We start from the raw sequence: 72,089 nt of genomic DNA, 5'->3' as shown, positions 1-72,089 counted from the left end.
AGCAATAACATAGCTACCGTAAGTATGTTATAACTGGCACTGTAGTGTGTAACATACCTGTAATCACATCACTTGGGAAGTTAAGGCAGTAAGAGCAGAAGTTCAAAACCTTCTTCAGCTACACAGCAGGATTACAGCCTACCTGAGCTACATGAAACCTTGTATCAAATTCACAGACAGACAGACAGAGAATACTGCAATAAATGTTTCTGTTCACAGAGCTACATTTGCATAGTAAATGAAAGGTTCCTGAGAAGTTTGATTACTCACGTGAAGTTCTTAAGCTTCTCTCTTTGACTTACATGAAGTCTTTAGCTGTGGTACTACCTAGAGGGCAGCCCAGTGCTATCAGCTCTCATAAGATAGACTCATTCTCCATCACATCAGCCTGTTAATGCGAAAGCTACTCAAGACACAGGGCACATAATTATTCTAATAATACAGTTCAGAAAGTAAAAGTTTCTTCTGTCCATTCTTTCATTATCCTTTTATTATTGTAGTGGTGTGGGACAATTAAGGGAAAGCTATTACCTTTTGGTCAAAAGAAGAGTCTACATGCCCTCTTCTCCTCACCTAGGAGTTAATCCAGTTGGGCTGGTCCATCACCTAAGAAAGGGACTGCCTCAGAAAGGCTGATTGGCCTTTAGTCACACTAAAGAGACAGGCGGAATAATCATCCCTTCACTAAGAGCAGGTACTCTTCCTGCCCAGAATCCTTGTTCTTTGTGCAGTCACAAAAGAGACACTGTGAATGCTGTTAGTTAGTCTCTCAGAATGACTCCTTTCTGAGTCCTAACTCAGAATGACAAAACTTTTTCCCCCTTCTTTTCTGTCTGCCTGTCTCTGGCTGGAGCCTACATATGCTTTCTCTGGTCCTTTGGTCTCTTTTACTCTTTCTCTGGAAACCTGCATGGGGCTGCTTGTTCACCATGTGCCTGCTTACAGAGGTCGTGGCTTTGTCTTTTCCTCCTCAATGTCTTTCTCCTCTAGGCAGCTGCCAACACTTACAGCTTGTGTACCTGGAAGTTTTTTCTTTTCAATTCTGACAAAATTGTCCTTGAGCTTTCTTGTAAATATGGTCTTAAATTATTAATGAGACTCAGAGTCCCAAGAGGGGTTCCCAGGTAGCATGCAGGGCCAACCCCGTTGCCACATTTGCCTGGGATAAGAAAGGGCCACTAACATTCTGACTGCAAGAAAGGCAGCAGAGATGGTCTCCAACATTGTCCTTGGAGATCGCTTCAGAAGTCTCTGCACAGTCCCTGTAGGCAATTTCAGCTTTGTCTCTTGAAGTCAAGTTTTCGGCCCCTAGACAAGGTAAAAAGACCTTCCCTCCTGTGGGTCCTTAGCTTCTTCTCCTGTCAAGGTCAGAGTTCACATGGAGAGTTCCAGACATAACTTAGAAATGAACTGTGAATGGACTTTAAAGTGAGAACAAGCTACCATTCATAGTATGTTATTGCATATTTGAGTCAAAGCTTTAAATCACCATATAAATAAATATTTCTATAATAATCTTGATCTCTTAAACAGGATTGAGAGTCATTGGGGAATCAAAAAAAAAAAAATTTCCCGTTGTGCCCCCAGTGTGAAATGTCAAGCAGACTAAGTTGGCCTCTGAGAAGAATCACAACAGCACGCTTGGTGTGCACAGGAGACTGGCCCGCGTCATTCCCTTGCTAAGAGGATGAGAACATCTCAAGACCTGGCTGAATGTCCAGGCAGGAGGAAGTGCACTGGATGGAAACGATACAATGTGTGCAGTCTGAAAAAGATGGGGCCTCACACAGGCTTCCTTTTAAAACCCGGAGAGAAGCTTCATTAAGGGTTGGAGTAAGAGAGGGCAGGGATAGCCACCATGAGAGGAATGGTGGGCGGAGGCTGATGGGCCTCTTCAGAAAGTAGTGTTTATATGCAGATCCCAGGCAGTCTCCCCCAAGAGTCTCAGACCAATCACTAGGAGAAAGGAAAGGTCTGACTTTCCGTCACTTTAGGGCAGCAGGGACTTCACAGCACCTGGTGTGCTGGAGCATCAGGCAGGACACAGGGAGCTGGCATGGGTGGGCCTAGTCCTGGTTAGGACGTATGCCACAGGCACAACTCCTGAATCCCAAGTCCTTTACCGTACAGAGAAGGCGTTTTAGGATTTAAGTGGTCTCCAAAGGTTCCTTTAACTATATACGGTCTCACACAAAGTATTATAGCGTTAGAATGTCTGGCCCGACTTTCAGCCTGGCTTCAGTGGTCCCAGTCTGCTGGTGCCTGCCATACAGTAGTCTTAGAGAAGTTTGGAAGACCCAGACATACTGCCTAGGCTTTCCCAGCCGGTCCAGCCAGTTGGCTGGCTTTCCCCGTGCTGTCCTGGGAGCTGCAGCAGAGGCTCCTGTCTGCATCTGTGATAAACAGCTTTCCTAGAGAGCCCACAGACCTGGCTAGATTTGGCTTTGGTCCACAATGCAATATTGTGTTTGGCAGCTGAAGCCATTATGGGAAAGGAGGAAAAAAAAATCAAAGAACCCTCGCACCAAATTTCCTTTTGAAAAGGGCATTACTGATCAAAAAGCAGGGCTCAGAACTGAAGATTGCTTAGCGTAAATGACTGTCATGTTTCTGTCCCTCTCCCGTCTCAGTCCTTACCCCAGAATAGATGAATATTAGAAATCAGTGAGACTTTTGTTTTTCTCAGCAGTCACTCTAGAGAAATAAGTGTATTTGCTTCTTTGGTTATGTAGGATCTTTTATTCTTGGTTTAAATGTGTGCAAAAAAGTCCCCTGTCCACAAGCCCTGCCTCCCTATGTTGAATTTCATGTATTTTCACACTTGTCTGTCATCCAAAGGAAGCACGGAGACTAGGTCTGAACCAAGCTACTCTCATTTAAATTGCAGGATGTGTGCATGTACATGTGCACCCAGCTAATTACAGGTTGCAACAGAATTTGGTAGGATTTCAATTTCGTTTCATTATGTCTCAGACAGGGGTGTAGCATTGAAAAGGAATAGCTAGAATGGGTGAAGAGAAACACATAGGTGGCATTTTCTTTCCATACAGACTTTTAAGGGGGATGGGATTTAGTTTGGGGTCTTGTTTTGTTTTGTTAAGTCAACAAGAACATCTCTCAGTAGATGTTATCAGATGGATAGCAGGACTTGTTTGTGCTTAAAGAAGATCCATTACCCCAGCAGAGAAAACTGAGAGATGCAGGTGTCTGGTCCTGCAAATGGGATTTTCCCCCTTACTGCCTGGATGCGTCGCTAACAAAGCAGAGGCTCTCCAGTTCAGGTCTCAGGGTCTCCCGGAGCTAAGCCTAGAAGCAAGGAAAAGGAAGGATAGCTGGAGAGAATAATTGCTATTCAGTCTTCTTTAATGAGATGTATGGCCCGCTGCTGAAAGATTGTGGCTGTGTCTTTTGTTATGCTAATTAGACACATTGGAGCTTGGCAGTCTTTGATTTCTGCTTAATCCTTTCTGTTTCCTCAGCCTCAGTCCTGACTGGCAAATGCTTTGCAGATAGTGGGCTGTGTCTCACCACACTTGCTATTTATCAGTTCTGTGTACACTGACTTCTTTGGTAGAAAGGTGGATAATAAAAGATTTATTTTACCAAAGGCAGTATGTATTTCAGGCCTTCATGTTTTGACTTAAAGTTGTTTTTTGTTTTTTATTTGAAAATGACCATTCTCTCTCTGCCTTTTAAGTTCCTTTGCCATTGCTGTTTCTGTGGCCACTCTTTCAGTCATAAAGAATAGGTGACAATTTGGATCATCTCTCCTCTGGTCCCAAGACCTTGCTAAAATCTCTGTGTAAGTCTCAAGTTGATTACACCCTAAAATGTTAGGGAAGCTATAATTTGAAGGGAGTTGGGGAGAAGCAAGAATAATTTAATGGCCCAAACAACAATTTAGCCTGACTTTACAATCTGCAGATACACCTGCCTTCTTTTCTAAGACTGAAGCATTAGATTTATAGGTCACCACAATTAAGAGTATCCGTGGTGAGTTTTTAATGTCTTTTGAAAAATTACCAGCATGGCCCTCTTCTAAATAGTAGTGCTGTGACCTGTGAGATTCTCTGACAGATCCTCTTATGTATGTGAGATAGATAGATAGATAGATAGATAGATAGATAGATAGATAGATAGATAGATATGCCCCAAAAGTGGTGTTTTAACAAGAAAACAGTCTAAAATCCAGTGGAGAATTTTACATGATTCTATTCATCCTGACTTTCTGTTTTAAATAAAGGTCTCAGTTATACAGGCCAGCATCACGCTCCTGTAGCCAAGCACTACCTCAGACTTCAGATCTTCCCACCTCCATGTTCCACGTTTTGGGGTCCCAAGCATGTGCTAGCACACCCCCTTCTATAGGTGCTGGGGTCCCAAGCATGTGCTAGCACACCCCCTTCTATAGGTGCTGGGGTCCCAAGCATGTGCTAGCACACCCCCTTCTGATGGTGTTGGGGATAGAACCCTGAACCTACTGTGTGGGACACAAACACTAACAACTGAGCCACATTCTCAGCCTTATGTTGTATTTTTGTGTTTTGTACCAGTGGGTACTTTACTTACAGCACATTTCAATTGGATTTGTTGCCTGTGCAACAATTAAATTAAACTAATTAAAACTTAAATGTATAGTCATGCTATAGACATATCAGTTGGGACAAGGCTCCATAACTGGATTGGTGTGGTAAAGTTATCTCATGGACATATACCAGTTATGACAAAATGTTTTATGAAAACTTTTATTTTTGAATCATTTTATACTATTTTTTTGCCTTTTCGTATAGTTGATAAAATGACATATGGTCATAGTGTGTAATGTGTTTGTCTTCCTTTATGAGATGCTTATCAAAAAAATTTGGCCCAGCCTTGCCAACTAATGACCAAAGGAAACCAGTGGGGAAAACTAATGGGGTAAAGGTGAGTCAAGGGTTAAGTTGTTATGATTGGGCGTTGGGGAACAGGGCTCTGGAGAGCTGATGGCCCAGTGGTTACGAACATGTCTTGCTCTTCCAGAGGACCCAGGTTCTGTTCCTGGCACCAAGGTCAGATGGCCCAGAGGTACCTTTTACCTTTTACCTTTAACCTTTTGCCTTTAACCTCCACAGGCATCAATACAGACATACATACACCCTATACCCATGCCCCTACACACACATTATTAAAAATGCAAAACAAAACTAAATCTTAAAAGGGGTAGGGAACTCTATCCATATATCTCACATGAGGCCATGTAATCACAGTAATAAGATTCCATGGGTAGCTTTTACTGCCAACATCTAGCCAAACAAGTCGGTTAGCTCTGAGTGCTAAGCATGTCGCCATACCCCTGAGCATAGAAGAGCTTATCCTGGGCTGGGAAGAGTAGATCGAACGGACCGGTGCCAAATCTGATAAGGGGAAAGGATTTGTGTTAGTTCACTGACAACATGTGTCTCACACTGTCCATCAGTACCTCAGTTAAGTACACACATGCACTCACACATTCTTACACACACTCATACACACACACTCATACACACACATACTTCCACTAAAGCAGGTAGGCGCAGGCGACTGTGGAGCAGTCTCAAGTGGTCACCAAGCGGCTGGGCACTACTGCTTTTGGTTCTGTGAGTTTTGTGAAAACAGTGCTGGAATGAAGCTTGGCCTCCAGCTGGGAAGAAACTACCAAGATTTGCCTTTGTGCCCGGTGGTCACAGGGCCACCACTGCAGGGACAGGGTCTGAGGCTTCTGGCACAGTGGCTTCAGTTAGCCTCAACTGTCTGGACTCTAGTTCCTGTGTCTGTGTAATTTTGAAAGGGCTTTGGAAGGACCTGGTTTTCAGAATTTCTTCCTGTTTAGGTAATTTCTAAGTGAAAGGAAGAATAAGAGATACAGTGGGGTCCTCATAGCATTTAATCTGTATGCAAATAGAGATGACTTTAAAAGTACAGACATTCTGCCTCAAAGGAGTGTTTTTCCCGCTTGACTAAAACTATCCCCGTTAATAAGTGTAGCTAAACAACATTTTTCCATGTGGAGGAAAAATGTCTTTTCTAAGACACTAAAATGTTTTTATCGTTGTTTCATAATTAGACACACATTCCCTTAAGCATAAATGCCACCATCTCTTACGGGCCCTGGAGCAGCCCAGGCAGCTGCGAGCTAGCTCTGTGCCTGCCGATCTGAGGCTCATCGCTTGTTTTCTGCAGCCTCACCTTTTCTGACACACATTCCTGTGCCACGTACTTCTTGCACTACAGACTGGATGGAACTGTACAGTGAGAATGCTGTTAAAGTCCAGCGCCATTGCTGTCATCACTGTTGGCTCTGTCGTTAGTATACCTGAGTGTGCTTCTTCAGTTCCAGCGCCTGGCACACGAGAACACAGAAGTGTGCGTCAACAGTCAGGAAAGAGAGTGATGGAGACCCAGCGCCGCACGCTCTGCCTGTTGTGAGTGATGAGTCAAAATGGAAAGGTTATCATTTTCATTAGCAGGGAAGGGGACCATGCTTTTCTCCCAGTGTAATTACAGCGCTTCACTGGCAACAGCACACTACAGTAATTAGTCTAAAGGTGTGTGTAAGGGCAGGCTTCTCCGCACAGACACTGGGAAGATTATTCCACAGTTTAAGGTCACAGCCTTGTGTTTAACATGTTCCAGGCAGCTTAGGGGAGAGAGAAAAAAAATCCAAACTTAATTTGACTGGAGCTAATGAAAGACATTTGACATTTCCCAGAGTCATGCATTCAGAAGTTAGTCAGGTAGAAAAACTGTATTTTATTATCTACACTGGAAAAGAAAACGTAGCCACAATAGTAGCGTGTCATAATATTTTGTAGGGCAAACAGATAAAATTCAAGCTGATCAGGACTGTGGTATAAATGATTGTAAGCATATACAGCTTAATCTCCCTTCTTTTTTGGAAACAAGTATGGATAGAAAAACTGTTTTGCTTCTGAGACACTGGAGCCTAAGCCAGCCTGGAACTCCTGTGTAGCCGGATGGCCTCAAACCTCTGATGAGCCTCCAGCCTCAGCCACCCAAGTTCTAGAATCTCAGGAGGCCATCTCCAAGCCCAACGTAGAAAAAGCAGGTTCCTTCAGGAGGTCATTTCTTCCCCCCTACAGCTTTTCCAGCAATAGATGTTTCTCTCACGGTGTGTATATGTGTGTGTGAATGTTTATGAATTCTCCAAACTGACTCTGAACTTTGTTGGGGGGGGTAGCATTTCTTTTTTGTTCCTCTTGAAAGTCACATTGAAATATTAAAACTTGTTATAATGTAGAATTTGAACATAGAAATTACATTGACATTATTTTCCAAATCTACTTTTTGGGTTTTCTATGTGTAAAACGCTTGTAAAAAACAGAAAAGAAAAAGAAAGAAAGGAAGAAAGAAAGAAAGGAAGGAAGGAAGGAAGGAAGGAAGGAAGGAAGGAAAGAAAGAAAGAAAGGAAGAAAGAAAGAAAAAAAGGCAAACACTTCACATTCTGTGTACAGTCAAAGACTCACACGAGTTTAGAGACCCCGTTTGCTTTTTCTAATATAAAGCGGGGTTATATAGTCCCTTCTCTTACTGAATTAAAGGCATTCACCCAGATACCCCAATTTAGGCCAGTGCTTGAATAGCAGCTGCCTTCCTTCTAATAATTGTTTCCCGTTTTTCTCTCCAAAGTTTTTAGTATAGTATTGCAGGGTGTTGTTTGAGAAGAAATGGGGGGAATAGAGTGGTTCTGACAGCATGCAGTCAGCAGTTAGAACCTGTGGGAAATCATTGCTTTCTTATGTACCGTGTGTTTCCGCATGTTCCCCAGCAGTGGAGTTAGAACCAATTTCCCTCTCAACTTGAGCACTGGGGAAATCTACAGCTGAGATTTGAGGCCAGTGACAAGCTCTGATGATGTAACAGGCTGGAAGCCTGGACAGGAGCTGAAGTTGAGAAGTGTCCTTTTCTGTTTGCCCTCAATGGTGTTTCCATGCTCAGAAGTCAGACACTGCAGAATGAGGTCCCTGAAGCTGTGAGGGGTCAGCTCAGTAACCAGTTAGTTGACCAGGAGGCACAAGAGCTGGCTGGGTCCAGAGGCCTCTTTCTCATGGCCGCTGACTTGGGAGACCCTGGATCCCTCTCTCAAATCTAAGACTGCTAAGCACCCTCCAGGTTCAGAATTTTTTCAGTCTGTGGAAAGTTTCTGTTTTCTGCTGTACTTGCAGGATGGAGGGGGACCACATGGGTGGGGTAAGGGGGATTGCGAATACTGAGATTGACTCTCTCACCTCCTCTCTGTAAGACCTGAAACACTGGACCTCACTGATGTCACAGGCAAGGACTGTGTTTCCTGGCAGCTCTTGGGGCGGGATGGGGGAGTCCCCTTCTCTCAGGGTCCTGTGAGAATTTCTGCATACTTGTTCTTGTCTCATTTGGTCACCCTGTCTATTAAGCAGATAGTTTTACAGGATAGTTTATAATTCATCTTTTACAGAGTGACCTTTCAAAGTTAGGTTAAGATGGGCTGAATGAAGTTTTGTACGTCCTGGGAAAAATCGCCTTCTCTGCTGACATTTGATAAATAAATGACAAAGGATACTTAGTGGATACCAAGACCAGGAGCCACCCTGGAAAGTCCAGAGAGCTGAATTAAGAAACAAGCACGAGGGTCACATTGTCCCTTCCTTCCGAGTCAGAATCAGTGTGTTTTCCTGGCAGATGAGCTGAAGTCCAAAGCTTTGTAAAGAGAAACTGAGCAAAACTCTTCAGCTCCAAGGGAGTCACACATGAAATAAACATTTAGCTGACTGAAAAATTACATCCTTACAAAACAAAAAGATGAGGCATCTTTCTGAGGGCTTTTTAAAGGGGGGGTGGTTGGTTAAATTTTTCACTAGATATTGGTTCATGAATGACCCAATGAGCCTTTAAGAAACTTGTGAGTGCCCTTTGGTGACCATTAAGTATGAAGTTGTTAGTCTAAGTGCAAAAGATTAATGACTGTTGTTTTCAGAGCGCTCTCTATATATGCTCACTGTGAGAAAAACCTCCATTGCACAATTTCCTTTGCCAGAGACCCATGAAGTTTTGTGTTGATATCAGTTCCTAAATACAGGTCTAGATTAAAAATATAATAATAATAATAATAATAATAATAATAATAATAATAATAATATAAATTTTTAAAAACCGACTTGGTATGAAAAGTCTTTTGTTTAATATTTATATTTATTTAGTGTGTATGTGTGTATGTGCTCACGCATATGAGTGTTCCTGATGAGTCCAGAAGGGGCATCAGATCCCCAAGAACTATAGTCACAGATAGTCGTGAGCCACTTGATGTAGGCTCTGGGAACCAAATTCCCAGGTTTTTAAGTATTCTCTTTCCTCTTAGCGCTCTCCACCCTCCCAAGTTCCCCTGGAGAAGTGCCAGTCAAAGCCTAGTCAGGTCCCTGTCATCTGGGAAATAATCTGCTGCCAGGCACCCTGTAGCTTGCTCTGCTCTCCTACGCAGTACAGAGCATTCAAGGTGCTTTTCGGTTAGGTGTTAAGGAATTTGAGTTTTTGGTTTTGTTTTTTCCCACCTCCCTTGGATGCTGCTAGATCACATGCTCCTTCTGTGGCCCACCATGCCTTTCTTCCTATCCTACAATCTCAGGGTTGCTCTGTAGACTTGCCAGTGGCGGCTTAACTTTTTCTGCTGAATACGGTATTGTGCTGCCACTCGAAGACTTGTGAAAACCGTGTTTTCCAGCCCAGGATTTTCTTTGGTCACTTTACAGAGTGACATGACCTCTCATTCCTGTGGGTGGCTCCAACCTTTGACAGAGTCCTGTCACTGAAGAGCGATAGGTGCAGAAGGCCACATGTCAGACGAGGACACTTGTGGCCTGGTGCTGGCTAAGGTCCAGTGCGTTCTCTATCATTCTGTAAGATAAGCTCTGGTCTCTTCTCACAAATCAGCCCTGCTGCTAGCTAGCAGAGTAGCTCGGAGGGATGGTCTGATAGGCCTATGGAGGCCCATGGCTTGACCCTTCTGCCAGATGCCCTCTTTTTATCTCCGGGGTGGGGCCTTCTCACTCGGCTGGCAGCAGCACTCATGATAAGGCCTGTCATGCTGCCCACTGGAGATCTGATGGATGAGTCTTTAATGGGGAGTGGGCGAATCACATTTAGAAAACATAAAAAATAAATGTTTCCTCTAAAATGAGGTTTGATGACCGGGGTATAACTCAGTGGCAGAACACTTGCCAGGCCTGTGCTAGGCCCTGAATCCCATGCCCAGCACTGAAAGATTCGTTTTAAAAAGTATATAAGACATGAGGCTTGCAATACAATTTGTTAGATCTATCAGGTCTTTATTATTCCCCCAAGCCAAGTGCTTCTTGGAAATGTCTCTCCTCAACATCTTACGGCTTCTAAGAAGACTTGAGGCAGTTCGTTCTCTTCACGGTTGTGGTTGATAGCCAGTCCAAGTCCATTCACAGAAGTCTCGAAGGGGAGCTTTATTCTTTCTCATGGTAGCTCTCACAGGTGGGGATCAGTTGCAGCAGTGCTGATCATACCCAGCTTTCTTCCCCTTCCATTTGCTTGGTTTCCTCTGGAGATTGTAAGAGCTCCACCAGCGACCCAAGGTCCATAGCTGAGAAAGGGATCTCTCCCTGTCCACCTTCACACAGTCCAGTCCAGAGCCCTTTTAGCAGATGACAGCTAGACGCTCACTGTAAATAGTGCCCTGACTCATTCAAATCCCAGCTGCCTACATTAGAATGCAAAGCTTTGTTTGTTTTCACCGTCATCATTGTTTATGTCTCCATGTGAAGTAGAACAGCCCAGAAAAGCAGCGAGCAGCACCCACCCTCAGTGTTCTCACAGGGTTAACGCTAGCTGGAGTTTAATTGCAGATTACCTTAAGAACCATCGACAGGTACTCATCCTGTGTCATAAGCAGCTCACATTGGGAGCTGTGTGCAAACATCCCAGCTTTCTCCAGAAGAATAAACACCCATGAAACCTACCATTTACCAGTCGTTTTTGACAAATGGAACTTTAGAGGCTCATCATAAATATGGGGAGAACTTTCCTCTGTCTATTTGGATTGTTTTTAGAGAGATGTGTTATAGGAGTATGCATTTGGGGGGGATCAGTGGTTGTTTTGGGGGGGGGTTGTTTGGTTTTTAAGTCACCAGAGACCTCACAGCCTTTGGCTAAGGAGACTACATCGTGAATAGGGCGGTAAGCTAGATGGCACATTGGGGTGTACTTAGGTATTGGTGGAGGGGGGGTGGAGAGTTTACTGTTGTTTTTTTTAATTGTTAGGTGGTCTGTTCGGTGCAGCTGTGTTTATACTTCCTAAATGATAAGTGCCTGAACACAGTGACAAGTCCCCACAAATGAGAATAGGACTTTCTTTTTAAAAAAAAAAAAACAAAAAACCAAACCATCTGCCAGCAAGGGGTGTATTTACCAAGCAGCAACAGCAAAAGTGATTCCAGGCAGTTTCACAGCTGGTTTGATGGAGCAGACATTTTTGACAATGTTGGGTTTTGTTTTGTTTTTCTAAGTAATTGATCCTTTATAGGATATATTTCACAGTGGAATAAACTGGGAAATGACAATTGGGAGAGAGCACAGTCACTCTTCTTTAACCATTGTTTGGCTGAGGTAACCTATAGTTATTAACAATGACTGCATAAATTTGGAAATATAGACCTAACAGACCCATTGGTTGCTGAAATTTCAAATGTATTTTTATGAATTCTTTGAGAATTGTATATAGTTTATCATATTCACCCCATATGTCTTTCCCCAACTCTTCAGAGATCCACCCTATCTCCCTACCTTTCCCAGCTTTGTGTTCTCCCTCTGTTTTTAAGTTACCCACTTTCTGCTGCCCACATACTCATGGGTATATGGCCATACTGGAGTATATTTCTGTAAGATTTATCTACTTCATGTGTGTTAGTGCTCTGTGTGTTTGCACCTCTACATGCCAGAAGACAGCATTTGGTCCCATTCTAGATGGTTGTGAGCCACCATGTTGAACTCAGGGCCTCTGGAAGAGCAGCCAGTGCTCTTAACAGCTGAGCTGTCCGTTCAGCCCTTGGGAACTACACTCTTAAAGAAAATGGACACTCCTTTCCCCCATAAGAAAATGACTATCAAGAGCTCCCCAGAGATGGAAGCTTGTGAGCCCCTCCCCTCCTCCATACTAGAATGTTAACCGACTTGACCTTGTACGGTCTTGTGCTATGAACCCATGAGGTCAGCATCTTGTCATGTCCAGAAGACACTGTTTTGCACCCATCCTCCCTTACCTCTGGCTCTTAGAGTCTTTCCATCACTTCTTCTGTGCAGTGCCATGAGCCTGGGGCTGAGCACTCCACTAATTCTCTATTGGTTAACTACCATTTACAGCACAAAGAAACGTCTCTGATGAGATCTGAGAGCTGAACTAGGACTCTAAGATATTAATTTGATCCTTGACCAAAGTATGCCATTTAACAATAGGGTTTTGCCCTAAAAATCAAGTTGGGCAACCAAGAACAAGGCAGTGGCCAGTATTGTTTTGGAAGTCTCCAAGACATCTCCCAAGGGGAGGTAGCCATACCTGGCCTGAGATTTTTATTTTGCAGACTATGGCATCTAGGAGCATCTCAGTTTTTATTGGGATAAAACACCACAGCCAGAAACAACTTGAGGAGGAAAAGGTTTCTTTCATTTTACAACTTGTAAGTACATCATCCATGAAAGTCAGAGCCGCCACTCAAGGCCTTAAGCTGTAGGAAGGAGCTGATGCAGAGGCCTTGGAGGAATACTGCTTACTGGCTTGTTCCCCGTAGTTTGCTCGCCTGCTTCTTGTACACCCAGGACCACCTGTCCAGGTGTGGAACCACCCACACAGTGAGGTAGGCCCAAGCATACCAGTCATCAATCAAGAAAATGTCTTTTCTACAAACTAGACTGGAGGGGGCATTTTCTCACTGGAGGTTACTTCTTCCCAAGTGACTCTAGCTTCTGTCAAGTTGCCAAAAATCTACCCTGCACAGGAAGGAGCATTATCCCATATAGGGTAACACCAATTAAACTCTTTTATTGACCGTGTGTGTGAGTGTGTGTGTGTGAGTGTGTGTGTGTGTGTGTGAGTGTGTGTGTGTGTGTGTGTGTGTGTATGAAGCTTATAAGTACATATGGCTTTTTCACGATCTTTAGTATTAGTCATCTGTCCCTCCTTTGCCCTACCCTTCCATCCCTCTCTCCACCTAAACTTCCTCCCTTTTATTTCCTTTTTCCCCTTTGTATCATCTGTGTCCTACCATCCTTCTTACCTTAAGGTCCTTCTCCTGCTCCCTACCAATGCCTCTCTGGTTTTCTGAATTCTGCAGGTACTCCCAATAAAATAGCACATCCAAAGATCCACTCAGAGTAGCACATGTGACATTTGTCTTTCTGGGTCTGATATTGGTTACCTCACTCAGTATAATGTTTTCTAGTCCCATCCATTGATCCTCAAATTTCATAATTTCCATGTTTGCTCTTTAAGAAGTAACAAGAACATGAAGTTGTAGCTACAACAATGAGAGACTTGCCTATGACAGAGAAAAATACACATAAGAAGTAAATGACTTATGCAAATTAGTCATAATTTCAGAATTGTATGGGACAAGTGTAACACTGAAGAGTGAAGGCCTAAAAACTAGTTTTGTTTTCTAAATTGTGTATACTGTTTTAAAATTAGTGTGGGTGGGGGAGGTATGTGCACGTTAGTGAGTTCAGGTACCCCTGCAGACAGAAGAGGAAATCGGATCCTTAGGAAGTGAAGGCATAGGCAGTTGGAAGCCATCCAGTATGGGTGCCAGCCTCAAACCTGGATCTTCTGGAGAAGCTGTGTGCATCGTTCATCAGGGTTGTCTCTGCAGCCACTAATGACTAGTTTTGGGTGCATTTTTCCTTAGTGTTAGATCCCTTATAACTCAAATTAATGTTTATTACTATTCTCCCATATTGCCAAAATATTTTCCTGCATTTGGAGTAGAAGCAGCTTGTTCTGGCTTGTTGTACAAGTTTGTTGCAAGAAACAAAGTGCTATTTGGATTTTAGTGCACTCAGAAGCTTTTATTGTATCTAATGTGGAAGAAAGGAATCTGATTGAGTTGTTTCATAGTCATGAAAAAAAAATAAGGGTTTGTGCTATGATTATTTTACATTCCTGAATAGTTAATGTTTTTCAAGAGATTTGAATTAGTTATGCACAGTGTTGTCTGTTAAACAACTGACCATCTGTAGTCTACTTTAAATTCACACAGCAGCAGCTATGGTCCAGGAATATATGGGCTGCTATTTATTTTCAGATTCTTGCTTCTTTATCCTTGTCTTTTCTTTTCCCCACAGATTGGCGAAAGACAGCAAGTGTTAGTCACAGAAGAGTCTTTTGACTGCAAGTTTTATGTTGCACATAACCGATTCTATGAGCAGGTAACAACCACATTTCTGCTTTTTCTTCGAAGTGAGACTGGCTCTGAACATTTGAGCAAAAGGGAAAAGAAGAAGAATGGATTGTATGACTGAAGGGAACCAGGCTAGCAGGGTGGATCCCTAGTTCACTTCACAGAGGTTGTAAGTGTCATTGGGTGTACTGGAGGCCCTGCAAGTCCTGGATAGGACAGCCTCAGGCTTCTGGGAGTTGGGACTCAGAAGCTACCACTGAGTGAATGGAGAGGGCAGTCCTGTTGAGAAGGCAGGAAGAGTGTATATACCAAACACAGTAGTGTGAATTGTAGGGGTTCTCTCACTCACTTGCAGGTAAGGTAAGGAAGGCTGGCAAGAAGGGTAACCCTGAGTAGCCTCTAATACCTCCAAGGGAACTTGCCTCATCCTCACAAGGCCTCCACAGTAGTTCATCACTCTGAGGGGAATCCGAAGAATAGACCCTTTCTCTTTTGTTCCCAGCCTTTCAGCAAAGTAGAATTAAAAAATATTTACAAAATCTAAATGAACCCAAAAGTATCAACTCAGTAACCAAACACAGCCACTGTTGAGGGCTGTTTAGACCTGACTTCTGTCAGCACTTGGGTCTCACTTCCCCAATAGGTGAGAGAATGTCAGACGTGACTCACAGAGTGGCTCCCTCCAGGAAGAACCCTGAAAGGTCTGAGCAGGACCCGTGACCAGGGGACACTCAGAGTGGATGGCCACAGATGGTTCTGAGCCGTATTAATTTTCCTTAGTGTTAGGTGGGGTTTCCTATCCTTATGTTCTTTCTCATCAGATGGGAAGTGGATTTTTTTTCTCTCTTCTCTAGGTCATGACTAGAATTGGAATTTGGGGATTTTTAAGAATTACGTGGGCACTTGAGAAAGGACGACTGGAGTTAGAAAGCAATGAAGAGGCTACACTATTGCTTACCCACAGGAAATACTATCAAACTGGGCAGGAGTTCCTAGCTAGAGCCTCTCCAAACCCAAGAAGACACACTTGTCGGGTATCCAGGAAAGGCTGCAGCTGAGGAAGGAGCCCCCGTGCCTCACCTTAAAGCCAACCCTTCCTGTCCCATCTCAGGAAGAGCTGTTTCCCTATGCTGCCAACCCTCTGCTCAGCCCTGAGGAGGACCAGGATGTATTTCGGTCATGTCTTCCCTCTCCTTTCTCTGGCCATCTGGGTTTGTACCTCAGCCGGGAATCTTTCTTTTCGTTTTAAATGCAACTGCCTGCCTCATTAGCTGCTTCCTCTGTGGAAGGCAGGTGGACTTTTTCCAATTATTAAAACCCGAGCCCTTCATTCAGGTCAAGGCAGCAGATCAAGACGACTTATATTCCCAGGTATAGCACCAATACTTCTAGGCATAGCTTCGGCTAGGGGTTTTCTTCCTTTATGAAAATTATTTTAAAAGGGCCTGATACTAAGGCTCCTTTAGTCGGCCACCCTCTAGGTCACCTTTTCCCTATCCTTTGATGAAGCTGTGTCTGCTATGTGTGCAATGATCATAAAAACCAACCTCAGAAAGACCAACACCCAGTGTGACTTCTCAGGGACATTGGCTATGCAAGTGCAGGCTCTTTTCCTTAACCTACCCCCCTTTTTTTCCTGTCTTTCTAACCAAGCCTTTGAACAGTGCCATACCTTTTATTTTTCTAAATAAGATTGTATGAAAATATCAAACTATTGATGGTTTGTGATGTGTTTATAAAAAGATAAAGAGAGGGAGGGGAGATATGTTTTACGGAGGTGTAGTCAGGTATGGGGGAAGGGGGTGACTCCATGGGCCCATGATGAAACATCCCTTCTCCCTGAGGGATGGTATAGAATAGTTTATTCAGGGCACGGGGGCTGAGGGGGAGTCAAGAGGGTAGTAGAGGCAGAGAAAGGCAGAGAAAGGCAGAGAGAAAGAGAGAGTAGAGAAGTAGAGGCCAGCCATGAGCACGTGGAGAGGGAAGGGGGAGGGCAGTGGGAGGACAGAGCAGGAGCAGGGAGGTAAGAGCAAGAGAGTGGGGAGGGGGCAAGTAGCCCCTTTTATAGTGTCAGGCATACCTGGCTTTTGCCAGGTGACTGTGAGGTAAAACTTAGACAGAATGCTAGCAGTTTGGAACTGGTCTGTGTTGGAGCCTGACCTGAGAGTTTCACAAGAAGCTACAGTACTAAAGTTGGTGTGTGAGGGGAAAGAATGAATACAAACTACCTGTAAGTCCCCAGCAAGAGGAGACTCTTGCTGAGGTAAACATACCTCTATCATCTTATCAGCAGCTCTAGCAGAAAGAGCCATTTGAGCCTGTGAACCTGTGAGCCAGCCAAAGTAGCCTTCAGAGTGGCTGCTTCTGAACAAAGGTTGGCTCAGGAGACTAACAAACGCATCTCCTGTCCCACAACAACAGGTGTGAAAGGCAGCCATTAGCCGGAGAAGTCATTTAGGCAAGCACCAGTGTGCTGTGTTACTGAGAGCTGTTTTGAAATGCCCTTCCTTTTACCCTCTTGCACACATGAACACGCACGCACGCACGCACTCCTTCATTTGCAGGGACAGCTAACTTGAAGCTATTGTGAGTGAGGCTTTCATAATTTTCTAATTTGTTTCCTTTATTGCGCAGGACAGGCAAGGCCCAGGTATGAAAGGCCTGTCCAGAAGTGGTTGGCTGGCTATTGGGAATTCCCCAGGCTTCCTGCCACTGTGCTTCATTCAGAATAGCTGGCATCTGGTGAGGGCACTGGGTCTGCAGCCCTTTGGCTCCTCTCAGAAAGGCCTTACCACGCCCCAGGACTCCCAATCCCCCAGCAGCCAGGCAACAGAGCTGTCTGCAGTGGGATCCCAGGGCCTCTGAAGTGTGGACTGAGCTTTTCATGGCATAGAGCTTTTTTATTATTCATAGGAGCAAGCACACCATGCTGCTGTTAGATGTTAATGATGGGCAGAGGGGTGGGGGGGCAAGACGCCTTCCTACATCATTGTCCTGAAACCCAGAACTACTGTTAAATAACGCTGATGTGAAAACTCCTGATTTCTGAAAATCTGTTTCCAAGGTCTTAGTGCCAAAGAACCCTGCATTCATGGGGAAAATGGTTGAGGTCGACATTTATGAATCAGGAAAACACTTCTTGAAAGGACAGCCAGTATCAGAAACCAGAGTCTATACACCCTCCATCTGCAAGCCGCTGGCCAAGGGAGAAGTCTCAGGTTTGACAACGGTAAGCGTCAAGTTCCTTCCCTCCAGGCTGCGGATGCCACGGCAGCTTAGGAAGCTCAGTGACCCTGACCCTGCCTCTGTGCTCGCGTACCAGCCCCCCTCTCAAGGAGGCACGAGGCTTTGCCCCTCCCTTTCTGGCAGATGGAGATCTGGATGTGCAGGGTGGCTTTGCTGATGGCTACACTTTTGCTTCTCTGCCCATAAAGGGAGTAAACATCCTTTTCCAGGGCAGAAGCAGAAGGCCAAAAAGCCATTTTTGCAGGTAAGAGATTCAACACCACGGGTGACCAGATCCAGTGTGGTTCTGTCTCGTTGATCCTGAAGGGAGGGCGAAGAGGACCCCGTGTTTCCCTGCTGACAAAGCCTACAGGTGGACAGACACTGCGCCGTGGCACACGTGTGGTGGTGGGGCCTTCTGCTAGTGTGAGCTGCACATATACTGAAAATCAAACATGGTCTCCATTCCATAAACACGCAACCTGGCCCCTCCCTGTAAATATGGCCGTTTGCCAGACTCTCTCACACATTTCACTGAGCTACAGTTGTAAAAGCTGATGGAGTGTGAAATGAAAATGTGTATCACATTTCTAAGCATCATTTGATATCCTTTCTTCAACACAATTGTTAAACATCCCCCTCCCATAAAAGCACATAGCAATGACAACATACGGAAAAAGATGACGGGTGCTTATCTCCCATGCAATCCCTGGATCACTTAGATCTGCAGTCCTCCCTTCAGATGAATGGTACAGACTTCTTCATTAAAGTAACAGAAATACGACTTTACTTCAGGAAGAGTGGCGATCGCGTTGCCTCTGCCTGTCTTCACCGATGATGCTAAACTCAGATCTGGTGAGAACGGTACCTCTTCTGTGCTTGGCTGTTGCATTGGACAATACCCATATATGATGTCTGACCCACAGCAGAGGACCATGGGTTAGCGTGTGTCAAAGCCATGCCATCACTCTTCATTTGTGTGTACATAATTTATCATCATCATCATCATTACTATCGTTCAGTGTGTGTGTGTGTGTGTGTGTGTGTGTGTGTGTGTGTGTGTGTGTGTGTGTTTAGGTGAACATGTGGCGGTCAGAGGACAACTATAGAGATTTGGTTCTCTCCTTCCACTGTGAGGTCCAGGGATTAAGTTCAGGTTGTCAGGGTTATACAGCATAACTTTCATCCACTGAGCTATCTTATACCAGTATTGTATTTTATTTTATTTTGTTTTATTTTATTTTTGAGACAGGGTTTCATGTACACTAGACTAGTCTTGAACTCATTTTGAAGCTGACAATGAACTTGAACTCCTAATCCTTCTTCCTTCGCCTTCCATGTGCTAGCATGCACCGCTATATCCAGTTTGAGGCTGCCATCTTGCTAAAACTTGACAAGCAAAATCACTTACGTCCGTTTGGAGCTTGGAGGTATTTTAGTTACTGTTTTTGCTTTTGTTGGTGTTGTTTAATCTTATTTGGAAGTTGAAGAGAATAGTCTGGAAGCAGCAGTAGTCTGGTATTGAAATTAGATGGCTAGAAATTCAACCGCATTGTGTCAGCTTGCTCTTGGCTTGTTTTTCAGAAAACAGCTGTACTGCAGAGTGTGCTGTAAGAGACTTTTCTTTATCCGACACTCTGAGGCTTAGACTCAGGGCCGCATGTGTGCTAGGAAGCCTATCACTGTGTGGTTTCTCCACACTAGGAAGCTGATTTCCAGTGGCTGTAGTGGAAAGAATTTAACAGCAAATTGGACGAAATCTTTTAAAGGCCCTGCCTGGCTTGGTTTGCACACATGCATCTCCTGTAAGCACTCAAGTTCTAAAACCATCTTGTTTAGTAGCAATCCCTGAACAAAGGAAAGCAGCCCTTTCTGCTGTTTTCACAAACCTCATGCTTTCGAAAGGTGCAGCCCACTCAGCTCCTCTCCCCTCTCTCCCTTCGTTCAGCCTAGGAAATAGTGTTGCCACCAGCCTGCCTTTGCTCATGGCAGCACAGACGGCCAGGTATGATGAGGTCATGTGGCTCCTGGCTTCCCTGGGCTTAGAGAGATGGATTCTTCTGCCTTCGTGAAACTGCAAGGACAGGCTGTGGTGGGATTGTATTAGACTCTGTCTTACATCGTTGTTCCTCTTTTACTGTTATTTGCACATTTACCCAGCATGCCAGGATCAGAAGGCCTTGCCAGTGAATTCGTTCTGTTACTCACTGTATCTGTTAGGAGAAGTGCAGGGGGGTGGGGGGTAGAATAGGAGCTTCAGGCTTTTCAAGCAGGCAGGAGAGGTAATAACTCCGTCTCAGGCATGTTGAGCTTTGATAGCAGGGAAAAGTTCTGGAATTGGATTGGGAGACACCTAGCTCTGTGTGTGTTCGGAGTCTGGGCACAGGGACCAGGCTTTGCCAGTGCACCTGGGTCTGAAGCACTCCAAGCTTTAGTTCTGCCTGGTGCGTGGGAGTGAAGTATCCACCTTGCAGTGTTGGTAAAGGAATACATTCAGCCCTGCTGCTGAATAAGTTTCAGCTGGTACGTTTCCTTGCTCCAATTACATACGGCCTTTAGCTTCTCCCCAAATCTTGTTGTATTCAAGAAGAGTAGGGTGAAGACTTCAGGAAAAACATCTCCATGTTGACTATTTTAGCCATAATAATGGGTTCTCATTGTCCTTGGCAGGGATGGTATTTTTGTTAGGATGAAGCCACAGAGCTAATCCTATCAGAATTTGTTAACTGTCTGAACTTCCTAGGCTTCTGCTTAGTTCTTTTTTTTTTTTTTTTTTTTTTTCTAGAATAATCCCTTCCTATACCCTTTGTAAAGAAGTCAAAACAGAACAGGAATAGCTTGATGCCTATCCTAAAATCTCAGCACTGGGGTAGGATAGCAAAAGGATCAGGAATTGAAGGGCATCCCTAGCTACATAGATAGCTAAGACCCCATCTCAGAAAGGAGAAGGTATGGGGAGAGAAACCCAAAGCACTGGAAGGAAGTTACTGTGCCAAAAGTTATTTTCAATAATGAATACCTTTCCCTAATTGTTGATTTCATGGCCATTCTGGTGAATTGTTTATTTTTTTTCAAATACATGTGAGTGCCTGCATGAGTTTATGTGCAAGTGAACCCAGGTGCCTGAAGAGGCCCAGCATAGCAGTGGGTCCCCTGGAACTGGAGTGACAGGAAGTTGTGAGCTGCCCAGTGTGGATGCTAGCACTCAAACTCAAGTCTTTGGAAAAAGCAGGAAGTGTTCTTAATGGCTGAGCCATCTCTCTGGTCATGGTCTAGATGTTTAAGTCCTGTTCTTTGGGCTTACTCCATCGCACATCAGGGCCTGCAGACATCCTCACTGGAGCTGGTAAGAGGGACAGCTGATTAGGGAGGCAGTCTAGGCAAGGGGAATAAGAGGTCTGTGCTATGGGGTTCTGTCTCTTTAATTGACTTGTCAGAGTGTATATCACCAGGCTCCCCACACCCTGGTGTCTCACATACAACATGCTCATGCATAGTGAGCACTGAAGAAACCTCTCTCTCTACTGTTCAGTGATTGAAACATCCCACTCGACAGAATAGTCAGTGCTGCTCTGTGGAAGAACTCAGAGTTCCATAAATATGAATAAAATTATTATTTTAAATGATGTCTAGATTCCTGGAGCATGGAGGAAAGAGGAACTATAGAGTCGCTGTCTCTAAGAAATACATCTTGGTGGAAAAAGACAGAGAAACCTTTTCCCCCTCTTCTTTGAAGTACTGAGACCTGGACCCAGGGCCTCCCACATATGATGCAAAGTTTCTACTGTATAATTACTACATTTATAAGTTTTATTTTCAGACAGGGTCCAGCCTGCCCCGTTCTCCTGCTTCAGTTCCCTCAGAAGCTAGGCATATAGGTGTGCACAAGCAAGACAGAAGCGTCATAGATTGTCGATTCTCTCTAGGTTTATTAGAGATGTGTAGGAGGAGAAAAGAGGAGAAGAGAAAAGAAGAGACACAATTAGTCTGACTATTCTTAGGGAAGATGGGAGACAAATGCCACTCATAACTTAAGAAGTAGACTGAGGAAGTATGGTTGATTTAGGAAAGTTTATGGAATAACTTAAGTGAAGGACGCCCAGACTGGCCTTTCCTGGAGAACAGTTATGCCAGGGAACCATGGTCTTGGGGAGGAGGAAGGGATGGTGACATGCATTCTAAGACAATTCTTCATTGTTCCAGCATTACTTCTGAACTATGAAAGAACACAGATTTCACCCCTCCCTCCTCCCCAGCCTCCTAGGTCAAAGACTCTGGGGGTGACTCAGTGAAGTATTCTTAGGGATATTGAGTTGTTTTGTCTTGCCCTGTTTTTAGATCAAGCCACACTGTACCTGCTGGAATTCACTATGTAGAAGGCTGGCCCAGAACTCCCAACACTTCTTCCTCAAGAACTAGGATTATAGGTGTATATCACCGTGGCACATGATCTATTTTTAAATTATTTTTTTCACAACTTCATACACATGTATATGAACATATAAAATGTTGCTTATATTATAGGCATATTATCTTATCTCCTTCCTCCAAACCTTTTCTTAGTTCCAAAGAGTTCCCTTTTTGCTCTCATATGGGTCTTACCTCACATGTAGGGTGGGGCACCCCTTTGCATTTAATTACGGTTTCTTGCATGAGGAGAAGTAAGAACTATTTATTTGAGCAAGGACAACCAACTTATCAATGGCCACACTACTGGGGAATAGGACTCCACCGGCCCTCATGCTTCTTAAGAAGGGATAAGGCCCAATGAGCCTTCTTCACAAATATAAAATACTGACTGGCCTGTCTTGTGTAAATAGCCACTACTGCTATGAGTTCAACATGTCATGTCCAAGAGACAGAATCACAGCCCTTCCTCTTTTCAGTGATACTCTCTGAGCCTTGGAGGGCTTGATAAAGATACCAGCTGAACACTCAACAGTCATGGATGGATGGATGGATGCATGGATGCATGGATGCATGGATGCATGGATGCATGGATGCATGGATGGATATAAGAAAGGAAGGAGGAAAGGAGAAAAGGAAGGAGAAAGGGATAATGAATATGAATACATTTTCCACTATAACCATTTTATAGTGTCTTTGTTCAGCAAGCAGGCTCCTGAACTCTTATTAATGCTATAAAAACTATAACTCTGTACTTATTAAAGTCACTCCCGTTTTACCCCTCTGTTATTTATGATCTCATTGCCCATGACTACCTACTGGAGATGATTGATGAAAGAGACGTTGTACTGCCTTTGCCGTTTTGTGACTTGCTTGATGTCCTCAAATTTAATCCATCTTGTGCCGCTCCCAAAGGCTGGGTGACATTTCATTGTGCCATTACACGTTGGGTAGTGCCCCATGACATTTCCCCTGCTCAGTCTTCCATCTGCACATATTCAGAGTGCTGCCACCAGGTGCTTCCTGGCAACATGGTGTACAGATGTCTGCCTAAGCCCCTGCTCTAGATCCCAGAGTGACTCAGCTTCTGGTTGTATGGGATGTGGTTGTGCTGTTTTCCATGGCATCTGTGCCATCAGTGATATTCACTCATAACCGTGTCATCTCATGGCTTTGCTATAGGCCATCCGGCATGCCAACCAGTTAAAGCCCAGCTCCATTCTCTTTACATTGCAAGAGTCTTACTTGATACCTTCTGGTCAGGAATCCTCTTTCTATACCAGACTTTGGTTCACCGGATCCAAGAAGATAAGGAAGGAGAGGCAGAGAATGATAAGGAAGTAGGTGGGACTAGCCACCTTCTGTGTACTCAGTCACAGCAGCATTAGACTCTGCGCTATGAGAGAACAGAGCTGTTGACCCCTTGCAAGGCTGTGTGACTCATCCTACTCAACACACTTGATCTGACCACGTCTCGCATCAGAATGTAAGAAGTCTGCTGGGCAAAAAAAAAAAAAGTCTGCCGGGCCATGCCTAGCAGAAACATTTTCTCCTGGATTTTAAGACTACAAATATTTGGTTTTATTGCAAAGATTTATTCTTTTGTTGAGTTCTCTCCTGGTGGTAGAATTGGTTTAAGAAAGAGGTGTGTCACTAGTGAAAGGCCAGGAGACCTTATGGTCTGGCAGGTTTGGGTCAAATTACAGTGACAGTTCCTGCAATACTGTGCTGCTCACTTCCTTGAAACAGTTTCTCCAGAGAATGTAGTTATTACTTCAATCAGGGAGGATTAAAGTAATAGTGTAGACATGGGCACGGACATAGTGGATATATAAATTTTGTAAGCATAACAGCAATTTCCTGGCCTTTATTTTGACTGTAGAGTTCTTTAAAGTATTTTACTTACATTGGCTTCTGATATACAGTACAGTATAACAATTCAGAGCATGCATTCAGGATTCTGATAGCCTGGGTTTACATCTACGTTCCACCCCTTACAAACAGTATGAACTTGGAGAAGGGTAACCAGCCCAGGTCTCTGCTTATGAGACCCACAGGAACACCTAATACAGGATACAACAGAAGAGGCTTAGCACAGTAAACATTGCCACATTGCAAGCAGCAGTACCAGCAGCATTATTGTGATTTACTCCAAGGCATGATCCTACTCTAACTGACAATAGAAATTATACACTACTCTATGATTTCTAATGTACCCATTAACCGTTGACTTCTTCCAAAATGGCAGGAGAAAGCAGGTCACCTTAAGAGACTATAATGAGAATGACATTAATGCAAACCACTGGAGGGCCTGTGAGACAGCTCAGCGACAAAAAGCAGCCAAGTTAGATCCAGAAGACATACATGATGGATGGAGAGAACCAGTACCTGCAAGTTGTCCTCTGACCTTTACACGCAATGCTATGGCGTGTGTGGCTCACTTGAGTAAGTGGGACAGCTCAGCTTCCACCCTGCAGCCACTCTTGGTAAGAGAGCAAGCATTTTAGGGCGGCACGCTTGCTTCATTACCTGACAGAGGGCCAGCATGGCCGTCAGATGAACTGAATTCTGTGTACAACTATGCTGTGTTTTCAGGGCCTTGACCCTTAGACAAACACTGTTAAATGCTCTTCTTCCCATCTAACATTCATTTCCAAAACCACTGAAGTGAAGGGGCTATTAGTTCAGGGCCAGCTTTGAAAGCACATGAAAACTTTGTTCATGAGGTTAAGAAATGGCTTAATAATTAAGTTAAAACAGTTGAAAATGGATCTAATTTCAAACAGATCAGCTAACCGTGTTAGGAGCAAATGAGGGTGTGTTCCTTCCTATTCTCCTTCCACCCCAGTATGTTGGCTACAATCCCAAGACGTTTTTCCAGTTCCTTTCCTTTTTGTTTTCTCCCACCCCCACCCCCAGTTTAAACCATGCAAGACTGCATTCTTTATTGCTGGAGTGTTAAATTGGTGTCACAGACAATTAAGACCATAGCACATGTAATACGTGTGCTTTGCTGTCTTCCATGGTACATCTCGTCTGTTCCTTTTGCAGATCAGTTAAGACACACTTGATGGATAGCTGTTACTCCACACTTCCTTCCAGCCTGTGTTTATTTGGACACTGCTGAACTAGTATGGATCCTGTCAGTGGAAGCCACATAGAATGTTTACGCTGCCTTCCATGTACCAATCTGAGTACCATTCAGAGCATCATCAGCCAAGATGATGCTGAACAATTAGCTTTCATCTCACTTGAACCCCTAATTGTGCAATCAGCAATGATAATTTCCCTCCTCCCGAGGGTTGGAACTGGGCACACAGAGGAGAATTGCATGCATCAAGGGACTAATTGTGTCTTAATCGTGATAATAACCGCTACCATTTCATGAGCCTCTACTATGTGCCTAGCTTTGCGGCTTGCAATGCCTTGTGTTGTTACTGTAGCCTGGGGGCAGGCAGCTGAGCACCAGGAAGTGTCCTCAGCATGTCTGTGCACAATGACAAGGAGGTGCCGACAGTGACATTGAATGCACATGTTCATGCGCTCACATACACATCCTTCTCCTTTGCCCCACTGGGGCAGGGCAGAGAGAGAAGTGCAGTTGAGACAAAAGCAATGGCAGATGCCCAGAGCTAGGGAGGCTGATGAGTTTAAAAGCAAAGAATCAGGCTCTGAAGCCTGAATTGCTCATACGCACAGCATGCAGTTGCCTCCAGACCACTCATGTTTCCATCTTCACTGAAAATAGTATCTGGGCACTGAACTTGCTCTTAGATACAAGCAATGAAAGTAGCCTGAGCTTTGTGGAGGTTTTGGACTGGCTGCTGTGGTGGTTCTGCTATTCCATTGTGACTCTGGTGAGTGGGACAGAGAGTGAGGATAACAGTGAGGTCCACCGGCCTCCCTCACCATACGGAGGCAGGCGTGGCTGACGGCTGTGGCAGCAGGGATGGGATGCTGCTGGCTCACGTCTGGGTAGACCAAGGAGGAGGGAAGTGATGCAGGCACTCAGCTCACCTTCTCCCTTTTCCTCTTTTGGTGCTGCCTGGAGCCTCACCCAAGTGACAGGGCAGCCCGTGGTCAGGGCAGGCCTCCCTCACTCAATTCATCTCGGGAAGCACCCTTGCAGCCACACCAAAGGTGTTCTTCCCTAATTCTCTGGGCTTTTCACAATCTATTCAACTTAGCAATCAAATGTCGTTAGTTAGCCTGATGGCATAACTGCCTAATTTGTGGATGGCTTTTCTCGGTTTTGAAGTGAATCTAGTCAGACCTAGGACAACACTTGGTGGGAAAGCTTGTTAGATTAAAAGCTGTCTTCAGCAGCTTGTGAACATGGAAGGTCCCTGGTGTCTCTCCCACCTCCGAAGCTTAGAGCTAATGCACCTCTTTGGAAACACAGCCCCCTATGGTGAGTGGGTCCCAGCTTTCTAGAGCTTTCCCGAGTCTTCATGTCATTTTGTTATTATTCTACATGTGTTCACCCCATCTCCACTTAGTGACTATTTCCAGAATGGACCCTATGTCTGACTTGTCAGGTACTATCCCAGTCTGTCTGACTTGTCAGGGGCTATCCCAGTCTGGCTGACTTGTCAGGGGCTATCCCAGTCTGGCTGACTTGTCAGGGGCTATCCCAGTCTGGCTGACTTGTCAGGTACTATCCCAGTCTGTCTGACTTGTCAGGGGCTATCCCAGTCTGTCTCACTTGTCAGGGGCTATCCCAGTCTGTCTCACTTGTCAGGGGCTATCAGTCCAGTCTATCCCAGTCTGTCTCACTTGTCAGGGGCTATCCCAGTCTGTCTCACTTGTCAGGGGCTATCCCAGTCTGTACTGTAGGCTGACACCACTGGCACTTCTACCCACTGAAAATGGTTTGGATGAAAATTCTGTCATCAACTCTGAAATGCCCAAACTGTTTCAGAACTATGTTAACTGCTGCTTGAGATACAGAAGTCTGGGTGTGGACTTGCCTTTTAGGGTGGTAGGAGGGGAAATGCTTGCTCAATATTCATGTCTCCCCGAAATTCTTTTGTGAAAACAACCAGAACCATGAAAGGAGTGCAGGCTTTGGGACACATGTTATGTGGCAGAGTTCCCAGGCTTGAATCTTGACTGATACCAGGTGAAGACACAGCAGGGGCACTCTACATAAACTGGCGAGCAGCTCTGACAGTCTAGATGGAAGAATCTAGACTTCCCAAACTCCAGACCTGTTGTTCCAATGGTCCCCAGTCTGTGGGACCTTTATTCTAATAATTAAAACAGTGGATACGTGTCAGTCAAATGTGTGACCTATCCAGTGCTGAGTCACACAGTATCAGAATGTAACATGGGAGAAAGTCCTTGAAGAGGTCTGAGGGCCAGAGCTCTTTGGGAAGCAGGATACAGCTGACAGCCTCAGTAGGAAGGGAATTTAAAGGCAGACACTGGGCCATTTGGAGAATGACTGGAAGCAGAGTCTTTGCTGCTTTCCAGAAGCACATCGAAGCTGCCCTGAGAGTTCTGGCCTTAGTTTTGCCTTCCCTTGCCCCATCTGCTTCGCCAGTCTTAACGCTCATGCTACCTCCAATTATGGAGGCTGAGTCTTGTGTTTGCCCCTGGGACAAAGACACTTGAGAAGGGTTCGTGGGGAAGTGTATGACACTGACAAGGTAGAATTGACATTGGGAACTGTCAACGTAGAGAGGACCGTCCACTTCCACTTGGAAGGTTTCACGGATGTGAGATTAGAGCTGGGTTTAGAAGGTGAGAAGGACTCAGGCAGGTAAAGAATGAAAGTCTTGGTGTGAAAGGGTCGTAAGTTGATACAGAGTGCACAGGGCCGTGTCTGATGTTCTTTCACACTCAAAGCAATTGTGGGCAGTGGGAAGTCACAGGGAAGTAATGTTCAGTATGAAGACTGAGAACTCTGGGTTTAAGAAGCTAAATGTTTATACTAAACCTGTCAGAGAATGTGTCTTCCTCAAGAATCAGCCATGCTATGCTGCAGCACAGGTTAATCCCGACATCTCAGTCTTCCAACACAAGAGCAGACACATCCTGTCCACAGTAAGTGTTCCCTGTAGAGTCAGATTGTCACACATGGTGATTGAGTCCTCATGACAAGGCAAGAGACATGCAGGGAAGAAATGCTGGAGGCCTATGTGAGAGCAGCTCACCGAAGCAGGGGTGTCCCACCCAGGTTTCTATGTCCATTCCCCCGCTAGACCATAGTGCCATGGCCACCTCCAGTTAGTCCCCAGTACGTAAGTGTTGAGTGCACTTGGCTTTCAGTGATCTGCACTGAGATGGATGAGTTCTCTAAGCAGAGCGGTTGGTGTATACAATACACTTGTGCACATCACTCAAGATGTTAATGTGTTCTTTGAGCAGGGACTCTCAGGCAAGCTTCTCAGTCTACTCCTTGAAGTCCTTTGGCATCATGATAAGCAGATTGCAAAAGCTCCTGTGAAACAGATAATGATCTGTAAAGTTAAGTTCCTTTCATGGAGACTATGAGTACTTCACAGAAGGAGCTTGCCTGCTGCATGAATCCTAGCTTCACCCCACCTCCCGTCTTAGTGAAAACCACAGCCTACGTCCCCCGTCATACTCAGCATCGGCTTTGCATTGTGTGTAAAATAATACACAATACTTCTGACATAGTTTGCAGTATTTTATGTTTGCAAGGAAGAGCTTTCAGGAAATAAATTTCTTCTTTCCACCTGTCTCCCAGATGCAATGCAGTTCTGTAAAACTACCATGGAACCTACATATCCGGGCCATCATCAGGTCCGTTATCTCAGGCAGTTATCTGGTAGGATGCCGACCTGCAAAACCAGCGACCAGAGTGTGTCAGATGTGCCACCTCCTGAGAGAGGAGTCCAGAGAGCACTCGCAGCAGTGAATTACTGCAGACCTTACCAGGAGGAGCCCTTCCCCCACAGGCCCCTGGCTCATCGGGCTTTTTTCTTGGAGCCAGTGTGGCTTTGGCATGGTGGCCTCACCCTTTCAGATTGTGCCATCATCCTTTGGGCACTTGCCCTCTCTAGGTAGTTTGCTCAGCTACAATTTAGGGGTAATAAAGCCCGATTTATAGTTTTTAACAGTAGACTAAGGCTTGGGGGAATGCTCAGAGCAGTGCCTAGGTCTAGTAAGCAGTATGTGAATATCCTGTGGAATTGAAGGTTTGTGTGGGGGCTAATATCTCATCTATGGTTCGAAGATGTTGTCCCATATCACGTGTTCAGAATGGAGTGTGGGCATCAGCATTTAGCCAGGTGTATAAGCAGAGAGTTACGGAAAGCAAATCGTCTTGATGGCACTCGTGCGTCTTCCACTCTTCCTTTGACTGGGTGACTTTCTCCTGCTACTTTCATCCACGGTCTCTTGTTCTGAATAGCCTGAAAGCATCTGTGTTATCTCTGGGTTGTTTTCAAGCATTCTCCTGCAAAGTAACTTTCCCTGCTCTGCAGTTATCCTACAGTATTGCAGTCTATCTGACAGACTCCCTGTCTAGGGCAGATTGTGTCCTCCTCGTCAGAGTCATCCAGAGGTCCATGGGACCCCAAAATTCCATTCTTCTTTCCTATACCCAAAACAACCAAAAGTAGACTCCGATTCCTTTATTCATCCTGGGATTATTCACTGAAACAAGTGGCAGGCCAGCCACCTCCCAATGCTCAGACGATTGGACAAACACAACGTGATATTCGGGGTTGAGAGAACTTCATTCGACCATGAAAAGCAATGAATTTCTCACATAAGTGACTGCACAGATATACCCTGAATTTGAGGTGAAATAGGACAGACCAAAGTGTGACAAACATTGTGTGGGATAGGCAAGGGGAGGGTCATTCAGCCCTCTGTGAGGTGGCCAGCCACCAAGCTGACAGAGCTTCTGTGTGGACTGAGGAGCCGTTAGAAATAGTGACAATGGCACAAGGAAGCGAACCCAGGAAACAGAACGAGTGTCACGGGCTCTGCATTCAAGATGGCTACAGCTATCACTTTCATTTACATATATTTTATAGTGAAAATTTTAAAATAGGAAAAATCAACCTGTGGGTTTCAGGGTGAAAGCTGACAGCATCCCACAAGTCTGAGACCTTGACTTTTCTCCCCTTATGAACACTGGTCCAGCCACAGCAGCCTTCCTGCTGCTCTTTGACACGAAAGTGTCTCGAATGCCCATTGGGGAGGGCTTGTGCACCTGTCTGTCCCTCTGTTCATAGTGTGTTTCTCATTAGAGGTGTCTGTCATCTTGTGTCACTCAGACTCTGCTGAAACACACTGCCTTATCAGTGATCACCCGCCCACCTCCTATCATAATGTCGGTTACTATTTTTCTCTATAATGTAATTCACCACGGCACGCATCAAATACCTTATGTCAATTTCCAGACCCTAGAAGCTCATGAGTTCTAGGACTTTGTTTCCTTTGCAGTTGTCTTCTTGAAACCTAGATACCTGCCACATAGTACCTGCTGGTAAACATACGTGTTCAAGAGATACATACATAGCCCGCATTCAAAACACTGCTGGACCAAGTCTGTGGACACCGTCTGTCTATCTACAGTTCTCCATTGCTACCGTAAATGCCCCTTCCCTGATCTCTGCAGGGCTCACACATGTATTCGTACCAACCGCAGGGTAGGGTAGTAAAGGGTGAGGAACAAGAACACAGTGACCTTAGGCTTCTGCCTATGTATTTGATAACATCCCATTGGATTGGCCACGTAAGTCATGTGGTCAACAGAGCACTCTGCAAAGTGATGTCAGAAGGCAGACGTGCAGAAATGAGGAGTAAGAACCTTCACATATTCCATTACCAAAGCTCTGAGCCTGGGCAGCTGCGATTCGCTCTTCCTCTGTCTGTATTCCCATTAGAAAGCATTCTGCTCCAGCCTTAGATGCAGTGCTGAGTCTGGCTCTGGAATGCCATTTCCAGGTATCAATACAACTAGAAGAGTTGAGCATCAAAAGCAATCAAAACAGTAACAGAAGGAGCCTTCTTGCTGATTTTTGATTAGGAATATTAGGTGTATATTGCTTTAAGCCAGTTAGACAGACTGTGATCATTTGTTACCATTAGCATTGGGAAATGAAGCAGGGTAGTCCTTAATCTAGACTTACCCTTCCCAATGCTATGACCCTTTAATACAGCTCCTCATGTTGCGGTGACCTCCAACCATGATACCATTCTTTTTGCTACTTTATAGCTATAATTTTGCTATTGTTATGAATTATAATGAAAATCTGTGTTTTCTGATGGTCCTACGCAGCCCTTATGAAAGGGTTTCTCAGTTTGCAAAGGGGTTACACCACAGGTTGAGAAGCACTGCTCTGGAGAGTCTACATAAAGCATGAGAAGTTGTGAGTGGGCGGCCAAAGAGATGTTTACTTCTCTGATGTCAACATTGGCCAGCCACGTTTTAACCCCATTTCACCGTTGCGCCCTGTGGTGAGCAGGATAACAGCCCTGCAGGTTTCCCCACTATGCTGGTCAGTCTTATGCCAACTTGACACAAGCTAGAGTCATCTGAACAGAGGGGCCACAACTGAGAAAATGCTTCCCTAAAACTCACCGTAAGGCTTTTTTTGAACTAGTGATTGATGGGGAAGGACTCAGCCCGTTTTGGTTGGGGCCATCCCTGGGCTGGTGGTCCTGGGGTCTCTAAGAAAGCGGGCTGAGCAAGCCATGGGAAGCAAGCCAGTGAGCAGCCACCTGCGATGGCCTCTGCGTCACCTCTTGCCTTGTTTGAGTCATGTCCTGACTTTCTTCAGTGATGAACCTCGATATGAAAGTGTAAGCCAAATTACCCTGCTTTTTGGTCATAGTGTTTTGTCACATCAATAGAAGCCCTACTAAGACACCATGTTCACCATCTTAAACTTCAGATTTGTGACTGTGTTAGGTTACATGGCAGGACTCAAATTTGCTGATCATCTGGCTTTAAAGCGGGTTTCTTGAATGGGCCTAATATAATTACAAGGGTTTTAAAAAGTGAAATGGCAAGAAGGAGACTCAGGGGTCGGGTGATGGGAAACCTGACTAGCAAGCTGCATGCAGGCCACGAGCCTAGGGACAGAAACTTGGAAGGGGTAGAGAAATGATTTTCCTCTAGATTTTCCAGCAAGACGCAGAAAGCATCAAGACCCATTTGTGGCACATGAGCTCCACTTTTTTAAACTGGGAGTTAGACAGGGAACAGTTTAGGAGCTGAAGGTGGCAAAAGGAAAGTGCTGGGGAGGGTGGGGCCTAGTCACTGGGGCCAAGGAAGGGAAAGAAGTGTGTTAAGAGGAATGGAGAGTTGGTGTTGTCAGGAAGTCTGACTCTGTTTGCCTTGGGCACCAACTCCGGGGGTTATTTCTGCCTTTGACCACCCCAGTCTCTAGCCCGCACCCTGCTGGAGGTTTGTAACTCATGTCACCTGAGTCACAGGGAGGGGAGGTTGGCGCACTGTCTCGTGGTCCTGTGCTCACTTCCTCTTTACTAGACATCACCGTGGTGCTTCCTAAGGTGCCCACTGGAGTGTAGAGCAGCAGCATTGCTGTGTCCCGGCCCCTCCACTCTCATTCACGTTGATTCGTTTAGACTCTCTTCAAAATTTACTTTATTTTGCCTGTATCAGTGTTTTGCCTTCATGTGTGTCTATGCATCCCGTACCTGCAGAGGCCACATGAGGGAGTCAGATCCCCTGGGTGGTTATGAGCCACTATGTGGGTGCCGTGGATTGAACCTGGGTCTCTGGAGAAGCAGCTGTGCTCTTAACAGCTGTGCCACCTCCCTATCACCTGGGACTTTTAATTAAGACATTTGCTCATCTTTTCCCATATGTGTTCTCTAGACTTCTGCCCGTCATCCTTCCCTATGGAAGTTTAACAAGTTACCTCATAACTTAGCAGCTTTATGGCATCTTCATCATCTCGAGGTTTCTGTGAGTCAGAATCTAGTGCAGTTGCGTGGCACATCTCCCAGTAGTGCCACTCGTAGTTGGGGCAGCCAAGGCCGTGGGCTCTTCTGAGCGACTGCGGGGGGGCAGCGTATGTCTACCCTGCTCGCCATGGGCTTTACCGTGGGAAGCTACACTGAGAGAAGCAGAGTAGAGAATGGCGGAAACTATTTGCAATGTGACATCCATCCTTTTTGTCACGTGGGAGTGATTAAAACTGTGTTAGTAAGTTCAGCCAAGAAGAAAGTACGACCCAGGGGCATGAATAGTAAAAGGCCATCTTCAGGGCTGCTTCTGCCCTTTAGTAGTGACAGAAATATTTAAGTACATCCCTATTAAACATATCCTAGTTATTTTAAGTGACTTTTGGTTGGAACAATGGGTTTTTTTGTCTGTTTGTTACCTTTTAAAAACTTTATATTCAAAATAGAAAGAGGACACCTCTAGGAAAGGCTCTTTGGAATGATGTGTAATGGAACTTTGGAGACAAAGGAAAACATAGGCAGAGATGTGAATTTCTGGTTGATCATTCTGTAATTACAGAATGTTTATACCACAGAACCAATCTTAGCTAGTTTTCTAGCTCTTTCCAAGCTGAATGTCTCATCATCACAGCCTGTAGGAGACAGTGTTATCTGTGCTTTGTCTTTTATGAAGCTCTTTGAGACAACAGAAACACCTGCAGTCCACTGAGCTAAGAGGCACTAGAGATGATTCTAGCAAATATATGGAAACGACACCTAGAACCTCTGAGGATAACAAAGAACAGGGACACTACCATCACCCGTGACTGCTTTTTCTTTAAAAGTAGAAAGTGAACATGGTTACCTCGTGGGAAGGAAACTCAATAGTAATTATCTGAGTTTGATTGATTACCTGAAGATGCGTTGGAAGATTCCAATTGTATTTTCCAGCACCCTCTTCACTCCTGTGTACATGGCTCTGGGGTGAGGATGGCTCTGGTGGTGATTGGAAAGAATCGTGAAAGGATCTCATCAGTAATGCGTCCTGGCCCTGCTGGGAAAGATCTTATCTTCAGTGCATACCAGGGCCTGGTGCCAAGGAGAGGGTGCTACTGCCTGATGGCTATCCAGACTCCTACCTGCTCCTTAGAAGGGTGTGCTCACATTTTATGTAGATATAAATATCCTTACCACAAGAAACACAATGTACCTGTTGTATTTCTTTGTTATTTATTTATCTTTATCTCACATATTACATTCCAGCCACAGTTTCTCCTCCCCATTCACCATCCATTCCCCTTGCTTTTCTTCAGATAAGGGCAGGCCTCCCAGGGATATCAACCAAACATAGCATTATCAAGTTGCAGTAAGACTAGGCACACCTCCCTCCATATTAAAGCTGGAGGAGGCAACCCAGTAGGAGGAAAAGGGTCCCAAGAGCAGGCATGAGAGTCAGGGACTGTTAGGAGTACCACAGGAAGACCAAGGTACACAACCATAACATATAAGCAGTGGACTGGTGTAGACCCATGCAGCTTCTCTGACCATGATTATGCTAAGCTCCTATCTATGAATATAGTGGGATATCATTAGGAATCACGTCATTGGCTTGTTTTAGTTTTTGTCAGTCGTGTCTGGTTCTATCCTAGGTGTCCAGGCTATCCTGCCTCTGGTTCCTAGCCGTCTAGACAGTGTCAGGGATGGGCTCCTTCTAAAGGCATGGCTCTCAAGCTGGAACAGCCATTGGCTGGCCACTCCCACAATTTCTGTACCACCCTTTCCCCAGCCCATTAGCTTTAAAGGACGATCACACTGTAATCCACAGACCCAGAGAAGCTAAGTAACAAGGAGGGGATGAGGGGGCAAATGAACCTCCCTGTGAAGGGAAACTGGAGTAAAAATTGAGGATACACTGGGGAACAATAGGGATAGGGACAGAAGGGATCAGGTGCGGGAAGAATGGAAGAAGAGAGTACTAGGAGAGACAACTGGAATTGGGGACCATCTTGAGGAGGAGCTGGAAATGTAATGCAATGGACACTCCCAGGAGTCTGTGATGGTAATGTAGCTGAGACTCAACAGTGGGGGATCAGGAACCTGAACCAGCCATCTCCTGTAACCAGGCAAGACTCCAGTGGAGGGACTGAGACACCAACCCAGCCAAAAACCTTCCACCTACACTTTGCCCAGCCTGCAGGACGTGCTGGGGTAAAAGTGGTACAGAAATTGTATTTCTTACTAGATGACCAGATCCAAACTCCCTCTCTCCAACCCTGCTTGTGGAGCCGCTCCAACTCGTATTAATGCTACTCCAATTTAGAACAAATGACCTCAGATTTTCACTACTATTCCGGGCACTGATTATAGACGTTAGCTCAAAGTGCCGTCCTTTGTTCCTCTTTATGCCAAGACCTGCCTGTGTGTCAAAAATGGACGAGCAATTTGCATTAATGGCACTTACCCCAAGAGGTGGGTTTTGAAGCTTGTATTTGAAGAATTAAGATGCAGTCATGGTAGAGATCACTTTTTGACACAAAAATATGTCTATATTCAAAGCAAAAGCTCAGTGCTTGAGATTCTCTCTGGGATGCTGCCTTCCACGGGACCTGTGCTGGAGCTCAGCACACTCTGCGCTGAGCCCACGTCAGGCCCTTAGGAGACAGGGATTATAGAAAGTCTTACTTAGCCTGAGACAGGGGCTACCAGCATCATATCCTCCACCCTTGTTAGTTTGCATTTCAAGCTGTTAACTGCTTCTGAGTGAGGCAGGAAACGAATTTACACATAAGAAATGTCTTCAGTCTTTTCTAAGAAGTTCAGAGCTTGGAAGGTTTTTTTCATGTCTCTTGAGTCAGATGAAATGCAGACTCCCCAGGAGTCACAGTGAGGTGACAGGCAGATGCTGGGCTCCGGTTTGTTTCACTGGCACAGTCCACGTCCGAGGGGTAGGCATCCTGACAGAGAGAGGTCACCGAGGCCATGCAGGGACACATCACATCTACTCCTTTGGTGGATGTCAAGGCAAAATTATTCAGAATATAATCTGAAATTCCTTTGATCATATAGTCAATAGCTTAATAATTTATGCTCCATCTTATTAGCAAAGTAAACACAAGCCTTTGCTATCACCAAAATAAGATTTAAAAAATTAGGATACTAAGATTAGAGTGAGAAATTGTGTTAAGTTCATGTTTAAATTTTTTTCCTTGCAATTTTAATGAACTGATAGCAATTAAACATTTGGGGTGAGGGTGGGGGCCAGAATATCTGAGGCTGAGTCACTCATGCCTGAAAGTGTTACAGAGAAGCTGATAGGTATTCTCATCGTGTGACTGGGCGTCAGGTTTTCAAATGAAAAGGCCCAATTAATTCTTAACTGCAGTGTGTCGGCCATGTGTATTCCACAGTGCCTACTAAGCTGACTGGCTCTGTATGCAGCGTCTTAAACATAGGCATCAAGAACTAGAAGCATCCTTGGCTTGCAGATAATCAAGGACTCCTAAGACAGTAGCATGTTCCCAGGCTAGGAGATGTCTAGGAGAATAATTGAGATAGTTTGGTACCCTTGGTCACTGTATGTCCTATTATCTCTTAATGGCATGAATCACTGGATCATGGGGAATGACATTGTCTGCCAATCTGAGAGAGAGAGAGATGGCACTGGATGTAATTGCAGGGCCCTGGCAACACCTGCAGGTGTCGGGGACAGAAGAACTCATTTAGAAACTGCTGTACAAGCTGGGAAGGCAGGTGGTAACCCTCTTACTGGGTTGACTTTCATTTGAGCAGGACCAGACCAACTGTTCCTCATTAAAATGCATCTTGCAGCATGCTGTAATATGAGCATGTCAGTTGTGTATGTATGCATGCACATGGGTACACGTGTGTGCTCTGAGAAAATCCAGCTATACTCCTTGTATCGATACCGTCTCAATGTGGCTTAACACTGTAAGACACGCAGTTAGAAAGGGCTTATGCATGACCTAGGCTGGCTTTCCTGGGATGGCCTTCTATAGAGAAACGGGCTGAAACTAGTGCCTCAGGGTCCAGCATCAGGGAGAGTGCATACAGCCTATGTGTTGGAACCCTGGGTTCGTGTCAGTCAGTTTGATAGTCACGAGGCACCTGACATAATAAGAGAGTGCTCTTATTCACAGCTGACCATATAAACATCTCTGAAGTATATTGTGCGTTATAGAGCTAAAGCCTAGCCTCTCTTCCCTATTCATCACACTGACTTAGGTGACTGGATTAGCAAGAGTTAAGTTCTACCTACTCCTTCATTGTGTAGTTTAAAGAACAACAACAAAAAGTGTAAAGTATGAGAGGCCTACTGTACACATGGCAAGCTTCCAGAAACACTGCTACACTGTTTTCTTCTGGATCCATAGCCTACTCCATAGGAATAGGAGGCAAGACTTCAAGGGAAATCACCAAATGATCTGACCTTTTTCTGCTGGAGACCAAACCCCCACAGCTCCCAAGGAAAGGACACTATGACTGCTGACACAGTAAATGTGGATAATAGAGAACCCAGTAGAATGCAGCACCCACTTAGCAAACAGCAGCAGACTACCTCCTAGGAGCCCTTCCCCGGGGCCCTGCCTCTGGTGGCTGCAAGTTCCATGACTAGAGCAACTCATGGAGTCCCAGAGGCCTCACAGCAAGCAGAATCAGGTCTGCACTAGCTGGGAGGAAAAGGTTTAGCAGAGGCTGGGCCCTGAGGGTCTCCTGATTTCTAACCCTAGGAGGCTTTATGGCTTAGCCAAGGCTGGGCCCTAAAGATCCCCTCCTTCCCTCTCCTAGGAGGCTTCATAGTTAGCCAGACACATAGCTGCCTTCAGCTACTCTGCCATGTGTGAGCACTGCAGTTCTGTTGGAGTGTATTCTCCTGTGCCGAGAAGTTGGTTCAACTCTGCCAGAGCTGAGCACACACACATACTAGTGGGCCGAGCCTGAGGGATTGTGCAGCGGTGTGCACAGTAGGTCCACATCTTAGTCCCTGAATATTGCACACATGATACCTATCCTAGAAAGGACTTTGCAAGCATTGCTAAGGAAGAACCTTGAGATGAGATTGTCCCAGGATAATCCTTGCGATATGTCACCATTTCTGTGCTTCCAGCTTCAAAAAGGAAGAAAAGGCCACTGGCCAGGAGAATCAAGCAGCCACTTAACCACCTAGAAAAGGCAAGGGTTGAGTTCTTTCCCAGAGCCTCTGCTAGGAATTCCTTCATCCCTACCTGTAGCAAAATCTTAGAACGTGTGACCTCCGAATTCTAACAATAGTTCTGTACTGTTTGATATTCCAATCTAACATAGTTCGTTGAAGTCATATATTAGAAAACTAATCTACAGCATGTATAAATTACTTCTCTTATGGCTGTAATAAAATATGTCACATAACCAACTTAAAGAAGGAAGTGGTTTCGGATTGTGGTTTGAAAGGCAGATAGAGTCTGTCCTGGCAGGAGAGGCAGGCATGGTGTCAGGGACACGGAGCTGCTGGTCGCTTGTATCTGCAGTCAGGACACACATGCAGGCTCTCAACTGGCTCTCTCCTTTCTCCTCATTTTATCCAGCCCAGGACACCAGCCCCAGGGATAGCACCTCCCTTATTTAAGGTGGTAATACCCTCACAGATATGACCAGCCGTGTCGCCCAGGCGATCCTGGGTCTAGTTGAAAATAGAGATTAACCTCTATTTTCCTCACTAGTGCCATTTCCTCACTAGTGACTTTGTCCCCGGTACCTAATGCTCTAATAAGAAAGACAGCAGGCAAGCGACATTTTCCATGTCAAGAGTGCTTATATAAAATGTGAATATGTGGAACTAAGGAAGAGGTGGAGGGAGATCTTAGTGTCCATCCAGCTAGTTCTGCTTTCTCCTTGGCGCTGGGCCCTGTGCATCTATTGGGAAATTGAGGGGGTCTGCTCAGGGGTGCCGTAGGATAGGGAGAGTAAGCAGACCTATCCACAGCGCATAGGATGTACAGAGAGGTGATATTGACGGGGCGTTCCTAAGCCAAGTCCCATTGTCAGAGGCGAGGGCTGGGTGGCGCTAGTTAAGCTTTTCCAGTCACTGGTCTTACCTAGCAGGGAGCCGTACTGCTCACCTCTCAGTGAGGGTAAGTGCTGACGGGGCTGTACAGCTTCCTGCTCAGGGGCTAATGTCTGTGAGGACATTACTAAGGACAGGATGTCACTGTCTTGGGAATGCTGCTTAGAATCAGAGACCCTGGTCTTCGCTTCTCCATGCCATATCCCTGTACAAACAGCAGTAGCAGCCTTTCTATGTGCGCAGAGCCAGGCAGAATCCCCGCTGTCTGCTAACTTCTAACGCCATCCTAAGGCAGAGGTTAGTATCTTACATCACAGCAACAGTAATTACACTTGGACCTGTTGCTAGCTAAACTTGGACCTGCAGTCATCCGTCACACTGCAGGCCTCCTGCTGCTATGTGTAATAAACTGAAATACCTACCGCGGGCGGATTAATCACATCTGGAAAGCAAATGAAATGGTGACTTTGTAATTTTACAAGAATGTTTGAGGTCATTTGCATAGTCCATTAGAACCTCAGAGTAGCGTGGAATGCATTGATCCCAGTACAGCCTAAACACTGAGTTCTTTACGTCTCAGTCAGTCCTCAAAATGACCCAGGGATGCACAGATGCTCTAAGCACCGCCACTTTATAGGCGGGGAAATGCCTGTCATGAGAGGAGACCGTGTCTCAGAACCTCACAGGGAGCTGGGAGTGCAGCCCAGAATTGGCACTCACGGCTGAGAACCATGCTTCCAAGAACATGCTCAAGCTAAAGATCACCCTTTCTGTCCCCGCCAAAGCATGCAACCTTCCTAGGGAAGGAAGCATCAGGGCCAGCAGGGGCCACTCTAGCTGCCTTCACCTGTAACTGCTTGAATTCTTGGCTTCATCCTCAGACTTCTGAACTTAAAAGCTTATTGTTGTTTGGTTGATTTGGGGCATATAATATATATACAATATATATATAACATATATATATATACACACACACATATACATACATATATATGCTTCTGTTTTAAGAGATTTTTTTTTGCTCTGTTGAGATTTGATAAGCTATACTTTAGAAAATTAAAGTAGATAAATCTCAACTGTAATCCCAACACCAAAAAGCTGAGGGAGAATCTTGACCTCTGACTTCTGGGCTATCCTGGGCTTCGTAGAAAGACCCTGTGTCAAGATACCATGAAAAGCTAGCCAGTAAGTAGGCTTAGAAATCGATCAAGGGAGCAGTGAGATTTCCAAGGAGGGAGAAGTGCTTCCATCAAAGTTAGCAGGGTGCATGGTAACTGTCAGTGTATTCCTTAGTCTGTGAAAGTCAAGGGAATTTTGTTTGATTGAACAGATATCAACCCCTGCCTTGTTTCACATTTGTTTTGGGAAAGATGTTTCTGAGAATTCAAGCGCTTAAAAATTATAAATATCAGAATTGATTATTTTAATAAGCATTAAATTTTCTTGAATTGGGCATTTTAAAGAGATATCTCAAATTTTAGGAATAAATGTCTTTCAGTAGCTAGAAGACTTAGAGGGAAGTCCAGGCACTCTGCTACTAGTTTTTACTTGTACTATTGGCCACGGCTATATTTTTCTTTAAAGAACATTATATTCACTGTTCTATTGTGCTGACTTTTATCTTTTGCTGTCATTTAAAACCATTTCCCCTTTATCACTGTTGTGTTAAAATGCGCTGTTGGCTGGGGGATGCTAAATGGATAAATCACTTGCCACACAAACACAAGGACTGGGGCTTAGATGCCCAGAACCCACATAAAAAGGGTGGGTAGGCATGGTAGCCGCCTGCCCTCCCAGTACTTGGAAGGTGGAGGCAGGAGAGCCCTGGAGCATGCTGGGTAGCTAGACTAGCTCAGCCTCTGAGCTCTGGATTCAGCAAGAGACCGTGTCTCAGTAAATAAAGATTAGTGCAATTGTGGAAGGTACCCAGCATCAACTCCCTGGCCACTACATGTATACATACATGTGCCCAAATACATGTGAACATGTATGCTCATATGCATACCATACATCCACACGCAAAACAAAAGCTCCATTGTTTTCTGATCATGATTCCTGCTTCTAACTTCATTGGTGTCAGACGTCCACCCAGAGTGGGCTGGACAGACAGAAGCTCTGGGTTTGGTTCCGAGGACCCCGGCATGTTCACTGTAGCAGTCACACTAACTCACGTTTCCATCAGTGGTGCTAAAGGAATTCCCTTTTCTGTGCATCCTCACCAGCATCCTCATTTGGAGATGAGGTTATGGCCGTCAGTTAATCCTAGTTGTTATTGCTACATCCATTCTAACTAGGGTCAGCTGATGTCTCCTTGTAGTTTTCGACTTGCATTTCCTTCATGGTTTTTTTGTGGGTTTGCCATTTGTACTTCTTGAGAACAGTCCATTCAGATCTTTAGCCCACTCCTTAACTGGTTTTGTTTTGTTTTAAGTACATGGGTTTCCTACATGCTCTAACACTAAACCCCACATGCAGCGAACAGCTAACAGGTTTTCTCTTTCTGTGGGTTGGGGCTTCACTTCATTGTTTTCTTCACTGTGTGAAACACTCTTAACTGGATGCTGCGCTGTTTCCAGTCTGGGCTTTGTTTCCTGTGATCGAGGGCTTACCCAGAAAATCACTCTCCGCACTGCTGCAGGTACATCTAATTGGTTTCCTCAAATACTTTTAGTTTTAGGTCTTACTTTCAGGTCTTCGATTCATTTTGAGTTGGGTTTTATTACTTGCTTGCTTGGTGGTTTTGGTTTTGGTTTGGTTTGGGGTTTGGTTGGTTTTTGTTTCTGTACTAGATGAGAGATTGTGGTTAAGTTTCATTGTTTCCCTTGTGGGTGTCCATTTTCCCAGAACCGTTTATTAAAGATACTATCTTTTCTCCAGTGGACATTTTTGGAGATTTAGTCGATGTGTCTGCCATTACTGTGCTATTTTGATGACTGTGACTCAGGAGAGCAATAGATACTTAGTAACCCACTCGATGACACTTATCTCGTGTCAGATGGCCACAGGAACGGTGGTGGTGCCTGCACAGTAGCGTGCACTGGGACCATCTCCCCCAGCTGTATGTGTCACGGGGCATGGTAGTAACCAGGGCTGTGGAGTCACTTGGGACTAACTCCCCACACTCCTCATCTGTGCCACTTTTGAAGGGTTTATACTTCTGTCTCTTTGACTGAAAGAGTCTGGCTTCCTCCTGAGCTTGCCGTGTGTCCGCTGCCCACGATTCTGTTTGGAGCTGCTGTGAGTCAGTGTTTTGGTCTTTGAGATCCAACCATTGAGAATTTCATTGCACCCAAAGTCTGTATCCAGAAATTGTTGTCACTATGCTTCCAAATGAACAGACTAAATTATTTTCTAAACATTAAGGACATCATTTGGACTATCTTGGGAAAAAGAGAAAAAAAAGTTAACAAAACAGGAGGAGAAAGGATGGAAGGAAGGAAGAGAGAGAGAGAGAGAGAGAGAGAGAGAGAGAGAGAGAGAGAGAGAGAGAGGCAGGTGCCAGGCAGGCATGGTGGCTCATGGCCATAATCCCAGGACTTATGAGGACAGGGGAGAGGATCAAGAGTTCAGTGCAAAATGGGACTACACGAGACCTTGTCCAAAAACAAACAACAACCCAAATGTTGAGTGACTTATGAACACTTGCAGGGACTGGGGCAAGATTAGTTTCCTCTGTGGTAGAAATTAGGCTGCAGGCCAAGCAAGAGACTTTACAGCAACAGTGCGGGCTTTCTTCTTGACAGAGGAAAAGGATTCTTCAACCTGATTAAGCAGAATTGAACAGAAAAGGCAGGAAATTGGTGCCCAGAAAGTATTAAATGAAAGTATTAAAACATATTCTAATAGAAAAGAGGAAAAAGAAGGCCTGGGATTAGATGGTGAGCAAAGCACTATGATAAAAGCCAACTATGAAGAGCTCTTCAGGCCGAGAGCCACCTTGTCCTTGTCCTTTTCCTTGCTTGGTATAAAATAGAATCAGTCATCTCCAGTATGGACCTCTGAGCATAATTACCAAAGGCACAGTTATGGGTGGGAATACAACTAAGTTGAGTCACATGATACATGGAAGCAAGGTTGCTTGATGGACATGTGCCCATGTTATCAACAATACTGAGGTTGCTGGACACATCAATGCAGTGTTCCAGGTTTGATGGCAGTTTCATATAAATATCTCCTAATGATTATTAAAAACTACAAACCCATCATGAACACATTCAGTCACCTGAAGCAGAAGCTTGTACCAGACACCACACAAGCCAGCCTCACAGAAGAGTCCCCAGAGGCGTGGCCAGTTAGGTTCAGCACTGCCCCACTCCTGCTGTGGGACAGAGTCCACTCTACTCTGCTGTGTGGCTCCCTGTTAAGGACTCCCAGTGCACAGAGACCAACCTGGGTCCAAATGCCTGAGAAGTACAGAGGCAAAAAGCTGGGGTTGAGAAAGATCCCCTGCTAGCCAGCAACTTGGAGTTCCCAGTCAGTCTCCTACAGTAAAAGCATGGTTCTTCCACATGAATCCGGTAGAAATGTAAACCTGGAAATTAGGTCATAAAAACTGCCTTTGTTTCTATAGTTCTGTTCCATTTTAAATAGTGTGTGTGTGTGTGTGTGTGTGTGTGTGTGTGTGTATTTATGTACGTGGGGGTTGCACACATGAGTGCAGTAATCTCTGAGTCCAGAAGGGGGCATCAGATCTGGTGGTGCTGGAGTTACAGATGTTTGTGAACTCTCTGATGTGGATACTAAGAACCGAACCCTGGGTTCTCTGTAAAAGCAGTCTGAGCAGCCTTCAGACTCCAAATTTCTCATACTCAACTCATCTGAATGTAAACCCCATTGCATCTGGTTTTAGTTTGTTCTTCCTGTACTTCTGCCCTTGTCCTAACTAGAGGCCTTCGGGTCTTCAGTATCTCCCACTTCTTCTATTGGCCACATGCGCCTCTGGGACTGTCTACATTCTGCTGGCTCAGTCACTAGCCAGTGTTTGCAGTGGGAAGGCGCTGGCTCCACACAGAGACAGAGGTGTTCAGTCAGGGTGCTCAGAGGAAGGCACAAGGGAGTCCCATGGTCTCAAGGGCAGCGGTGCCTTGGCTGAGCCTCACTTTCATCCCTGTGATCACCCCATCTACACGTCCTGTCAGCTCTAGCAGGGATGTTCATGCTGTATGTGGGCGCTGTTTTGATAGGAGATGTATGGTGGAAAACTTCTCATCTAATAGAGACAACAGGTAATTTAAAATATTAAACCTGCCATGAGAGTAGCAATGTTCTTCTTTCAGCTTACCTCATGGCAAACTAGAAGCCTTGCTGAAGGAACGTCTGCCCGAAAGCAGGGCAGCGGTGTTGACTCATCCTGCACTCGCCTCAAGCTGTGTTCTCCAGGCTTTCCTGGGTCTGGCACACCAGGGTGAATGCAGGGAACTCTGGACTGGGTCCTCCGGGCACTCACACCCTTACAGGCCTAGCTGGAGGTGTGCTCAGCCTTCCTCCCATGACGGACACCTTGTAATATCTGCCTTCAAGAGTGCGTTTGGTGAACAAAATGTCTTCCATGGAGTCTTAAACAAAACAAAACCACGCCTGTGTTTTAATCTTTAAAAAAAAAAAAAAACAGACTTCTCCATACCGTGGGACTACCTAGACTCTGCAGGGCATCCAAATGTTTCTGTATTCTATGGCTAATATAGCTGCAGGAACTTTTTCTAAAAATTGTTTTTCTTACCTATTTCTGTCTTTATAGGAATTCAGAAATAGACTTGGGGATCGTCTGAATTCAACTTCGGGCACCTGTCCTGCACCTCCACAGGGCCCGGCCTGTTCCAGAATGGCGCTGCAGACGTCCCAGTATGACTGTGCACTGAAGGTGGCTGCAGGCCTGGCTCTCATCGCTCTCCTTCTGCATTTCTGGCCTGAGTCTATGTTTACAATGTAACCAAGTAAAGCATCCGTAAGGATTAAGTTTCTAAATAAAATCTTCAATGGACAGGAGAGCAACAGCACCAGTTCTCAAGAGACAGTCCTCTGAACTGGACACACTGCCTTGTCTGGATCCCTTCTTACTGCGCTCACACTGAGCTGAGCCCTTTGACCTCAGACCAGATCACAGCTTCTGAGCACGTCTTTCTCATCAAACTCCTTTTGACTCCTTTTTAACAACAAACACAAGTGGTAGGGTTTTTGGGTTGTTTTTTTTTTTCTCCAGTCATTAAGTCCCAGTCTAAGTTCATAGTGGCTCCGCCCACCCATGGCTCTGCCCACCCTTTCCTTGTGAGGAAGAACATCCAGCCTTAATAAACATTCTCCGGGCTGTGTTTGGAGTCCCCGTGCTACAAACATCTTTTTCACAGCAGATGTGTTCCTGAAACGTTTATATAGAAACCTATTTTGAGAACTTGGACCCAAGTCTGCCACTTAAAGGACTCTTCCTGGTGTTCTAGCAAATGTGAAGATTCCATGCCTGTGGCACCCACAAACTTTCAAACAAACCGTGATCCTTTCCTGACACACCCGGCCAGACATGCTACATTTATCACTCTGCCCAGCACCATCAGCAGTCTGAAAAGCTGCAATGACCTCTTTCACAATAAACGGAATCGGTGCAGTAAGAAAACACTGTGTTTGTTGGACTTTGAGTGAGTTGTTTGGACTGGGTAGGTAAAGGAAAACCAAATAAATGCCTTTAGATGGCCGTAGGAGTATTCTCCTCTCTACACCCGTCCCCACTGTCAGCTCTTCCTTACGTGCATCCCCTGAAGAGCCCATGTGCATTGCAGATACCCACATATGAGTACTCAGGGCAAGTCTCCTAACCCTGCCATGTGCTTCTGGAAGGAACTTGCATTGTATTGAGGGGAGCTACAAGCCTGGCCCTGACTACTCCTTTTTGCCTTTTTTTTTTTTTTTTTTTTGTCAAAGTCTAGGCTTACAATGTAATTAAATGAAGCATCTGTAAGAAATAAGTTTCCTATTAAAACCTTCAATGAAAGGGAAAGCAGCCAGCCAGTTCTCACAGGGCAGCCAAAGGGCAGGGCTAGAGAAGTGGATTAGTGGGGAAAGTGCTCACCATGCAGGTATAAGAACCTGTATCCAAATTCCAGAACCCACAGAAAACCAGACGTGACATTGCTTGCATCTGAAATCCCAGCTCCCATGACAGTATGGAAGGCAGAGGCAGGAGAATTCCCAGAAGCTCACAGGCCAGCCACCATGCTGTATGCAGCAGAGATCGAGGCCCTATTTCAAACACAGCAGAAGGCAAGGACTAACACCTGAGGTTGTCCTCTGACCTTCGTACACATGCTTGAAATGTGTGCATACACGTCACGTACACGGAGATCAAAAGTGTAAAGATCCACCTGTGCCTGGGTGCTGCAGAGGATCTTGGGAGCCGTGCCTCGGTGGTTGCAGGAATTGGGAGATGCAGCATCAGGGCAGGAGCCTGCCACTGACTGCCTTTCTGGAACAGCCATGGGCATTGCTTTGCCGATAAACCGTGAACTCCGGAGTGGTGCTTCTTTAATGAGAGCCCAGCAAACATCAGAACCTTTCCCAGACCTAGAGCCACACTATATGGGGCAGAAGAACTTTCCTCCATAGCCTGTTGGAGGCGCCTTTTCTCACCCCTCTCTTCCTCCCTCATCCTCATCCCTTCCCTCCTCTCTTCTAGTCCCCCTCTGTTTGTCCTGTCTGTGAGAGACTGACACACCCAGGTATCCACTATCCCCACTGACACAATAACAACCCTCAAAGGCTGATTCTCCTGTTCAGGACTCTCCGCATCTGTGACTGTCCACAGAAGGACCAGCCATGTCTGGTAGTAGAGAACTGTCACACACAGTGTCCATCACTCTGTTGGTGACTAGCTTGCCCAGGGGATAGCAATGGCCTGGAAATCTAGCTTGCTCTTCCCTGTTACCTCCGGCTGGAGGGAGGGAGGGAGAAGACTGTCCAATTCTACATTTGAGTTATTGAAAGGGTACGGAATCAAGGACAGGTCTGAGTGTGACTAAAGCAGGCGTGGCTTTCAGTGGCACGATTGCTTCTCCATCTTACCTCCCTCCTGTCCAGTATGGCTCCACTGCTTTTCCTATGAAGCCAAACATGTCTGTCTGTGTTTTTAGCACTGAGTATATGTACAGAGGTGCTGTCCTTGCACAGCTGGATTGAAAACTTAACTGGTGTACAGTTGGCTCTTCCCATCATCGTGGTGAAGGTGGGCTTTTGGGGCTGAATGAAAATTTCTTCATCCTGGGTCCATACCAGATCCAGCCACACGTGCATCAACCCAGGGCCCCCTGCCAGATCCAGCTACATGCACGTCATCCAGAAGTGTACTGCAGCATAAGTTACTAGGGCTTAATTAAGATTGTGTCCATATGACCTGACTCAGACCAACAGTCTGCCCAGACAGGACATGACTTGTGGGTTGTATCTCTCCTCTTTTGAGAGAGTAAAACTTCATGTACAAAATATTAACTGGGAAGGATTTCCACAAAGAGAATTACATTTTTAGTCAGCACTTGGAGGCCACCAGACAACCTCCCACTGGCTAACTCTACCACAGAAGACACAACCACTGTCCCTATCTCTAACACAACCGCTGTCCCTATCTCTGACACTGACTTTGCGGCATTTACGCCAGCCAAACCTTTCACGTCTACCTTCTTTTGCTCAGCACTGTGAAATTCATTCCATCTGTCACACGTAGCAGTGACTTGCTGACATTCATTGCGGAATAGTATTCTATCCAAAAATACCTTGTGTTTACCCTTTCTATATTTGTTTCTGACCTTTTGTGACACGCTACTATAAAGATGCTGGCACACAGAAATGAGGGTGTGCTGAGGGTGTGCTGAATTGCCCCACCAGATCATTTGCTTGTGTTCAGCTATCAGAGACACTGAATGGATTGTACCTGTTCCCAACCCACAAGCAGGTGAAAGGAAGCCAGCCATTCTCTAGTCTCTCATTGTACCTTTGAGGTCTTCTCTGGGCCTCTCCCTGCCAACTGCTTGTAGTGGGTCTAGCCCTGTTTTACTGGTAAGGATTTGGATAGCCACTCACTATCATAATGTGCTAGACAGGAAGTATATCTTATCATGCTAATCAGTCCTGAAGAAACAAATAGAGATTGGTATTAATACCACCTAACTGAGAAGAAAGATAGAGAAGTCACAAGACTGCCTTACCCAAGTGCACAGAGCTACTAAGAGAAGAGGTGAAACTGGAACACAGTTCCAGTACAGATCTTCTGTACTAGTATTGGGCCATCCTGCACCCACACCTCATCTTTGATCTCAACTTGACATGTGCTTAGTGTTATGTGTATCCAGGACTGACCATGAAGATGCCTGGGTCCTAGGTGAGCCTAGCATCCATTCTGTGACATCCTACTCCAGGACTTAAGAGTACTTATTAAATAAAGACTTAGTTGTGGAGGTGTTTTTTTCTTCACTCCTCTTGTCCCTTCATCCCCTGCTTTGGCAGATGTGAAATGGCCCATCTGAGAATGTGAAGATTTAGTAAAACCCATGCTCTATGTAGGGAAGACGTGCAAACAGATGTTCGACAGATGCTTCCATCAACACCGCGGCTCTCTCCGGTGACTCAGCTCCAGCCAGAGTTTCAGTGTGCGTGCAGTGCCATGGAGGGAAAGTTCAAATTACAAGTGAAATTCAAAGAGATTTAACATAAGACAAATAGTTTAAAATGAAGAACGGGAGGAGGTGCAGGGAGGTGAGTGGGGGAGAGAAAAGGGAAGACAATATTCTTCAGGCCTGAAATTGCAATGCGATAGGTCTCTCAGTGTGCTTGTCCGGAGAAACCAATCCAAATTACTACAGACATACCTGAAGCGGATGCAGTAGAAATGAAGACGCATATTCAGAAGGCTTGCTTGATCCTCAGACACCCTAGGAACCACGGGAGTTCACAGAAGGGCCTCAGGTAGTCTCAGGTTCTTGAAGGAAACAGTATTTATCAAATGCTATGTAAATTGCAAGCTCACAACAGTTCCATTTTGGGGCTAGTGAGATGGTTCAGACTAAACACATTTGCCACCAAGCTAGATGGCTTGAGTTTGATTACCAGGACCCATGGAGAAGGGGCAACCCAACTCCCAAAATGCAGTTCTCTGACCTCCACACATGCAGTGTGTTGCACATACCACACACATACATACAAATTAAAAAATAATTCCATTTCAACACTAACATATGTGATATTTGATATTTATGATGATACTGTATCTTTGTAAGAGGAGATTTTTGTCCACTGGTGTGATTAAAAGCAAATATCAAGTGAGAATCAAGGCAGAGAAGGAAGAGAAGGAATACAGGGCCTGCCTCAATGCTAAAGGTGTGACGTGCTAGCCAGCAAATGCACACCCTCATTGCTAAGCCACGCTGATGACTGTTCTTTCCACTGTGATGGTTTTAACGTGGAATATTTTGTTATGCTACATGCTCATAAATAGTTCTCATAAGACAGTAGAACATGAGGGTATAGTAAGATCTACCAACTAGATAGACCCGTTGGCTGTTTCTTCAGTCTGCTAATGCCATTTGAGAACTTCTGCTACATTATAACACCTAAGCTTCATGCTCAGTGTATTTAATCTGGGGTCTTAATTACTTCACATTAGTTTATTGGTCCACACATCACATCATTAACACACTTTCTCTCTCTCTCTCTCTCTCTCTCTCTCTCTCTCTCTCTCTCTCTCTCTCTCTCATTTTTTTTAATTTTTAAGATAAGGTTTCACTTTTTATAAACAAAACAAAATATCCCCCCAAAGCCAAGCAAACCAACAACAATAACAACAACAAAACAGCATCTATGTACATAGCTCTGGATGTCCTAGAACTCAAAGACATCCTCCTGCCTCTGGTTCCCAAGTGCTGGGATTCAAGGGCTGTGCTATTATGCACAGCCAGGAATACACTTGTTCTTAGCCTACCATATGGTTTGATTCATATGGTAAACCCATAAAGGATGGCACAGGTCCGGGTGTTTCTCAGGACACATATGAAGCAAACAATATAAAGAAAAGGCACAGGAGATCACCACAGCAAGCCTGGGGTCAACCAGGCTACTTTCAATAAAATCGGAAAGAAAGATTTCATTGCAGGGTGTTGAGACATGTATTGCAGGATATCATGTATGTAGATGCTACATCCTTAAGTAGATAGTACATGCGGTAACTCCCAGCACACAGGAGGTAGAGACAGACGATCCATAGCCAGAGCTACACAGGGAGACTTTGTCTAAACTTAAAATACACGATGTCCTTACATGTATCAGTTCCTCTCCTTGCAGAAACATTAGCCATTGTAGAGGCAAAAAAATAGCTGGCGCTCAAAGGAAATAGGAGCTAGCTTATTCCGAGTCTTATTGGAGTGACTTTAGAGTGAGAACATAGATACAGACGGCCCCTCATGACATGTTCCACCACAGAAGTGGCTTCTCTGAAATTGTATAGTCTCGGACTGAAAGGTAGCACTAAATTATTGTTTTGACAAACAGCTTTTCAACACATTGGTGGGGACAGTAGACAGGCAAGGCTTAGGAAAACAGGGACATGTCTGCTATAATCTGATGATGTTCTTAGAGATGAGTAAAGGGAGCGGAGTTTCAAGATTTTACTGAGCCTCATACAAGGACAGTAATAAGGAGACCAAAGGCTGCCCAATCAATCCGTCTCTCCAACATGGGCATGTCAGGCAGAACATCAGAGAACTTCACATCACTTAGGGGTGAAACCCAATTTTATAAGTAAAGTCAGTTTTGGATTCTGATACACATGATGACTCAAAAGAATTATAGAGGGAATAAAAAGACTCTTGCCTCAAGGGACTTTGGGTCTGATTCTAACAAATTCAGCAAAGGAAGGAAAATTCAAAGAAAATGGATTGCAGCTGCATTTCAAGAGATCAAATTAATGCGTAAGTTCAAGCGCAGATTTGAAAGGCTGATCTAAGATCAAGAAGGAGACTTTCTGTGGCCAAAGATGAAAAGGGCATCTAGATTAAAAGAGAGGCCTGGTAAGCCATGTCCTGCTGCCAACCCCACCCCTAACTCGAGGGCAGGAGAAGGCAGAAGCAGTGACTTGTTTCTATCCTCCCAATACTGTTTCCTAGAGTTCTAACTGTAGGGACACCCCAATGGTGGCTAAGGTGAAGTGCAGGATTTGATCTCCATTTGAGATCAAATTTGATCCATTTGATCTAGCTTTTGAGCATCTAAAGCCACCAGTCCTAATGAGAAACAAGAAGAAAATAGCAGAGGAAGGGATGGCCTTATGTCAAAATGAGGGACATGTACAGTCCAGAAAAGCCTGCCTATGGGGGACTTCAGCTCTCGGATCTAATCTGCCTTTAGTACAGTCAATGCACCATAGCTGTGTATGGATTGCTTCCATAGAGAGCCATAAATCTGTGGCTTTTAACAGACCTAAGGTTTTCCAAATAGGAAGCATACTGTTTACTTAGGACATTTTATGTTTTGGGCACACATGCAACATACTATGCACACAATAGACACACAATTCATAATTTCAATTATACAACCAACTTTGGAGTCAATATTATGTCCCTCAAAAAGGTACTCTGATGACATTCTCAACCCTTAAAGTCATTCCTGCACTACCGCAAGGAGAGGAGATAGTATATACTCTTGTGCGATGATTTGTTTTAAAGTAGTGAGAAGTAGCAGAAACATCTGGCAGATGGAGCTTCATTTTGTACTTTACATGTAAATGAGGGACTCTGGGAAATTCTTCCCAGCACTTAGAGCTCTTGAGAAGATGCTTTACAGCAAGACTTTCTTCCTTTAATACTAGACTTCCCTAGACAGCAAGAAAGAACCATTATACTGCAATGAAACATTCCAGTCGCAGGGTGGTGACCCCAAGGAACTTGATACCAGAGTCAGGTCAAGCCATGATGAGAAAAGAGATACTAGTCAGATTCCTTATGAATACATAGATGCCAAGGTTATCAACATAAATGTTAACACATTGAATCCAGCAGTATATTAAAAGGAGTATTTACACTTGTGATGATGAAATAGAATTTATCCTAGGAACTTAAGGGTCACTTTAGGTAAGAAAAATTAACATACTACATCATTGCTAAAATAAAGAGTAAGGAACATACAGTCATCTCAATCAACACAGAAAAAACATTTGATAAGATTCATGATGAACATATAATAGAAAACAGGAAACAAATGGTAAATTACTCAACATAATAAATAGTATACAGGGGGACACATGGCTGCCTTCCAACACACTCAATGTTGAAAGGCTCCAAAGTCTTCTCCCTAAAATCACAAAGAAGTCAAGACTGCCCTGCCTACCCCTGCTGCTCAGTGTTGGACCAGACGTTTGAGCACTATCTATCACACAGCAGGAGGAAGGAAGGGGATGGAAAGGAAGATGGAGACTGTTTGCAGGTGACATGATCCCCCTGTGGGGAACCCTGTCGAGATTCCCAAGGAAGCCACTAGTGCACCAAATAATCAAAGAACAAAATTAGAACAGTAGCTACACTTACAATTGCATCTTAAAAGTATTTCATTTTTAATGACTTCTTAGGAGTTTCTATACCCAAGGAAGTGAAAGATCTGTATGGTGAGGGCTAAATGATGTCGCAGATGTAGGTATACAAGGATGAAACCATGGAAAGTTGTCCCAGGTTCATGAACAGGAAGCTCGGCATTGTGAAGAGTCAGTACCACCCCTGATATCAAAAAAATGTGTGGCGGGGTGTGCTGACACACATCATTAATCCTGGCACTCGGGAGGCAGAGACACACGCAGATCTCTTGAGTTCAGGACCAGCCTGGTCTACCAAATGAGTTCTAGAACAGGGAAAGCTACACAAAGAAAAAGAAAACCCTGTCTTGAAAAAAAATAATAAAACTATGTGCAACAATGCTTTTGGTAATTACAGCAGCTTGGTATGGGCATAAGGACCAACATGCAGCCGAAGGAAATAGGATTGCAAGCCCAAAAGTAGATTCTTGCATATGCAATTAATTGGTTTCTAAAACAATGTTTTAATTAATCCTTTGAAAATTTCATACAATGCATTTTAAAAGTATTCATTTTTTACCCCAATTTCTACCATACCCACCCTCCCATCCCTTCCCACCAAACTTTAAATCCTCTTCTTCCTCCTCCTCCTCCTCCTCCTCTTCCTCCTCCTAGTCATTAAGGAAATGCAACCATTAGCGAAATGCAACTCAGATCACAATGAGCTGTTATTGTTCCATGCTTATTAACCTCGTCAAAAGAACAGGAAGTAATGATGGTGGGAAGAAGTCAGAAGCCCCGAACTTTCAGTGGAAATGCCAAATGATAATGCAAGCTACTAGAAACTAGGGTGTTGCTCCCTCGAAATTTAAAGCTGGAACCCAGCAATTCCACTCCTCGATACACACCCAAATGCCTTACAAGTAGCTGCAAAGAAAGTCTAAACACCAGCGATCAAACATGGAAACTACCCCAAACACAAACAAAATGCGAAGACATAAAATAGTGTGCTATTCAGCCCTGAAAATGAGGGAAATTCTGATACAACACGGATGAGCCGCCATTCCCATACTCATTCATTCGCTCTGCTGAGGGCTGACCCAGGGCCTTGCACATGTGCCCTGCCACTGAGCTATGTCTTCAGTCTCAAGAACCTTATTGAAATGAACCGGATACAAAAAGACAAATACTACATGAGTCAGCTCCTCCGAGCTTCCTAGACTAGAGGTTAGCAGTGGAGGGTGGGGGTTAAGGAAAGTTACAATGTATGAACATACAGAGTTTCAGGGTTGTGGAAAATGTTACCTATGAGGCAGGACTGGAAAAATTAGACTGAGAAATAACCTCAGTGTGTGTTATGAAGAGTTTTGAGGCTGAGGATTTAACTTAGTTTGTCAAGCATTCTCACAAAGCCCTGGGTTTGAACCCTACCCCTGCACAAAGTGGGTATGGTTCACTCCTTGAATACTAGCACTCAAGAGGTCAGGGCATTAGGATGAGAAGTACAAGGTCATTTTTGGCTAAATATCAAATTCAAGGTCTGAGCTATTCAAGAGCTTGTAGAACAAGGCTGATGCACTAACTCGGTCAGTAAGGGCACCTGCTGCCAAACCTAACAGCCTGAGTTCGAATCCCAGGAGAGGGAAAACTGACTTCTGCAAATTGTCCTCTGACTTCCACATGGATATGTGCTTCCCCTTCCCCCAGCATACCCCAAAATAAACACAATGTAATATTTTTAAAGGTCAGCAAAACAAAACAGCAACAATAGGAACAACAACAAAACCCCAGAATTTTAATGCTGTGCTAAGAGGTTTAGACTTTATGCAATAGCCAAGGAAGAGCTTGTATTTGCTTCAGAACAACTTTCTAAATCTTTTAGGCTACGAAGAGCTCCACATTTGGTAGGATAAATAGTGACGATGTGAAAATAGCCGCTTCTCATATTTATACTTGCGGTCAGTGAGCATCCCTCATCTTACCTTCAATAGGTCTAGAGACATGCAACAAAGTATTGCTTTCCTGAGAACCTTGAAGCAAGGCCACAAAGGAGATAAATCCTTTGGTTTATTCCTTTGTCCATCCTCAAATTTCCTGATGCAGTCATTTTCAGAAGTAATACAGGTGGGTGTCACCTCAGCCAGGTGTTAGTGGTTCCTGTTGTGACTGTTGACGTCGACACTAACTTCCCTCTCTGACTCCATCTGTCTTGTGGCTGTAACACAGAGACAGATGCGTGGATCCCACAGTTCTTTTAGGAAAGTTCCTGAGTGAGACACAAGAATATCTTCAGTGTCAGCATCTCCTACCCTCGCCTACTTTTTTCTTTGGCACCCCCACATGGTTCTAGAAACCTAGCAACTCTTCATCCTTCTAGCACCTGCTGCCTTCTCCATGCATCTGTGGTGATTTAAAGGCCTGACTCCATCATTCTGTACTTTATGTTGTTACCATACCTGTCCTGTTAAGAATGCAAGTCCCCTGTCCTTAACAAGCGGACAAATAATAAGTGCTTACCAAAAAGTCATCTGTGGTAGGTAACTTCGTTGGGATTGTAGCAAGCACATGTTCTTGGGTTTTTTGTTTCTTATCAAGCTGATGAGATTAGCTGTGAAAATGACAAGAAGCTGCCAGAAACAGAGTGGCTCGAAATGGTGCAAGTTCAGGTAGAAGAATGTTTTTAATGCTGTAAACTTCCAAATCAAAAGAAAAGTGGGGAGGAGAAGGGAATTTAACAGCAGCTTTCCCTTGTGCTGTGTGGCAAAGCCAAGCTGTCTATCCAAGGAACCCTTGCATCTCCAATTACTATTAAATCAAAGCCTGTGGTAACTGAGCCCCAGAAACACGAATGCAAAGCTGTGAAACCCCACCACTGCCCAGGTCCTGTAATCAGTCTTAGCCTCTGCTGCTCTGTAATGGGCCAGGGAACTCAAACTTCTCTGCAGTAATGTTTGAAATTTTAGTTGAGGTTTGAGTTGACTGCAATGCGATCGCTCTTCCTAGGTACTGAGAGAGAGAGAGAGACAGAGACAGAGACAGAGACAGAGACAGAGACAGAGACAGAGACATGGAGAGAAGGAGGGAGGGGGAGAGAGAAGGAAAGGGAGGGGGAGGGAGAGGGAAAGGAGCGAGAAAGAGAACTGGCCAGGTTCCTTGGCAGCTAGAACCTGATGTTTCTCAGGAAAGTAGAGGTGGACAGTGGAGAACCTGTAGGTCATCAAAGAGTGACAAAGTGTGCTTTTCTATCAGGTATGACAGCCCAGGTGTAACTCCTAGCGCTGAAGAGTGGGGGTTGGGAAAGGGGAGAGAGCGTGGGAAACAGAATTTTAAAATTTCTTCTCTCTAATTAAAAACAATCTTTAAAAATATTTTGTTCATTTGGAGAGAAAAAAACTGGATGCCCACTTGCTGACGAATGGAATTTGACCCATATCTAACACCTTGTGCAAAAATTAAGTCCAAATGGACCAAAGACCTCAATGTGAAATCTGAAATGTTGAAACTGCTAGAAGAAAATGTAGTCAGCACCCTATAAGATGTAAGTGTCAACATAAATCTGAGTAGAACTCAATTTGCCCAGGAATTACGGCCAACAATTGACAAGTCTCACATCATAAAACTAAAGTTTAGGGGAAAAAATTACGGTAAAGAGGAAGCCCACAAAGTAGGAGAGAATCTTTTCCAGCTGTATATCTGACAAAGGATTAATTTCCACAATATATAAGGAACTCGAGAAATAGTAAAAATACAAAACCAAACCAAAACCCAACAACAAATACAAAACCAAACAACAGCAAAAACCAAATTTTTAAAATTTGGCCTATTTTTAAAACAGGCTATGGTTCTGGACAGTTCTTTAGTTCTTTTAAAGGAGAAATAAAAATGGTTAAGAAACATCTGAAAAAGAATTCACCTTTGAGATTTTCTCTGATCCCAGTCAGAATGGCCCAAGGTGAACAAAACAACTGACCACAAGGACGTGGGAAAAGGGGACCCTCATTCATTGTTGCTATGGTGGCAACCTGGTCTAGGAACTCTGGAAATCAGTGTGGAGACTTCTCAAAAGACTCAAAGCTAAATGATGAAATTCACATGCAAATTGATGGAACTAGAAACTATTAGACTGAGTGAGGTAACCCAGATCCCGGAAGACAAATGTTCACACTCCTGTGGTTCCTAACTCCACATCTTCAGATGTGAGTACATAATCTGGAGAAACCACAGAAACCAGGGAAGTAAAAAGATACCATGGGGAGCACCGGAGAGGACACTAATAAGATACAAATGATATAAAGGGGGAAATGGGAAAATGGGGAAGGGGGCTTTGACTGGGGGAGGGGAGGGATGTCAACACCAAAGGAGGGGAAGGAAGGAGAATAAATAACACTTTGGAAAAACCTTAAGGAAGGATATTTATATGCTTTCTAACATTGCATATAACATGTATACATATATATGAATATATATTTATTTTAAATGAAGTTATGCTACTTGGGCTGGCAATGCAATATCCAAGAACCACACACCATCAAGCAATAACAACAGCAAACAGCTCCAGGCATGAGAAACTCGTGTTGGTAACCTACGTATTGTTGATAAGGGAAGTCTAAACAACTCTAATATAGACTGTTGCTGTTGCCCTTGGTTGCCCCCCAGAAGTCGATGGTAAGAACCTATTGCTGAAGACACCATGTAATCACAGACTTGGAAGATTTGAGTTGCATCTGGTCTGACTTATGGCCTGTTCACAGGCAGGGCATCATGTCTGGTATTGGAACCTTAGCCAACTGCAGGGTTAGTGAGGTCATGAATCTTAGAGGAGAACCAACTACTACCGGTTTATAATTCTAACTGCATTCTAAGTACTTATCCTTATACCCATTGTCTTAGGGCTTCTCTTGCTGTGAACAGACATGATGGCCAGGGCAACTCTGAAGAAAAAAACTTAATTGGGGCTGGTTTATAATTTCAAAGGTTTAGTCCATTATCACCATGTCAGGAATTAAAGCAGCACACAGACAGACATGATGTTGGAGAAGGAGCTGAGAGTTCTACATCTGTATCTGCAGGCATCAGGAAGAAAATGCCACACTCGGCCTGGCTTGAGCATCTGAAACCTCAAAGCCCATCCCCCAGTGACCCACTTCCTCCAACAACACACACCTTCCAACAGGGCCATACCTCTGAATAGTAGCACTCCCGATAAGCCTACAGGGGCCATTTTCTTTCAAACCACCAAACCCATAGGTAAGTATAACCCTCAGCCTTCATCAGAGAAACTTCACTTTGCAGCAGACAGAGACCATCACAGAATTCTACAACTGATCAAAATACAGAGAATAACTGATCCCAGATGACAAGCAGCCTCTACAATATCACTCCTGCATCCAAGCCTCAGGGAACGAGAAAGATATGTGAGCTGGGGGAGCACAAGTCCTGCTGAGATTGCGTCTCTTAGACATGATGCTCATGATACCACAACAATATGGCTGCCTAAATGAGGCCTAATAACTATGGCATTAATAAGCACACTAACAGGAAAGGGGTAAACATCAGCAGCCCTACTCTTAAACAAAGAACTATAGGCAGCTAATGACTGCTGAGAAAGGCAGAATTAATCTTCTCCAGGAGTGAGCCCTACATGGTTATTCGATACCCACAGGTCAGCTCTGAAGCCACATACACACAAGCAACACCAAATGAACCCCGTAAGTTGTATTTAAATATTTACAAACAGATGTAACAACAACAATAATAATAGTAATAAAAATGAGACCATGGATTTGAGAGGAAATAAGACAGGACTTGGGAAAGGTTGGAAAAGGGAAACAATGTTTATAATAATATTTTAATTAGAATTTTAAAAATTATTTTTACAAACTAGGCTAAAAATCTGTATAGGTACTTTTTTAAACGAAGGCTCTCAAGTGGCCAAGAAATGTAAGAAACATGGAAATCAAGGACGCGAGACAACACCTCACTCTAGCTAGAACCCAGGGCACACAGAATGCTTAGTGAACGCTCTACTCAACCACATTCCTGGATGTAAGGATGCAGAGAACTTGTACACATCCTGGTGGGAAAAGTAGCATAGCCATTATGTAAACCAGTATGGATAGTCCTTTAAAACTGAAAATAGAACCGTAATACGATCTGATCATACTACTGAGAATAGACAGAGTATAAAGTTAGTAAAACAAGTACATGAGTGCCCACGTTTATGGTGGTACTATTCATAATTATAAGATGTAATCAACCTGAAAGGGTAGATGAATGGGGAAAATGTGCGCTCTCTCTCTCTCTCTCTCTCTCTCTCTCTCTCTCTCTCTCTCTCTCTCACTCTTTTGTGTGTGTGTGTGTGTGTGTGTGTGTGTGTGTAATCTAAATTGTATCTATCTATAGGTAGATAGATGCTTTAAGATTCCCTATGACAAACTGTGGTATTACGGAAATGTAGATGTATATGTGTAATGAAATGTTACTCAACCACAAAAAATATGTGATTTTTCTCATTTGTAGACACACAGAGGGCCATTACACTAATAAGCAAGACACATGTGCTTGCTAAATGGTTGACCTCAGGGAAGAATAGAACAGCCACCAGAGACGGGAAGAGTGGAGGGGGAGGGAATGGATGTTCAGTAAGGGTCACAGAACAGAGAGAAGGGATGAACTCTGTTTTTTGTAGTACATTAAGGTACTAGTTAAAACAAGAATGGCATCTGTTATAGTTTTTGATTTTCTAGAATCAGGGTTTTACTATCTCCTCTGGCTGGTCTCAGCCTTTTAAGTGCTGGAATTGTAGGTGTGCTTGTGTACAGGCTTGTGCACCTGTACTGAACTATCATAGTGTCCCCCACAGCGTGTACAAATGTCTCAGTGAACTCTTGCTCATCTGGTAACCAGAGTGTCAAAGGGGGACTTTGCAGAATAGAAACAATAACAGAACCAATCCCTGTCTAGTCCTTTTTATTGGAAAAGAAGAAAGTGGACCCTCCTGCCTTTTAATTAAAGCTTCCTTTTATTAGAAGGTGAACTCTGATACAGGAAATTTGCTCTAAAGTCCATCAAATAAGGGAAAGTGAAATCCACGTCTGAATTTTCTGAAATGTCTTTCATGGTGTCTAGAGATTAAACACAGAACCTAGAGCACGCTGGTTAAGTGTTCTACCACAGACTGTCACCTCTATCTCTTGGGCTTTTTAGAAAGACTCATTCTATGTATAGTTCAGGGTGGGCTAGAACTCTCAACATAGCCTAGATTAGATTTGAATTCCTTACATAAACATATATGTATATAATACCACGCACTACTGAACTTTCTGTAATTTTAAAACAAATAGGCAATGTCACAGAGTGCATATTTCTTGTAAAAATGTATTTAAAAGGGAGGGGAATGTCTCAGAGGTCAAGGGCACTTGCAGAGCTAGCATGAGGAACTGAGTTCAATCCCCAGAGTGCATTTAAAAAGCTAGGCATGGCTATGCACACCTATAACCCCTTGGTTTAGGGGACAGAGCTGATGGGTACTTTGAGCTCACTGGCCGGCCGGCCCAGTTGACGTGGCACTGCTTCTGTTTTGAGGCAATAGCCTGTCTGGAGGCAGCATGACAGGGATAGAGGTAGACACTGGCCATTCTGGTCTAGTGTCTTCATGAGAGCCGTGGGTGTGCACACTCACGCAGGGGAATGCAACATGTTCACACTAAAATAAAAAAGAATGGAGAAAAGACACCACATTTAGCCCCTTCTCTCTCCTTTCAGTCCTTTAGGAGGAGATGGAATGACTTTGCTCTGACCAGCACTTCCCCTGTCTCTAGAAGGTGACAGGGTCCAGGTCCTCTCCCCACTGCAGTTAACTCCCAGCCTGGGATCGGCCATGGTGGCTCCGGGTTCTCCTTTCTCCAGGCCTAGCTGAGAAGCAATTTCTCAAGACAGTTTAACTTCAGTAACAGGTAATCCAATCCACTGTGAGCATTCATCTGACATGAACGTGTTATCTTCATTATTATAATTACTCTTCAAAAACTATTTTTTTTTGCCCGACACTTTGCAAGAGTCATTGACTAGAAATTGTCAAATTTCATCTTATCATGGCTTCATATGTGACATCATTTAGCTGCACACCTAAAGTCAGGAAATTTGTTTGTGAAACTCTTTATCTTAAACTAGTGCGAGGGGAAAAAGTTCCCTTTTTGATGGGAAGTCACCCACCTCTGTCACGCGGCTGCCTGTGCCCTTCTGAACAGCTGACAGTTTCTGTTAATTTACTTTCACTCTCCAGCTCAGCTCCCTGTCTGGAAAGCCGGAGTGATTTTTGAATAACAGCAAGTCATATCTGATGTGGCAGCAACTGGCAACTCTGACATTGAGCGCGGCTGTGGCCATCACCCAGGATTCCTCACTTCTCCTTGAGAAGCAATTACAATTTCACAGGCTGGAATTAAATCTCCCTGTGGTCTGAGTAGAGTAACTGACGATGTCAAAGTGATTTCGAGCTGCTAATCTCTCGCTGGAGTACGAGGGAAACTAGAGTCCTTCGTTGTGGCAGAGGAGGCCTGCAACTTTGAAACTCCAACTCTTTGATATGTTTTAATTCACACTGAGGTCAGCTGGCGTGGCCTCCTCCCAAGAAAGCTGATACCTCTACTTGGTAGAAGATTCGATGTTTTCTTAACAATGGAAGCGAAGGAAGTTTAAAGGGAAGGAAGAAGTGTTTGGGCTGGGAAGGAAAATGAAAACGGGCTGGGGAGGAGATGGCTCAGTCCAATGTGCCTTCGGGAGGACCTGAGTCTGATCCCCGGTTGCCCACTTGTCATCCTAGCACTGGGGAGGTGGACAGGAGGATTCCCAGAACTTGTTGGCCAGCCAGCCTAGTGAAATTGGGCAAGCCAAGGGTTCAGTGAGAGACACTGTCTTAAAATATTATGAAGCCAATACTAACCTGGCAGGGGAGAGACCATGATCACAAAGGTGATTTTCACAGGGCAAGGCACTCTGATGTGCTGACCCCTGTGATTTCCCCAAATGCAGGAAACTCGACTGCATAATTTGTGGTAGTGGGGGAGCTGTGTTCGCATGCTCCCTGGGGGTGGGAGGGAGATGGAGCCAGGCTTGGTGGCCCACACCTTTAATCCCAGTACTTGAGAAACAGTGACATCTCTGAGTTCAAGGGCAGCCTGGTCTACATATCGAGTCAGCCAGAGCTACATAGTGGAAAGCCTGTCTCAAAGAAACCCAAACAAAACACAGAGGATTGTTCCCGAGGAACACCTGTGATTGACCTTGAGCTCCATGTGCCTTTGTACACATATGTAAGTTCCCCTGTACATAGAAGTGTACCTTCATACAAGTCAAATGTTTTAAAAAGAAGGCTAGAAAGATAGCTCAGCTGACAAAAACTCTCATTCTGAAAGCCTGAGCTTGCCAGTCATCCCAGGACCCACAGCAGAAAGAAACAACTCCTTAAAGTTGTCCTCTGACCTCCACACATGCACCATGACACACCTGCTCTTATTACACACACACACACACACACACACACACACACACACACACACACCATAGACCTCATACACACATATCATACACATATCACAAACATACATATTTCGTTCACACACCACACACATACATCATACACACATACCACACACACACATAAGTACATCATACACGTATACAGATACAATAATAATAAATGTAGTTGTAAAATAGGATCTCAGGTAGTCCACTCTGGCCTCAAACTTGCTCTGCAGCTGAGGCTAAATTAAACTCCTCATCTTCCTGCCTCTGCCTCCAAGGGCTGGGATTACAGGTATTCTGATAGACCCAGCCTTGGGGTCACCTTTTATTTAGTGTCATCATTTAATACAGTGTCATATGTCATAGACCAGTAGGTTTATTGCCTGCAGGTGTAGGTCAATCGCTATCCTTCTAATCTGGTTTGGGTTTTTGTCTGATTTTCCATCAAGACATCTACATCTTCTTTGGCCTGAGGAAGGCATTTGTGCTGACAGGTTTTGCCACCCCTGTTCCTCCCATCTGCCAGGTGCGATTGTTAAGTGGGATGGATGGTGCTGTCAGTGGTAATCTATAACATATTAGAATTCAGTCTGGTCCTGTGCATTTCGTTTAATTAGGCATCAACAACGTGTTTTTCCTGAGTAAGGACTCCAGACCTGGCAATATAATTACTTAAACAAACAAGCAAACACCAAGGGATCAAAAAAGCTAACATAGCTAAAACATGATGGGCGCCTATCAAAGGAAACACCTATCAGCTCAGCCATTGTTATCTTTCCCCTTATTCATACGCCATTCCAATGGTCAGAAACAAGAAAGAGGTGTGGACCTTAAGCTCCTCAAAGTTCGCAAGGGTGATGATGTGAGGTACCCCAACACCATACCCTAGCCCAGTCCTTCATCCCATTGGTTTGAGTGTCAGCTTTCATTTTAAAATACAGTTAACTTCACACAATACATACCTTCAAGTGACACTCGATGCATCCCCGGATGCTGTGCAAGCCTCATTGCCTCCAGACAGGACTGTTCCATTCAGCCGCACTCATTATTCCCCTCAAGCCCAGGCCTCAGCCTCTGCTCAACTTTTCATAACCTTGATTTTAATGATTTTGGATCTATGGATTTGTACATTTTAAGAATCTCAGATAATTGAAATGATACAGTGCATTTCTAATATTTGGCTTATTTTATTTGGTGTACTATTTTCAAGTTTCATCGTGTGTGTGTGTGTGTGTGTGTGTGTGTGTGTGTGTGCATTTTGTTTATCTATTTGTATATTGATACACATTTGAGCTGACCCACCATTTGGCTATGGTGAACCATGTTATTTTCTATATGCATATACATTTTTAAGTACCTGTTTGCAAATCTTGCATCTATAGCTAGAAATGCAATTTCTGGGTCATGAAGTAGGACTGTGTTTAACTCTCTAAGCATCTCCCCAAACGATTTTTCTAGAAATGACATCTCATTCTGTAGGATCATGAATTTCCATTTCCTTAGGGTATGTTCAGCAATTTCCTCTAAACTATTTCAAACCCATTAAAAACTTGGGAGTGTAGCAAGCCTCGCGTGCTAGCCACACACCTCTCAGGATCGTCCCATTTCCCATGTTTCCCCTGTCACTCATCCCAGACACTGTTCTGACTTTTTACATTTTTGCTGTAGTATATATATTGAAAATTTTATTTGTTTGTTTGTTTAGTTGTACAGGGTGTGGAAGGGATGACAGTGACGGTGACATACCACAGTGCACACATGGAGGTAAGAGGAAAACTTGAGTCTCCTCTCTTCCTTCATGGGGGCCAAACTCAAGTTGTCAGGCTGAGGGTCAAACACGGAGCCATCTTGCTGGCCCAGCTAGAAATTTTAAGGCAAATATCAGATATCAAGCAATTTCCATCCCTTCTCAACTCAACTACATCCAAAATAGAAAAGTGTCTCTTTTGCATAAATAAATATAATGAAATTAACACATTTAATACCAATCAGTATGTAATCAAGATTTACTTTTTCTGAGTTTTAAAATATAGTCTCAAATTTGATTGTTTTGAATATAAAAAAATCCAAGCAAGGTCCATTTTACTTGATTAGTTTATATGTGTTTTCTTAGGAGAGTGGTGGGTCTAGAGCCAGCATGGTCTAGATCAAGCATGTGTTAAGCCTACACCCTGTCACTCAACTGTTTCCCAGCCTTTAGTGTCCTATAGGTTGGCTCTAATCTCTTTAATCTATACCAGTGATTCTAAACCTATGGGCCTGACAACAGTAGCAAAATTACAGTTATGAAGTAGAAATAAAATAATTTTATGGTTAGAGGTGACCACAACATGAAGAACTGTATTAAAGGGTCTCAGCAGTGGGAAGGTTGAGAACAAATGTTATATGCTAATATATAAATATATTATATATATCATATATGTTATATGTTATTTCTTCTAAAAGAAATAAGGTCAGAGGGATTGAAACAACTTTCACCACAGGGTATCTCTCCTTCCCTGGTCTTTCTCCCTCTCCTTTGACAAGGGTTTGATATATAACTTGGTCTAGCCTTGGACTTGCAGTTTCCCTTTCTCAGGCTCCCAGGGACTGGGACTACAGGTACATCTGCCCATACCTTGCTATACATCCTCTTAAACACTTTCTTTTATTTTGCCAAAGTGACACATACTCTGTTTCTACAGCTGTCACTCTCAAGCCTTAACACCAGCAGTAGAATTGTCTGAAATATCTTTCAATTAAGAACTACATATTCCTGGCCTTTCTGCTTCTCATTACATACTGAGCACCCAGAAGGCTCGTGAGGAGATATAGGTGGCTGTACTGCATCTTTAGTAAGGCCCATAGCAAATTGGAGCAGGAAGTCCCCATGGAGGGAGCGTCACCTTGTAGAGATGGAGTTTGTCAGGTCATCTTGCTCTCGGACCAAGGAAACAGCCCTGTTTGTGAAAGGATTCCAATGGTGTCAAGATGACCCAGAGGAGAAGATAAGACTCAGTTACCACCATCTTCACAGTGTAGCCACTTCTGCCAGATTCCATTTGAAGGAAGCATTACGGCCACCATGCTCAGATGAAGATTCTCTTTAGAATGTGTTCATGACACAGTAGCCACGCTTGAGGGTTGAGAGGCATAGGCATAGGATGTAGATACATGTTGTGTGAGACTCTTCTATACAGAAAACAGTCCTCGTCTCCCTTGCTTCCCTGTTTCCCCACTCAGTTTTATTTGCATCAATACTGTCTTGCAGGTATTAATCTAATATCATTCTCTTACTTCCACTTCCCCCACCCTCCCACCATCACCCTCTCTAATTATTCCAGCTCCGGCCATTGGGAGCTCATTCACTTGGCTCTGGAGTGGTGTCCTATACCATCAGTTGGTGTTCTGTGTGGTCATAATCACGTCTGGCACTGCAGGATAGCCCAGCGCATCTCCTTCACTTCCAGTTCCAGACTCAGGATGAACCGCTTCTTCTAGGACCCTGGCTCCTTTTATTACACAATGGTTTCATAGACCAAGATCTGTGTGCCAGGGTGCTTGTTGCTTTCGAAGTGCCAATGCTTTTGTCTCTCAGCAGACAGTGCCAGGAAATATGTGTATATTGTGGTAGTACGTCTTCATGGTCAACTTGATGGGATTTATTCATCATGGGAACACTACTATGAGTATTATCTACGAGGATGCTTTCAGAAAAGGTGAACTGAATATAGAAGACACACCCAGAATGTGACTGGCACCATCGCTGGAGCTCAGATCCTAACCTGAAGAATAACAAAGGAAATGTGAACTGAGCACCATCCTTCAACCTTCTCTGCTTCCGGACCAGTGATGATGATAATGATGATGATGATGATGATGATGATGATGATGATGATGAAGAAGAAGAAGAAGAAGAAGAAGAAGAAGTGATGATAATAATAATAAAAACAATAATAATAATTCCCCCAGCCATAGAACCCAGATTCTTTGATGTTTGGAACTATGAGGGAAGGAACTGACTTGGAAGAATGCTTAATTTTGTACTTTCTCACTTTCAGAGTTATAACAAAAAACAGAATGAGTTTTGCCTAGAATCGTTTCTGTGACTTACCTATTTAATCTTTTTATCTTCATTTTCTGCATTCCTGGAAACCACTGAGCTATCAATCCCAATAAAGTTCTTTCTAGAATGCTATATAGTAGGAATTGTATAGCATATGGCATTTTTAGATTGACCTTTTCCATTTGGCAGCACATATTTATTTAATGATTTTTAGTTGTATGTATATATATGTGGGCATATGAGTGCAGATGCAAGTGGAGGCCAGAAGAGGGTGTGGGATCCCCGGAGCTAGAGTTATAGGTGGTTGTGAGCTATGTGGCATGGGTGCTAGGACCTGCATTCAGGCCTTCTGTAAGAACAGCACATGCTCCTAAATGTTGGGTCTTTATTCCAGCCACAACAATAAGTATTTGAAAATTCATTCATGTCTTTTGTAGGGCATTTTTATCACTGAATAATATTCCACTGTATGGGCAAACCACGGTTTATTTGTCTTTTACCTATCGAATCGCATTTGGTTGCTTTCATAGTGAAGCAATTACTTAGAAAGCTACTACACAGTCCTCGACTTATCTGGGAGAACATCAGGGAGCAAGATTGCTGATTCTTTATGTTAAGAGTAACCTCAGTTGTTTCTGTAGCAATCTGCCAAATGGTCTTCCAGTGGGGGCTAGCCCACTGTTTTCCCTCCAGTGATGAAAAGCACTGTTTCCTGCTCTCACCAGCAGTTGTTATGAACAGGGGACTTTTGGTTACTAATATTTCAGTCATTCTGACAGTTGTATGAGGTGCTTGGTTGTTGCTTAGCATATATATATATATATATATATATATATATATATATATATATATATATATATTAGTCAAGCATGGTGGTGCACACCTTTAATCAAAGCCAGCCTTCAGTAAATAGAGGCAAGCAAATCTCTGAGTTCGACACCAGCCTGATCTACAGAGCAAGTTTCAGAACATCCAGTACTACAGAGAGAAACTCTGCCTTGAAAAAACAAAATAAGCACACAGACAGAAACAAACACACAAATCAAACTAGTTTTCTATAGGCACACAATGAACCACAAGCTCTAGAAACTAAATCATTATGAATGACCCACCATACAGCCTTCTTCTCTCACCTCTCATAGCCCCAAAACAAAGAACTGGCCTCTTGTAGCCAAGGAACACTTACTATTGAAATAGTTGAGACATCAATGGCACACCCATCATACAACAACATCTGAATAGCTGGGGTAGTAAGTCAGTCACTCGAGGGTTTGCCTTACAGTTTTACAGTAAGTACACTGAACATGAGTTGATCCGCAGGACCTACATACAAAGTCCTTATGTTTATTCACTTCTAGATAAGTGCACCTCTCTGACCCTCATCAAAGGATCTTCCTTTCACAGTGGATGGCAATTAACACAGAGACTCACAACTGGTCAAGGTGCAGAGAACAAGGGACTGCAGAGTGCTTAGTCTCAAATGGGTCATACATCACGCTCCTTCCTCCCAAGGTTGAGAACATCAAGATAAAAGACTGTAAGAGGCAGAGGCCGCAGATAAGTACAATGCAAATTTTCCAGACACAACAGGGCATTTGCACAGATGAGCTCACAGTGGTCATGACAGGATACCCAAGGCCTACAGAAGCTCAAGGCAAACCAAATCCCAGCATGGAGACAGAGCTAAGGAGCAATTGAGAGCTGCTGGGGAGGGGCGTCCATTTCTTTAAGGTTGACTTCCCTGGAAGATCAACCAGGGCTCCATTAGATGACCCATACCCTTTGGGAAGCACAAATCAGAGCTGATAGTTTTCTTTTCCTTTCCTTTCCTTTTCTCTTTTATTTTTTAATGAGGAAAAAAGTTGGTTAGAGAAATAGGGGTGGATCTGGGAAGAGTGGAATGGAAAGGATCTGATGAACATATAGTGAACGACATTCTCAGAGAGTAAAAATATACATTTAGGTCAAGGTGAGTTCCTCTTCAAGGGGCTAACTACTGCCCTTCTCAGGAACACGGCAACTTGGAAGACAAGCTGGCATGCCTCAGGTCTCTGTGGAGCAAGCGATGCTTATTTCCTTTGCCCTCCTTTGGCTGCCTTCAGGTATGATTTAAAAATTGATAAATATATTTATTTATGAAATGCAAGATTTTGATTCACCCACACTTCAAATAGCCACAATTTTATTATCCATAAAATGATTATATTTGAGCCAGTAAGATGATAAAGGTGCCTCCTGCCAACCTGGCAGACTGCGTGTTATCCTTGGGCACATATGATGGGAGGAGAATCGACTCCTGAAAGTTGTTCTCTGGTCCCCACAGGCAGGCACAGACAAACAGACAGACAAATAGACAGACAGACAGACAGAGATACACACACACACTCACATGAGAGATGCACACAGACAGACATACACAGAGACATACACACACATACGTAGATATATACATACAAGTAACATTATATAGACTGAGCAGACTATATTTAGAATATATATGTATATAGACATTCATATATGCAAATAACAATAATGAATGACAATAGAGTATTTTGAAAGAGAGCAAGATGGAGTACATGGTCAGGTTTGGAGGGAGAAAAGAGAAGGGGAAAATGATATATTATAATCTCAAAAATTAAGGAAGAAATAAAAAAGACTAAGCAGATTCCTGATTGAGACTCTCAAAACACAGATATCCTCAGCCTTGGGGAAAGTAGGGGAGGTTTGAGATAGGCAGCCCACCTTCCAGAACAGTAGCTATTCTACAAGTACATTACAAGACACCCCCACCCAATGGGTGCCTGGAACTCAGAACGCTACCCAACACCATGTGTACCATCTTTCTCCTATGTCCTTCAGTATTGCCTCACCACATCAGGTTCATCTGTCCTTCCCAGGTTTCTGCCTTTTCGCACAAGGGCACTTTGGATGATTGTTTAGTAAAATAAGTGTTATCTGAACACAGTTTTGGGATCTTTTCTGGATCACTGGACACATAATCAAGTGGGAACTTGGGTGATTGGTGGGTGGTTTGTGTGAAAGTTATAATTACATTGGACAATAAGGGCTACTCATGCTTGTGGGCAGGAAGGAGCAGATGATGCAAAGTTTTACCACATCACTCAGAGCAATGCACAAATCAAAACTTAACTATTGTTTATTTATGGAATTTCTCATTTAACAGGTTTGGGTGATGGGTGACAATGGGTAACAGAAACAGCAGAAAGCAAAGCTGTAGTTTAAAGACTTTAATTTGCCCCACACATTGAGTCATTTTCCTACACGATGATGTGAAATAGGCCAGAAAGCACTGGGGAAGGTGCTAGTCAGCATCTGACAGAAAGATTTTGCTCACTTCTATTCTCCCTCCATATTAAGATAAACACCAGGCCAGCAACATGCTGTGCCAGTCGATGTGGACATCAAACGCTATTTTGGGGATGTCAATATATAGCCTATGTTTCCTGCTGCATGTTTGTAACTAACAATTACAAGTGTTTAGTGGTTTGGGGGAATTTAATATTTTTTCTGTATCACAAAGGATTGTGATATATTGTTGGGTTACAGATTATTTCAAGCATCTAAACCAACCACATCTACCATGATGACATAGCATTGACTGACTGGCAAGTGTGTGAAGGTCAGAGGGCAACTAGTAGATTTACCTCTCTCCTTTTACCATGTGGATTCTGGAGCTCAAACCCAGGTCATCAGATTTAGGAGTGTGGTTGTTTGAAGGAAAACGACCTCCATAAATTCAAATATTTGAATGTCTGTTTTTCAGTTGGTGGAATTGTTTGGGAAGAATTTAGAGGTGTGGCTTTGTTGGAGAAGGTGTGTCACTGGGGGTGGGCTTTGAAGTTTCAAAAGCCCAGGCCAGCTCTAGTCTCATTTTCTTTCTGCCTTCATCCTGTGGGTCAAATGTAAGTTCTTGGCAGCTGTTTCAGCATCATGCCTTTCTGCCTGCCATCATGTTTCCTGCCATGATGATCATAGGCTAACCCTATGAAACTGTAAGAAAGACCCACTTAAATACCTTCTTTTTAAGTTGTCTTGGTCATGTTGTCACTTCATAGCAATAGAACCCTGCCATAGACGGGCAGCAAGGGCCTTTCTCCACTGAGCCATCTTAACAGCCCCTAGTCTTTCCTTAATTTGTGAACCCACTGCCTTATCCAGGATTGCTCAAATAGCTGTACCCAATAAACACTAATCTTATAATTCATCTTCTGTGACTATCTGAAATCTTAAAGTCGCTTTGAGGCTAACTTTCCAATTATTAATGGAAATTTGATTTGAATGGCTTTATTTACTTTTCTGTACAGAACATTTATTTTTATAAATTCTTAAAATTAATCATATTCTATTGGTTTCCTTACAGGTCAGTGTTTGTAGTTTATAGTTAATGGGAAATAATTCCTATCTTGGCATTTGTCACTGTCATGAAACTGAACTTAAAAGAAAAATAATCTGGAAATTTTAAGGGTTCTTTGGAAAGTCCGTTGGATGGTTTTTTGCTGGGACAAACACATGAAGGAACATTTTGTTAAAGTGGACACAGGTATGTAAAGCTAAAGCAGACTCACGGAGGAAGTGTTGCTGAAGCAGAAAGAGGAGAGAGGATGTTGTGCTAAAGCAAGCATGTGAAAGGATAGGTGATGAAAGATTCTTTGCTAACAACATACATGTATTGGTCTTCATTACAGTGCATAGTTGAGCTGCATTTATCAGGATGCCATAGAGAGAAATACACCAAAAACATGTCTGGTGGTAGAAAGACATAACAACAGAAACTGGGGAAACTCCAAAATTATCATCATATCCTACTACAAAAACCTGTATTCAACAAAACTGGAAAATCTGGAGAAAATGGACAATTTTCTAGACAAATACCAGGGACCAAATCGGGATCAGATAAGCCATCTAAACAGTCCCACAACCCCTAAAGAAATAGAAGCAGTTATTAAAAGTCTCTAACCCCCCCCCAAAAAAGCCCCAAACAAGATGGATTTAGTGCAGTATTCTATCAGACCTTCAAAGAAGACCTGATACCAATACCCTTCAAACTATTCCATAAAATAGAAATAGATGGAACATTACCCAGGTCGTTCTTTGACGTCACAATAATGGTTATACCTAAACCACATAATGACCCTATAAATAAAGAGAATCTCAGACCAATTTCCCTTATGAGTATTGATGCAAAAATGCTCAATAAAATTCTCACAAACCTAATCCAAGAACATATCAAAATGATTATTCACCATGATCAAGTAGGTCTCATCCCAGGGATGCAAGGATGGTTCAATATATGGAAATTCATCAACATAATCCACTATATAAACAAACTCAAGGGAAAAATACACAATCATTTCATTAGATGCTGACAAAGCATTTGACAAAAATCAAAATTCTTTTCAATACCCAAAAGTCTTGGAAAGATCAGGAATTCAAGGCCCATACCTAAATATAGTAAAAACAATATACAGCAAACCAGTAGCCAACATCAAACTAAATGGAGAGAAATTTGAAGCAATCCCACTAAAATCAGGGACTAGACAAGGCTGCCCACTCTCTCCCTATCTATTCAATATAGAACTTGAAGTCCTAGCCAGAGCAATTAAACAACAAAAAGAGGTCAAAGGGATAAAAATTGGAAGGGAAGAAGTCAAACTATCACTATTTACAGATATGATAGTATAATTAAGTGACCCCAGAAATTCCACCAGAGAACTACTAAGCCTGATAAACAACTTCAGCAAAATGGCTGGATATAAAATTAACTCAAACAAATCAGTAGCCTTCCTCTACTCAAAGAATAAACAAGATGAGAAGGAAATTAGGAAAATGACACCCTTCACAATTGTCACAAAGAGTATAAAATACCTTGGTGTGACTTTAACCAAGCAAGTGAAAGATTTGTATGACGAGAACTTCAAGTCTCTGAAGAAAGAAATTGAAGAAGATCTCAGGAGA

At 43.9% G+C, this 72,089-nt stretch overlaps 1 protein-coding gene, 1 non-coding gene and 1 pseudogene across 2 annotated transcripts; all 3 read left to right on the top strand.

Moving 5' to 3' along the window:
- The first annotated feature begins 14,235 nt into the window (after window positions 1-14,235).
- Window positions 14,236-45,619, top strand: LOC116884013 (threonylcarbamoyladenosine tRNA methylthiotransferase-like). Its single transcript, XM_032885252.1, has 3 exons — window positions 14,236-14,451; window positions 17,488-17,652; window positions 44,750-45,619. The coding sequence occupies exons 2-3, from the start codon at window positions 17,515-17,517 to the stop codon at window positions 44,939-44,941; spliced, it is 330 nt and encodes a 109-aa protein (XP_032741143.1). The 5' UTR covers window positions 14,236-14,451; window positions 17,488-17,514; the 3' UTR covers window positions 44,942-45,619.
- Window positions 45,620-61,479: 15,860 nt separating this feature from the next.
- LOC116884119 lies at window positions 61,480-61,632 on the top strand (annotated as a pseudogene).
- Window positions 61,633-68,075: 6,443 nt separating this feature from the next.
- Window positions 68,076-68,217, top strand: LOC116884142. Its single transcript, XR_004385860.1, has one exon. It is a non-coding gene; the product is annotated as a small nucleolar RNA SNORA67 (small nucleolar RNA).
- The last annotated feature ends 3,872 nt before the right edge of the window (window positions 68,218-72,089 follow it).

Source organism: Rattus rattus, chromosome 14 (genome assembly GCF_011064425.1).
Source record: "Rattus rattus isolate New Zealand chromosome 14, Rrattus_CSIRO_v1, whole genome shotgun sequence".
In the NCBI taxonomy this organism is placed as follows: domain Eukaryota; kingdom Metazoa; phylum Chordata; class Mammalia; order Rodentia; family Muridae; genus Rattus; species Rattus rattus.
Note: the sequence above shows the minus strand (reverse complement) of the source record. Positions and strands in the feature narration are given on the sequence as shown.

What these genes read in the sequence shown, in the direction of transcription:
- LOC116884013 (XM_032885252.1), top strand. Translation starts at nt 17,515, where the DNA reads ATGGGGAAAATGGTTGAGGTCGACATTTATGAATCAGGAAAACACTTC. An exon ending in AAGTCTCAGGTTTGACAACG is followed by an intron (nt 17,653 to 44,749) that starts GTAAGCGTCAAG and finishes CTGTCTTTATAG; the next exon opens with GAATTCAGAAATAGACTTGG.